Source organism: Aegilops tauschii, chromosome 4 (assembly GCF_002575655.3).
Source record: "Aegilops tauschii subsp. strangulata cultivar AL8/78 chromosome 4, Aet v6.0, whole genome shotgun sequence".
In the NCBI taxonomy this organism is placed as follows: domain Eukaryota; kingdom Viridiplantae; phylum Streptophyta; class Magnoliopsida; order Poales; family Poaceae; genus Aegilops; species Aegilops tauschii.
Genome location: NC_053038.3, coordinates 73,472,405 through 73,544,493, shown reverse-complemented (window position 1 = coordinate 73,544,493; position 72,089 = coordinate 73,472,405). Strand labels below are relative to the sequence as shown.

At 45.8% G+C, this 72,089-nt stretch overlaps 1 protein-coding gene and 1 long non-coding RNA gene across 4 annotated transcripts; one reads left to right on the top strand and one right to left on the bottom strand.

Annotated features, from left to right (window-relative positions):
• The first annotated feature begins 34,124 nt into the window (after positions 1-34,124).
• Positions 34,125-36,381, top strand: LOC109743099 (uncharacterized). 2 transcript variants are annotated; one of them, XR_005753651.3, is made up of 5 exons: positions 34,125-34,443; positions 34,525-34,681; positions 35,306-35,471; positions 35,550-35,603; positions 35,978-36,381. It is a non-coding gene; the product is annotated as an uncharacterized lncRNA (long non-coding RNA). The 2 variants fall into 2 exon arrangements; XR_002227983.4 differs by lacking the exon at positions 35,306-35,471 and having other exon boundaries at positions 34,157-34,443.
• Positions 36,382-39,035: 2,654 nt separating this feature from the next.
• On the bottom strand, positions 39,036-57,005 carry LOC109743087 (protein ZINC INDUCED FACILITATOR-LIKE 1). 2 transcript variants are annotated; one of them, XM_020302167.4, is made up of 17 exons: positions 56,653-57,005; positions 43,258-43,298; positions 43,007-43,067; positions 42,787-42,889; positions 42,594-42,696; positions 42,474-42,527; positions 42,281-42,343; positions 42,151-42,200; positions 41,994-42,069; positions 41,353-41,553; positions 40,984-41,071; positions 40,586-40,671; positions 40,398-40,505; positions 40,101-40,145; positions 39,930-40,018; positions 39,730-39,773; positions 39,036-39,545 (listed from the first exon to the last, which is right to left on the bottom strand). In XM_020302167.4, the coding sequence occupies exons 1-17, from the start codon at positions 56,849-56,851 to the stop codon at positions 39,442-39,444; spliced, it is 1,515 nt and encodes a 504-aa protein (XP_020157756.1). In that variant the 5' UTR covers positions 56,852-57,005; the 3' UTR covers positions 39,036-39,441. The 2 variants fall into 2 exon arrangements, with proteins under 2 accessions (XP_020157756.1, XP_045083354.1); XM_045227419.2 differs by lacking the exon at positions 56,653-57,005 and adding an exon at positions 53,306-53,372.
• Positions 57,006-72,089: the final 15,084 nt, after the last annotated feature.

Sequence of the window (72,089 nt, the reverse complement as noted above, 5' to 3'; positions counted from 1 at the left end):
TACTGTTCAACCACCCCTCGACCGTCTACTATTCATCCAGCCCTCCACACCACGGGGTCCTGTTCAACCACCCCTCCACGGGCACCCCTCCACCATCTACTGTTCATCCAGCCCTCCACACCACGGGGTCCTGTTCAACCACCCCTCCACGGGCACCCCTCCACCATCTACTATTCATCCAGCCCTCCACCACACCACGGGGTCCTGTTCATCCAGCCCTCCACCACACCACGGGGTCCTGTTCATCCAGAGGCAACGCCACCGCTCACTGTTCATCCAACCCCCCCCCCCCCCCCCGCAACGCTCACTGTTCATCCCAGAGGCAGCATCGATTGGCTTCAGTTAGCAGAAGTAGCGAAGGAATCGCTCGATCGGGTTCAGTTAACAGCCATCGATCAATCGCTCGGGTTCAGTTAGAGCCCAACGCCTCGCTCGGGTTTAGTTAGAGCCAACGCCTCGCACACACGCGCGTACGTGTACGAGAGAAACGCGCATCGCTCGGCCCCCGACCTCCCACCGTAATCGGGAACTCCCCGAAATTTTCCTCGCCCTCGCTTCTACCACGGGTTTTTCCGTCATGGACGGCCCAAAGAATGTCATGCAGCTGCGTCTCCGGCCCGCCCAGGACGAAAAGCCCATTTTCTGTCATGATTTTTTGTCATAGAAGTAGGAGCCCACCACATCTATGATGATACCGGGTTTTGTCACAATTATCGTCATAGAAGTGTCATATGTATGACAGGAAATTTTTTCGTTCGGCCCAAAATGTCACGGATGTGTCTTTTTTTGTAGTGATGCTATGGCTATTGCTCACAAGCTTCTTTGCTCTTTCTCTTTTGCTTAAAATCTTATTTTTTTTGTAAGGCCACTTTTGCACAATGCACAAACCAAGATAGCAATAGTGTATATGCGGGAACAAACTTGTGACACAAGAGATGATATGATGATACCAAGATGATACCAATATGATATGGTATATATGCAATGGAAGGTGTATCGATGATCACTAATGTGCACAAGTAATGTTGCCGGCAATACTCAAATGGCTAGTCTCAATAGGCAAGTGACGCAAAATGGGCTAGAGGTTATCAATGCAATTGCAAGGGTGATATACAATGGTATCGTTGAGGTTACCATCCTTGGCGATGATGAGTGGCGGTGTTCTTGATGTAGATACCAAGATGATGGAGACTCGTCCCTAAGTAGCCGAAACACCTTAAGAAACGGAAAAACCGCGAACTCAAGATCTCCAAAGGCAAATGTCAAATGGTGGTAACGAAAAGCGGTGGTAGTTTTGCACTTGGCAATGCGGAAGTGGAATGATGGGTTATGCGAGTCAATGTTGAAGTTGCCATCCCTAAGTAGCCGAAACACCTTAGGAGACGCAAGCCACAACTCAAACAAGCTCAAACAAAATTTGGTTAAGTTGGGGTGGAAGTGTATGGTGGGTAAGCCTATGCGGAAGTTGGTGGTGGTGGTTGATGAAGAAGCAACCGTCCCTAAGTAGCCGAAACACCTTAGGAGACTCGAATCACTACTCAAGCAACCACATATGCAATGGGGAACAAAATGGGTTAGGTTGCGGAAGTCGGTGGTGGCTATGCGGATGATATGGTGTAAGCCCTGGGCAAAGATGCCAAAGTTCCAAAATTTGATGGAGTCAAATGATGTTGATGGTATTTTTGTGGGAAGGGGGATGTTAAGGGCTTCAAAACGAGCTAAAGAAGGTCAAAATTGGAGTTCGGATGAATTAGTTATGGACAAAACAAAAATCAGCCGAAGGTGATATCTACAGGTTACGGATGTCCGGTCGTCGGACGTCTGGTCGGGCTCGGAAATCCGTAAATTTCGTTATGTTGGCAGGTTCTGGTCGTCTGGTGGATGACGGACGTCCGGTGCTTCGTGGGGGGTCCGTACGTCCGTACAACGTCGGTCGTCCGGTGGGTCGGGGTCAACGCGAGATGCGAGTTTCGGGACGCGATCTTGGGCGGAAAATGGGGATTTGGGGGTCAAAATTGAAGAGATTTCGTGGATGAAAGATGGGGAAAATAGGGGAAATGCTAGATCCACTCGAAACCAAGCAAATCCATGGATCAAAATCAAAAAAAACTTCTTCATACCAACAAATCACAAAAAAAAATTGGGGCTATTTTTGGTGGGGATTTTTGAAATTGGGGAAGAACACAACAAAATCAAGCTAGAAAACACAATGGGGGGCTCCGAAATCGTGATCAACGTGGCTCATGAAACCAAGATGATGTAGGGTGGAACCCTATACGGCTGATCTTTCACGAAAGGAGCGGATCCCGCGATGAACACGAAGAACACGAGGGGAAAACACAAGGGAATAACGAGGGAAACACGAGAGAAATCACTCAACCAACAAGAATAGATCACACATGCGCTAGATCCACGAACACAAAGGGGGATACACGATCCAAAGTAAACAAGGGACGATACATAGGTAACCGGTTCTTATCCGTGAGGAGGTCTTGATGGGGCCACCCAAGAGGGGGTCTTGAATCTGCTTGGAAGGATCTTCTCCGAGGAGGCGCGATCTCCGAGGAGAAGGTAACCAAGTGGATGAGCAAAGCTCTCAAAACAAACATGAGCTAATCCTTTGCTGCCCTAACTAGGAGGAGGTGGAGGAGTATATATAGTCTAGTGCCACGAAGGGGTAAGTGAGAGGCGAAGGGGTACATGGGCCTCGGGCCCAATACACTGTGCGCAGACAGGCGTCGGACGTTCGGTGGGTGTCGGACGTCCGGAAGCTCGGGACGGTCCGGACGTCCGGAAGTCTTCGAACTTCCGTAAATAGCGTTCTGTCGCCGTGGCACCAGTTGTCCGGTGGCGCTCGGTCGTCCGGGGCCTGGAGTGTGTCGGACGTCTGGTACTTGCCGGTCGTCCCGCCGCTATAGCTTTCGTCGGCTGGCCCTTCTGGCTGGCTGAGTGCACAGGCGTCGGACGTCCGGTCGTCCTGGGGGTGAAGCTTCCGAGCAGCTCCTTCTCTTGCTCCTCGCGCTTGGTGTACTCGCCGTCTTGTCCATGATCTCCCTCTTGGCTCCTGGTCATGCACAGCACATATGTTTGAGGTAGTAGCCATGTCTCACATGTAGAAAGTGAAGGTTCCGAGAGGAGCGAGTTCACCTTGTGTCCAATGGCGTATGTTCGAGGTCTCGTCATATGTATCCTTGGGGCTTGGAGAGTAGTTGGAGTGTGCATGGGGATGAACATGGGATGCTCCGCATCAGTAGATATACCCATATCTGCTCAAATCTATGAAGGTCAGAAAATAACGATACCAGCCGCGAGCCTTAACACTCATCGGACCGCATACATCGGATGTATTATTTCCAATAAGTCAGTAGCTCGCTCCATTGTTCCGAAGAACGGAGTTTTAGTCATCTTGCCCATGAGGCATGGTTCGCAAGCATCAAATGATTCATAATCAAGTGATTCCAAAAAGCCCATCAGCATGGAGTTTCTTCATGCGCTTTACACCAATATGACCTAAACGGCAGTGCCACAAATAAGTTGCACTATCATTATTAACTTTGCATCTTTTGGCTTCAATATTATGAATATGTGTATCACTACGATCGAGATCCAACAAACTATTTTCATTGCGTGTATTACCATCAAAGGTTTTATTCATGTAAACAGAACAACAATTATTCTATGACTTTAAATGAATAAACGCATTCCAATAAACATGATCAAATCATATTCATGCTCAACGCAAACACCAAATAACATTTATTTAGGTTCAACACTAATCCCGAAAGTATAGGGGGTGTGTGATGATGATCATATCAATCTTGGAACCACTTCCAACACACATCGTCACTTCACCCTTAACTAGTCTCTGTTCATTCTGCAACTCCTGTTTCGAGTTACTACTCTTAACAACTGAACCAGTATCAAATACCGAGGGGGTGTTATAAACACTAGTAAAGTACACATCAATAACATGTATATCAAATATAGCTTTGTTCACTTTGCCATCCTTCTTATCCACCAAGTATCTAGGGAGGGACCTCATGCCTTGACTTTGCAACTGTTGATCTGGAGTACGATCTGCTAGATGATTTTGTCTATCCGCTTGGCATTGGGTGTGTGGTTTTTGCGGATATGGAAAGCAGAGATGCTGCGATTCGGGAGGGACCTCATGCCTTGACCGATGATTCCACGTTCTCTTTAGTCTCGCATGATGAAGGTCTTAATATGCGCATGCCTGCTTTTGAGTATGAAGTTTGGATTATGTTTCTTGCTTTCCCTATGGATTATCAGACAGAGCATTACATTCATAAGGTTGTCTCCAACTTTGGTAAACAGCTTGTGTGGCCGCGCCCAGGACAGAACAAAGCTCGTGTTCTAGTTAAGTGTCTTATTAAGGATGTTGCTGAGGTTCCGCACAGTCTTTTGATGACTTGTGTTGGTTTGCTGCCGGGGCTTGGCCGTTCGTGGTCTGTCCTAGTGTATGTTCTTAATGGCAGAAACACCATCCCCAATCTAGTTGGTACAGAAGAAGCTCCTCCTCTCCTCAATGCATCACCGCACCCGTATCAGCTCCCGTTTTACACTCTTATGCAGCAGGCCAGGCTAGATGAGATGGCTGCACAAGAGGCGCTGAATGAGGCTGCTTGGAATGCCCATGCACAAGAACAGGAACAGGTTCAGGAAAATGGTTGGCGTGCTTGGCCAGTTGTTCCTCCTCCTTATTCAGGTTTCAGTTTCCGAACCTTTTTCCAGTATGATGGGCCATCGCTGATGGATGGTGTTGATCCAGAACATAACATTCATGATAATTTGTCTGATGTCTGGGCGTCTGAGGAGGAAATTGAGGAGGTTGAAGCTCTGGCTGATGGTTTTGTTCTTGGGAACTCACGGGCACGTTCAGCTTTTTTCAGAGCTGGTGGTGGGTCAGTTAATCTCATGGTTGTTCTTGATCAGGATTTTCTGCTTTGGATTGGAGATATGCTCAAACACATGTATACTCGGGCACTTTCTGATGCGCAGTCTGAGCATGTCATGCTTCCTCTCAACCCCTTCAGGGTTATTCAGAATCACCTGAACTTTGTATGCGCAGTGTGGCTGTGAAATATGGTACCTGAGCAGGATTTCATGTCTATGGTCTTTGGTGCATCTTTCCAGTTGGGAGCCAACATTATTCCTCGCAGTCTGCTGCAAGAGGACACACCTGACACTGCTAGGGTGGTTGAGGAGGAGTGGATCCTGGCTGATCGATCTCCTGGACTTAAGGCTATCACGGCACATTTCACTTCTGAACCTGATGATTCTCAGCCAGCCCATGTCGATGTACCTGCTCATGGAACTGCTCTCCAGCAACTTGCGTCTTCGTCCCTCTTTGTGGTCACCAACTCGCGTAATGCTCATGTGCCTCTTGACACCACTGCAGTCAGAAGGAGCACCAGGTCAACAAGTATGATGGCTTCAAAGTCAATCAGGCCAATGACATCAAGCAGACTAGATCGAGGGTGAGATCTCGTGTGATGCCTTCTGTTCAGGCCATCTCCATGGCTGCTGCTCCTACACAGGTGGCCTCTGTTCCTTGCCCGCCTCCTACTTCTATCGAGGAAATCCAACAGGTGGGTGGCCGTTGTGGGATTGCTCCTGAAGATCTTTCTGTGGAAAAGCTGCTGGATGGCCAGCATATGGCTTGCTCTTCGGACGACTGATCTTCTCGGCCGTCATGAATAAATCTTGGAACGTGTTATCATGGAATGTCAGAGGCATTAACTCTGAGAACAAACTTTTGGCCCTTAGAAATGCGATCGATACTAGTGGTTGTTCTATGCTATGTGTCCAGGAAACTAAGCGCGAATCGTTCGATTTAGCTTTTATTAAAACTTTCTGTCCCAAGCGTTTTGATAAGTTTGCGTTTGCACCTTCCATGGGTGCTTCGGGTGGCATATCACAATTTGGAACAGCTCTCTGTTTGTGGGCACGCCGTGGTTTACTGATTCCTTTATTGTGGGTGTTTCTTTTGTTTCAACGCAATCTAATGAGGCTTGGAACTTAGTCAATGTTTATGGCCCTTGCTCTGGCCAGCGTCGGGCGGATTTTAGTTCCTGGCTTTTCGATCTCAATATACCCAGCAATGAAAATTGGTTGTTATTGGGAGACTTCAACTTCATTCGTTCCACAGCTAATAGAAACAAACCTAGTGGTGATGCTGCTGATATGCTCCTGTTCAATGAAATCATTCGTGCACAATCTCTGATGGAGCTCCCTGTCAAGGGCAGATCATATACTTGGAGCAACATGCAGGATGACCCCTTGCTTGAGCAGCTTGATTGGTTCTTCTCGTCATCTAATTGGACTACTGTCTTCCCGAACACGATGGTCTTACCTCTTGGCAAGCCAGTATCTGATCACATCCCGTGTGTTGTAACCATTGAGTCCAAAATCCCCAAGTCCAAGCTCTTCCGATTTGAAAATTACCGGGTCAATCATGAGGGCTTCTCTGACGTAGTTCAACGGTCCTGGTCCAAGCCATGCCATGCTCCCAACTCCGCGGCGCTTATCTGCAAAAAGATGAAAAATCTGCGCTATGAACTTAAGCGTTGGAGTCGAGGGATCTCCAAGCTAAAAATCATGATTCAGAACAGCAACGAAGCTCTCGCTCAGTTGGATCTTCTTGAAGACAAACGTGCTCTATTCATACAGGAAAAGAACCTCAGGCGAATCTTGAAAATGCACCTCAATATGCTGCTGAAATATCAAAATGATTATTGGAGGAAATGATGCACTGTTAGATATTTCAGATTTACGGATGAAAATACTAAACTCTTTCAATCCCTAGCGACTGAGAGGTTTAGGCAGAATTCGATTACCAATTTAAGGGACGGAGACGTGGTGGTGAGTGATCACATTGGCAAAGAAGGGGTTTTGTACAGCACATATAAGGAACGATTGGGCACCTCCAAGCCAACTACCATGCGCTTCGACCTGCCCCGGATCATCAGACGGATCCCTGGTTTGGAAGAGCTGTCAGTTCCCTTTTCTAAGGAGGAAATTGATGTAGTGATAAAGGAGATGCCGACAGACCGGGCTCCGGGCCCCGATGGTTTTAATGGTTGTTTTCTTAAGAGTTACTAGCAAATTATTAAGGAGGACTTCTACAAGATGTGTCAGGATTTCCATGAGGGCACCCTTGATATCACCAGCATTAGCGAGGGATACATTACCTTGATACCAAAGAACTCATCTCCGGAAACCGCAAATGACTACAGGCCAATAACCTTGCTAAACTGTTGTCTGAAAATTGTCACAAAGATCTTGGCCAATCGTCTGCAGAAAGTTATTCTGAAAATCATACACAGGAACCAGTATGGGTTCATTAAGGGGAGAGCCATCCAAGACTGTCTTGCATGGTCGTTTGAATATATTCACCAATGCCAGAGGTCGTCGCGTGAGATTATTTTGCTCAAGCTGGACTTCGCCAAAGCTTTCGACACCATAGAGCACATCCCAATGATGGAGATCATGAGACACATGGGGTTCGATGACAAATGGCTGGGATGGATGGAAACAATCTTTGGATCTGGAGTGTCGTCTGTCCTCCTTAATGGGGTCCCTGGCAGAAAGTTTTAGTGTAAATGTGGGGTGCCTTAAAATTTGTTTCTGTCCGGAAGCGATTCGGACCTGCATTTGTTATAGCTTAAAATTTGTTTCTGCCCGGAATGTCCGTTCGGAATAGGAAGCAAGCCCAACGACGGACTTGGGCCTCTCGGGGAGGACCGAGTCAGTTGTTGGTTTGTCAGCTAGATCCGGCACAGGACAGGGCGACCCCCTCTCTCCACTGATTTTTGTCCTCGCTGATGATCTCCTACAAGCCGCGGTCAATGACACGTATGCTCGTGGGATGCTTGAGCTGCCCATCCCATGCAATCGTGACAGTGACTACTCGGTGGTGCAATCGCGGACGACACCATCCTGGTGATGCCAGCCTGCCCTGATCAAGTTGCCTGCATGAAAACAATCCTTGAGGACTACGCAACATCGGTTGGTCTGAAGATCAACTTTCACAAATCCACCCTCATCCTTATCAATCTTGATCAACAGCGTGCATTGCAACTGGCTCAAGTTCTTGGTTGCTCGGTTGGCTCAATGCCGTTCACCTATCTTGGCCTCCCCATGGGCCCGACCAGACCGACATTGCTTGAGCTCATGCCACTTGTGCATGGGGTGGAGAGGAAAATGTCCACGGCTCTGTCTTTGTTGTCCTCTGGGGAAAAGCTCACTCTGGTTAACTCAGCAGTGATGTCGATGTTAATTTATGCCATGTGTACAATCAAACTCCACCCCAAAGTGATTGAGCACCTTGATAAGCTGCGCAGGTACTGTCTTTGGGCGAAGAACTCTGAAGATGGTGTCAAAAACAACTCCCTAGCAGCCTGGGAGTTGGTCTGTAGACCAAAATGCAAAGGTGGGCTTGGGGTCATCTATATAAAGACTCAGAATGTTGCGGTTCTGAAGCATCTGTTTAAGTTTTACAATCACCATGACGTCCCCTGGGTGACTATGGTCTGGGATAATTACTACACGGATAGAGTTCCGCATGCGATGGACCCTGTTGGCTCTTTCTGGTGGCGTGACGTAATGCAGCTCAGTGATATTTTCTGTGGGATCACCAAAGTCACTCTGGGCAATGGATCTTCCTCCCTGTTCTGGAAAGACGTCTGGTTTGACGACCGTGACACATCATTAATGGAGATTTGTCCCAGAGCTTTCTCTTTTTTCTTAAATGAAGATGAGCCAGTTGCAAAAATTCTCACTGCTACGGACCCGAGCTTGATCTTCCACCTGCCGCTGTCCACACAAGCTCGAGAGGAAGTTAGAGAAATCTAGCAAGGAACGATGCATGCGATTCTTGATGAGGGGTGCACTGATGCCTGGGAATGCAACCTTGGTGGGGATTTCTCCTCCAAGCGATATTACGATCATTGCTTCAGAGATACAGCTGCTGATGATGCCTTCCGCTGGCTATGGAAAGCTAAAAGCCCGATCAAATTCAAAATGTTTGGCTGGCTATTGTTTGTTGATCGTCTAAACACTAGGAACATGCTGAGACGCACGCACTTTGTCGTGGCGGGCAACACTTACACTTGCATGCTTTGCCAGAACCCCCCTGAGGAAATGGTGGAACACCTCTTCTTCACTTGCCCGTTCAGCCAACAATGCTGGGCTAAGGTTGGGATGCTCTGGCCAAGCAATGGGAACAGGCTCGCTCTGCTGCATGCTGGCAGAGAACACTGGCGGCGACCACTGTTTATGGACATCTTCTTGATGGCTGCATGGAGCTTGTGGAAGGAGAGAAACAATCAACACTTTAGAGGGGTTCCACACTCTTTTGGTTCATGGCTGGCTAGATTCAAAGAGCTTCTGACCCTATTGGTTCATAGTTGTAGGGAGGAGTTGCGTCCTTTCCTAGACTCATACATACAACAATTGTAATACTTGCCTTCGTAGCCTCATAGAGTTTTTGGCCGGGAGGCCACAAAACCCACTTGTAACAATGATGTAACTGGTTTCTTTGTGAGTAATACAAAAGTCAGTGGGAGCCTCTCCCACTGTCGTTGACCCTCAAAAAAAACCAAGTATCTAGGGTAGTTCCACTTCCAGGGACAATTCCCTTTGTAGTAGAAGCACTCAGTTTCAGGCTTGGGTCTAGCTTTGGGTTTCTTCATGGGAGTGGCAACTTGCTTGCCATTCTTCTTGAAGTTCCCTTTCTTTGCCCTTTTACTTGAAACTAGTGGTCTTGTCAACCATCAACACCTGATGCTTTTTCTTGATTTCTACTTTCGCTGATTTCAGCATCGCGAAGAGCTTGGGAATCGTTTTTGTCATCCCTTGCATATTATAGTTCATCACGAAGTTCTAGTAGCTTGGTGATAGTGACTAGAGAATACTATCAATCACTATATTATCTAAAAGATAAACTCCCACTTGATTCAAGTGATTGTAGTACCCAGACAATCTGAGCACATGCTCACTGGTTGAGCTATTCTCCTCCATCTTGTAGGCAAAGTACTGTCAGAGATCTCATACCTCTCGACACGGGCATGAGTCCGAAACACTAATTTCAACCCTTGGAACATCTTATATGCTCCATGACGTTCAAAACGTTTTTGAAGTCCCGGTTCTAAGCCGTAAAGCATGGTGCACTAAACTATCAAGTAGTCATCATACCGAGCTTTGCCAAACGTTCATAACGTCTGTATCTGCTCCTGCAATAGATCCGTCACCTAGCGGTGCATCAAGGACATGATACTTCTATGCAGCAATGACGATAATGCTCAGATCATGGACCTAGTCTGCATCATCGCTACTATCATTTTTCAACTTATCTTTCTCTAGGAACATATAAAAAATAAATGGGGAGCTACTTCGCAAGCTATTGATCTACAACATAGATATGCAAATACTATCACGACTAAGTTCATGATAAATTAAGGTTCAATTAATCATGTTACTTAAGAACTCCCACTTAGATAGACATCCCTCTAATCATCTAAGTGAGCACGTGATCCAAATCAACTAAACCATGTCCAATCATCACGTGAGATGGAGTAGTTTTCAATGGGGAACATCACTATGTTGATCATATCTACTATATGATTCACGCTCGACCTTTCGGTCTTAGTGTTCCGAGGCCATATCTGCATATGCTAGGCTCATCAAGTTTAACCCGAGTATTCTGCATGTGCAAAACTGGCTTGCACCCGTTGTATGTGAATGTAGAGCTTATCACACCCGATCATCACGTGGTGTCTCAGCACGAAGAACTGTCGCAACGGTGCATACTCAGGGAGAACACTTATACCTTGAAATTTAGTGAGAGATCATCTTATAATGCTATCGCCGAACTAAGCAAAATAAGATGCATAAAGGATAAACATCACATGCAATCAATATAAGTGATATGATATGGCCATCATCATCTTGTGCCTTTGATCTCCATCTCCAAAGCACCGTCATGATCACCATTGTCACCGGCGCGACACCTTGATCTCCATCGTAGCATCGTTGTCGTCTCGCCAACTACTGCTTCTACGACTATCGCTACCGCTTAGTGATGAAGTAAAAACAATTACATGGCGATTGCATTGCATACAATAAAGCGACAACCGTATGGCTCCTGCCAGTTGCCGATAACTCAGTTACAAAACATGATCATCTCATACAATAAAATATAGCATCATGTCTTGACCATATCACATCATAACATGCCCTGCAAAAACAAGTTAGTCGTCCTCTACTTTGTTGTTGCAAGTTTTACGTGGCTGCTACGGGCTTAGCAAGAACCGTTCTTACCTACGCATCAAAAACCACAATGATTTTTCGTCAAGTGTGCTGTTTTAACCTTCAACAAGGACCAGGCGTAGCCACACTCGATTCAACTAAAGTTGGAGAAACAGACACCCACCAGCCACCTGTGTGCGAAGCACGTCGGTAGAACCAGTCTCGCGTAAGCGTACGCGTAATGTCAGTCTGGGCCGCTTCATCCAACAATACCGCCGAATCAAAGTCTGACATGCTGGTAAGCAGTATGACTATTATCGCCCACAACTCTTTGTGTTCTACTCGTGCATATAACATATACGCATAGACCTGGCTCGGATGCCACTGTTGGGGAACCCAGTAATTTCAAAAAAAAATTCCTACGATCACTTAAGATCTATCTAGGTGATGCATAGCACTGAGAAGGGAGAGTGTTATCTACGTACCCTCGTAGACCGGAAGCGGAAGCGTTATGACAACGCGTTTGATGTAGTCGTACGTCTTCACGATCCGACCGGTCCTAGCACCGATGGTACGACACCTCCGCGATCTGCACACGTTCAGCTCCGTGACATCCCATGAGCTCTAGATTCAGCTGAGGTCGAGGGAGAGTTTCGTCAGCACGGCGGCGTGATGATGGTGATGATGAAGTTACCGACGCAGGCCTTCGCCCAAGAACTACAACGATATGACCAAGGTGGAAATCTATGAAGGGGGCACCGCACACGGCTAAACAATCAACTTGTGTGTCTATGGGGTGCCCCCCATCCCCGTATAAAAAGGAGTGGAGGAGGGGAGGGCCGGCCCTCTCATGGCGTGATACGTCTCCAACGTATCTATAATTTTTGATTGTTCCATGCTATTATATTATCCATCCAGGATGTTTTATATGCATTTATATGATGTTTTATATGATTTTTGGGACTAACCTATTAACCTAGAGCCCAGTGCCAGTTTCTGTTTTTTCCTTGTTTTTGAGTATCGCAGAAAAGGAATACCAAACGGAGTCCAATTGACGTGCCAATTTTTGATGATTTTTGATGGACCAAAAGAAGCCCCCGAAGTAAAAGAGTTGGGACAGAAGAGTCCCGAGTTGTCCAAGAGGGTGGAGGGCACGCCCTACCACCCTGGGCATGGGCCCCTATCTTGTGGATGACTCAGAGACCCCCCTGATGTGAGACCTATGCCAAAAATTCCTATAAATATAGAATCCTCCAGAAAATAACCTAGATCAGGAGTTCCACTGCCGCAAGCCTTTGTAGCCACCAAAAACCAATCGGGACCCTGTTCCGACACCCTGCCGGAGGGGGGGATCCCTCACCGGTGGCCATCTTCATCATCCCGGCGCTCTCCATGACGAGGAGGGAGTAGTTCACCCTCTGGGCTGAGGGTATGTACCAGTAGCTATGTGTTTGATCTCTCTCTCTCTCTCATGTTCTTGATTTGGCACGATCTTAATGTATCGCGAGCTTTGCTATTACAGTTGGATCTTATGATGTTTCTCCCCCTCTACTCTCTTGTAATGGATTGAGTTTTCCCTTCGAAGTTATCATATTGGATTGAGTCTTTAAGGATTTGAGAACACTTGATGTATGTCTTGCATGTGCTTATCTGTGGTGACAATGGGATATTCATGTGATCTACTTGATGTATGTTTTGGTGATCAACTTGCGGGTTCAGTGACCTTGTGAACTTGTGCATAGGGGTTGGCACACGTTTTCATCTTGACTCTCCGGTAGAAACTTTGGGGCACTCTTTGAAGTTCTTTGTGTTGGTTGAATAGATGAATCTGAGATTGTGTGATGCATATCGTATAATCATACCCACGGATACTTGAGGTGACATTGGAGTATCTAGGTGACATTAGGGTTTTGGTTGATTTGTGTCTTAAGGTGTTATTCTAGTACGAAATCTATGATAGATCGAACGGAAAGAATAGCTTCGTGTTATTTTACTACAGACTCTTGAATAGATCGATCAGAAAGGATAACTTTGAGGTGGTTTCGTACCCTACAATAATCTCTTTGTTTGTTCTCCGCTATTAGTGACTTTGGAGTGACTCTTTGTTGCATGTTGAGGGATAGTTATATAATCCAGTTAGTTATTATTGTTGAGAGAACTTGCACTAGCGAAAGTATGAACCCTATGGAGTGCTACCTCTTGAGCACTGCATTGGTTTTCCCTTGAAGAGGAAAGGGTGATGCAGTAAAGTAAAGTAAGTATTTCCCTCAGTTTTTGAGAACCAAGGTATCAATCCAGTAGGAGACCACGCGCGAGTCCCACGCACCTACACAAACAAATAAGAACCTCACAACCAACGCGATAAAGGGGTTGTCAATCCTTCACGGACACTTACGAGAGTGAGATCTGATAGAGATGATAAGATAATATTTTTGGTATTTTTATGATAAAGATTAAAAGTAAAGATTGCAAAGTAAACAAAGATAGAAATAGCTTTTTGATGGGAGATTAATATGATGGAGAATAGACCCGGGGCCATAGGTTTCACTAGTGGCTTCTCTCAAGATAGCATAAGTATTACGGTGGGTAAACGAATTACTGTCGAGAAATTGATAGAATTGAGCATAGTTATGAGAATATCTAGGTATGATCATGTATATAGGCATCACGTCCGTGACAAGTAGACCGAGTCCTGCCTTCATCTACTACTATTACTCCACACATCGACCGCTCTCCAGCATGCATCTAGAGTATTAAGTTCATAAGAACAGAGTAATGCTTTAAGCAAGATGACATCATGTAGAGGGATAAACTCACGCAATATGATATAAACCCCATCTTTTTATCCTCGATGACAACAATACAATACGTGTCGTTTCCCCTACTGTCACTGGGATCGAGCACCGCAAGATTGAACCCAAAGCTAAGCACTTCTCCCATTGCAATAAAGATCAATCTAGTAGGTCAAACCAAACTGATAATTCGAAGAGACTTGCAAAGATAACCAATCATACATAAAAGAATTCAGAGGAGATTCAAATATTGTTCATAGGTAATCTTGATCATAAACCCACAATTCATCGGATCTCGACAAACACACCGCAAAAGAAGAGTTACATCAAATAGATCTCCAAGAGAATCAAGGAGAACTTTGTATTGAGATCCAAAGAGAGAGAAGAAGCCATCTAGCTAATAACTATGGACCTGAAGGTCTGGGGTAAACTACTCACACATCATCGGAGAGCCTATGGTGTTGATGTAGAAGCCCTCCGTGATCAATGCCCCCTCCGGCAGAACGCCGGAAAAGGCCCCAAGATGGGATCTCACGGGTACAGAAGGTTGCGGCGGTGGAAATAGGGTTTTGGCTCCATCTCTGATGGTTTCGGGGTACGTAGGTATACATAGGAGGAAGAAGTAGGTCGGTGGAGCTACGAGGGGCCCACGAGGGTGGAGGGCGCCCCCCTGCCTCGTGGCCTCCTCAGTGATTTCTTGACGTCCACTCCAAGTCCTCTGGATCACGTTTGTTCAAAAAATAACTCTCCCGAAGGTTTCATTCCGTTTGGACTCCGTTTGATATTCCTTTTCTGTGAAACACTGAAATAGGCAAAAAAACAGCAATTTGGGCTGGGCCTCCGGTTAATAGGTTAGTCCCAAAAATAATATAAAAGTGTATAAATAAGCCCATTAAATATCCAAAACATAATATATAATAGCATGGAGCAATCAAAAATTGTAGATACGTTCGAGACGTATCAGGGAGTAGCGCCAGTTCTCTTGCACAGTTCTCTTGCACCATGCTCTCTTGACAACGAAGGCCGGTGATTGCTGCCATTGCGGCAAGCTGGACGGCACGCTCGGGAGTAGCGCCGTAACCACCGTGGAAACTATAGGTGCGCTTACCAACAGGAATCGGGGCTGACAGATGGACATGAGCAACATACTCCAGGATTCTTCCTCCGGCAGAAGACTGGAATACTTGATAATGAGGTGGATCTCCGACTGGATAAATACTACGCCACATAACACCAAGGAGGGTGGCAAAGCTGAGAGGTGCAGGAGTGGGACTGAACGCAATAGGAACAACACTGGGAGCTATGGGGATGGCACGGAACCCATGGAAGTTGACCGCCATCTACACATGAAGCAGGGGTTAGGGTAACCGAGATAAGACTATATGCAGCAAACAAATGCAACAACCAAATGCAGCAAGCAAGGGCAACAACCAGACCCTATACTACCGTTTTTCTAACGTTCCAGCCGACTAGGACGCTCTACAGCCAGACCTGCTCTGATACCAAGCCTGTGGCACCCCGGCTCAGAGAAAACCGGAACGCCCCGTATTCCAGCCCAGAGATCGAGATGAAGTCTTCTGGAATACGGCACTGCTTAGCATAGAACAAATTAGCTCTTAATTACAATCTATTTGGGTACAAGTGTTACATCGGCACGGCGACACTACGCCTGCCACTGTTGCTCTATGCAAGCAGCAGACAACTCGAAGCAGCGGAATAACTCTAGCAGCGGAACAACGACGACGGTGGTGAACTCCACTCCGCAGGGACTCTGGCTGGAATGCTTATCCTAGCTCGCAAACAAGGAATCCACGGCAAACAAGCAACCAAATCTGGCATGACCTGCAAACTGGCATGACACGCCAGGTCAGTACATTGAATGTACTTGCAAGCTCACAATAATCCAGAAGCATTCAAGACAAACAACAGCATGGCAATTACAGGTTAATCAGGGATTATCATGGTATCATCAGAACAACATAGCATGAACAACATAAACATGGTACAACTAGAACAACATGAACATGGCATGAACATATGAATCTGACGATACTAGCATGCAACATGATGACACTATCATGCACCATTTATTCTGTTCGGGTTACCTCATGACCATCACAAGCACAAACTTACCAACCTCGAACATCACACGGTCATCTCAGGATCAAATCAAGCTTGGTATAAACAATACCGTAGTAGTCATTACATGACCACAAGGAGCTTGATCTTTACCCACGATTCTCACACAACATCATGAATATCCAACAACTCGGTATCCTCGATACCACGGTGATCGTTCGTAGATCACCAACGGAACTACACTTGGTTCAATGGGTTACCTCGTAACCAAACGGTGATCATTCACGGATCACATAACCAACATATCTCATCATCGAACCGGGGTTGTAATTGAGCACATCATTATTATTATTACTGTTGACCCATAGTGTGACTGACACGAACTAGGCCCTTATCCGCAGGCATGGCTATCGATAGATTTAATACACACTCTGCAGAGGTTAGCACACTGTACCCACACCACGGAACCCATGGCCTCTCGCTCCCATTCGGGTGGACCAACGGCGTTCCTACAAAACCGTCCTACTGCCATGACACTCTCCCGGCCACTCCGAGTCACTCCCCACTGGGCTAAGTCCTGGGTGGCCCCGTGCCTACCAAAGGCACCAACGGCCACCGTCGTGGCAAAACAGCCACCATCGTGGCAAAACGGTCCCAAACGGGGACAATCCGGATATAACTACAGCGGGCACACAAGGCTTATGTACGCCTACCTGATCAGGGTAGCGCGCGCCCATAACCTTCCCTCGTGGGAGGCACCGGCGAGAGGCACAACAATAGACCCAGTTAGGGCCTTCCCATAAAGGCAAGCGTGGTTGCACTGGTCAGCTCGATATGGTGGCACCATGACTCAGCCAACAGTTGTTCAAGTGCAGATAAGTCCCATTAAACTTGAATGCAATATGTTGAGCCATGATAAAATAACATGATGCAATTACAATACATGAGCATGATATCAACATAAGCAAGGAAGTACAACATAATCATCGAGCATAACCATAATGAAACATTTAACCAAATGAGCATGGCAAACTGACAAGCATAACAGTACACATGAGCATATCATGATTAATAGCATCAAAATAAATAACATGCAAGAACTCATCTAGAGTATTACAAGTAAGCATATACCCAATGGAATACATAGTAACATACATAGCTACGGCACCAGATAACCGATCGTAAACATGCAGCAGAAAGAACACACTGCCACTACTAGCAAACAAGACATAAAACAATAATACCAGTAATAAGTCCAAGATAACAAGATGCTGAAGAGCATAGCATGAAAGGGAACACAGATGTATAAGCATCACCGAACAATGATAATCGTATCAAACAAGCAAACATTTATTAAATATTCAAGTTGAAAACCATGTCTACTACATGACTATCATGCAAGTGGTTGTTGTGGCTTGCCTGGGGGTGACGGAGACTCCGGGAAGAAGTGCGGTGAAGCCGCGGAATGAAACGTCGGGTGGTTCACTCTCGAAGGCGGCTGATTAGAGGCAAGGGCATAATGGTCATTTTCATAGTGAGAAAACCTTATGAAAATGGTACCAATAGAAAGATCTCGACGAGACAAAGAAGTGAGCATTGGTTTCACCTCAATCGGAGTTACGGTTGCGGAGTTATGAGGTGTAGAAGATCAGGGACCTATCGGTGATTTTTTTAGCAAACAGGCCCCTGGAGGAAAAACGGAAGGCGCCTTCGATCCGAATACGTCTTCTGCACAGAGAAACGTATTTTGAGCCGAAGTGCAAAGTGAATACGCTTTCATAACTGAGAAAGCGCATTTCAGATAAAAGGGGAAGGAAATACGCTTTCATAAAACGAAAACGCATTTCAAGAAAACGTTTCCACTTACAAACGCAGGCCCGGGGCGGGCTCAACGCCAAGACACTGCCAGGTGGGGTCAGGGAAGGCGCGGGGCCCACCTGGCCTCGTCTTCTTCCTCCTCTCCCTGCCCCCGATGGAAACAGAGGAGGGAGCAGGGGAGGGCGCTGCCGGCGACGGCCGGCCGGCTCAGGCGGTCTCCGGCCGAACGGAGAGCACCGGTGGGCTCGGGGAAGAGCACTGGGCGCCGGGGAGGGATGGGACGGCAGCGCACGGCGAAGGCAGAGAGCCAGGCGCGACGGTGGGTGCGTTGCTCGTCGGAGCAGGGCACTTCGGTGAGGGCTATGGGGTCCGGAAGGCTCGCCGGGATGAGGGGAGGACGGTGGAGGTGGTGGAGCGGAGCGAGGATGCTCGGGTCGACCGGACGAAGAGACGGCCGAGAGACAGGGGCAACGGCCATGCGTGGGGCACGCGTCCAGGGTGGACTCCGGCGAGGGGCGAGGTGAGGTGGTGGGGCGAACCGCGGGGATGAGAGGCTCTAGTGGACAGCTCGGGAGGAGGAGAGGAGCGCTGTGGTGGTCGGAACCGAGACCAACTCCGTCGAGGTCACGGCGATCCGAGGAAGAAACAGCGAGGGCGAGCTGCTCCGGTGGGCAAAAGAGGCGGGGGAGGAGTGAGTGAGTTGCGCGAGGGCTCGGGGCACGCTTATTTAGCCGAGGGAAGGGCTCTAGAGCAACGCTAGCGAGCTTGTGCGGTGCTCTAATGGTGGACAGAGGCTGGGCATGGCACAGGCATGGCGTTTGCGACGCATTTAAGGCAAACCACGACGAGGCAGCGATGCAGGGCGACGCAGACGAGCACAGGGGAGCTCATGGACAATGTTTGAGGTCGAGACGAGGAGGGAGACGATGAGCACAGGGGCGGGAAGACTCCAGAGCACGCAATTAGGCATGACATCAGCATGATCACCACGCGCACTGGAGCAAACACCTCGTTTTGGCTGGACAGACCATGTCCAGTGGATAGACCGATGTGCCTTTAGTCAAAATGAGGAAATTAATCGGTCCAGGGGCAAAGAAGTGATTTGCACCTAGTGCCACAGTAAATCAACAGGAAGGTGTTTGTAACTTTGTAAACACCCATGATGCGACTATATCTCCCACGTGTCGAGGCACAACTTAGAGGCATAACCGCATTGTGGTTTTGTCGCAAGAAGGGTCTTCTTCACACAATCCCATGTAATGAACAAGAATGGGATAAAGAGTTGGCTTACAATCGCCACTTCACACAATACATAAATAAATCATACATCAATCAGAGTACACACATAGGTCCGACTACGGAACCAAAAGAAAAGAAGACAACCCAACTGCTAGATCCCCGATCGTCCCAACTGGGCTCCACTACTGATCAACAGGAAAAGAAACATAGTAACGACCAAGGTCCTCGTCGAACTCCCACTTGAGTTCGGTAGCATCGCCTGAACGAAGGATATTCCTTCTCCCGGGAAGACCCGATCAGTCTCGGAATCCCGGTTTACAAGACATTTCGACAATGGTAAAACAAGACCAGCAAGACCACCCGCTGTGCCGACAAATCCCGATAGGAGCTGCACATATCTCGTTCTCAGGGCACACCGGATAAGCTAAGCATACAGGTACCCCATGAAGAATAACTTGTAACGCCCATGATGCGGCTATATCTTCCACGTGTCGAGGCATGACTTAGAGACATAACCGCATTGTGGTATTGTCGCAAGAAGGGTTATCTTCACACAATCCCATGTAATGAACAAGAATGGGATAACGAGAGTTGGCGTACAATCGCCACTTCACACAATAGATAAATATAATTCATACATCATCCAGAATCCACACATAGACCGACTACGGTCAAATCCAAATGAAAATAAGATAACCCCAAATGCTAGATCCCCGATCGTCCCAACTGGGCTCCACTACTAATCATCCGGAAATGAAACATAGTAACGACCACGTTCCTCGTCGAACTCCCACTTGAGCTCAGTTGCGTCATCTGCACTGGTATCATCGGCACCTGCAACTGTTTTGGTAGAATCTGTGAGTCACGAGGACTCAGCAATCTCACACCCGCGAGATCAAGACTATTTAAGCTTATAGGAAAGGGTGGAGTAATGAGGTGGAGCTGCAGCAATCACTAAGCATATATGGTGGCTAACATACGCAATTGAGAGCGAGAAGAGAAGCAACGCAACGGTCGCGAAGCTAGAAATGATCAAGAAGTGATCCTGAAACTACTTATGTTCATTCATAACTCCAACCGTGTTCACTTCCCGGACTCCGCCGAGAAGAGACCATCACGGCTACACACGCGGTTGATGTATTTTAATTGAGTCAAGTGTCATGTACTCTACAACCGGACATTAACAAATTCCCATCTGCCTCATAACCACGGGCACGGCTTTCGAAAGATAATACCCTGCAGGGGTGTCCCAACTTAGCCCATTATAAGCTCTCACGGTCAACGAAGGATAAACCTTCTCCCGAGAAGACCCGATCAGTCTCGGAATCCCGGTTTACAAGAGATTTCGACAATGGTAAAACAAGACCAGCAAAGCCGCCCGATGTGCCGATAAATCCCGATAAGAGCTGCACATATCTCGTTCTCAGGGCACACCGGATGAACACTACGTACAACTAAAACCAGCCCTCGAGTTTCCCCAAGGTGGCGCTGCAAGTGGCTCTAGTTTGGACCAGCACTCAGAGGAACACTGGCACGGGGGTTTAAATAAAGATGACCCTCGGGCTCGCGAAAACCCAAGGGAAAAAGGCTTAGGTGGCAAATGGTAAAACCAAGGTTGGGCCTTGCTGGAGGAGTTTTATTCAAGGCGAACTGTCAAGGGGGTCCCATAAATCACCCAACCGCGTAAGGAACGCAAACTCAAGGAACATAATACCGGTATGACGGAAACTAGGGCGGCAAGAGTGGAACAAAACACCAGGCATAAGGCCGAGCCTTCCACCCTTTACCAAGTATATAGATGCATTAATTAAATAAGAGATATTGTGATATTCCAAAATATCCATGTTCCAACATGGAACCAACTTCAACTTCACCTGCAACTAGCAACGCTATAAGAAGGGCTGAGCAAAAGCGGTAACTTAGCCAAACAACGGTTTGCTAGGAAAGGATGGTTAGAGACTTGACATGGCAATATGGGAGGCATGATATAGCAAGTGGTAGGTACCGCAGCATAGCAATAGAACGAACAACTAGCAAAGCAAAGATAGAAGTGATTTCGAGGGTATGGTCATCTTGCCTGCAAGGTTCTCAGAGTTGTTGAAAGCTTGATCCTCGTAAGCGTACTCAACAGGTTCCTCGTTCACGAACTCGTCTCCCGGCTCTACCCACAGCAAGAACACAAGCAATGGAACCACAATCAATCACGAGAAATGCACAATCAACATGATGCAATACATGCATGATATGCGAGATATGATATGCGATGCGTTTGCGTGCTCCGGGAGAAAAAGGATGAACAAGGCAGTAACTGTAACATCCCAAATTTTCAATTTGGAATGTTATACATAGATCATCATTTCATATCATGTTTTGTTGCATTTTGACAAAATCCTCGATAAATCCTAAGCAACTCAAGGACCCTCGGAGAGAGTTGGGGATTTTCTCGAATTTTCTTATTTGATTTTTCAAACGAGGATTGGGATTTTTAATTATTTTTCTCTCCGGGAAAATATTTCAATTTTAAATAAACGAGAGGAGAAAATATGACTTCTCCAAAACAATTGAAATACCAGAGGAAAAATGTTAAAAACATTATTTGGAATTTATTGGATTTTATTTGCAATTTTTATTGCATTTAAAAATATGCATGTTTTCAAAATATTTATTTTTGATTTTAAAAACGTTCACCCTATTCTAGATTTTCTAACTAGACGGGGAAAATTTATTTCATATTTTTCTGATTTTTATTTATTTTTCTACGCAATTTTTCCCGCGGAACTTATTTAAAAAAAATACGCGCCCGCGCGGACTGGGCCAAAGGCCCAGCCGACGGCCCGCCTCGCGGCTTCCTCTCCCCGCACGGGAGCACGCCCGCCGGAGTCCGAGCTCGCCACGGGAGCCGCCGCCGCCTCAGTGCCCCCTTCCCCAAGCCCCCTAGCCCCCCTCCATATATACCCCCCCTCCGTTTTCGCCACCATCGCCGCCGGAGGAGCCGCCCACCGCCGCCGCATCTAGCCGCGCCGCCGCCTTTGCCTCGCCGCCCGCCGCCGGGAGCCCCGAGCCGGAGCCCCTCGCCGCCGGAGCCGCCGCCCCCGAGCCCCGCATCCCCCCCCCCCCCCCCCGCCGCCCGAGCCCCGCCCGCCGGAGTCCCACCGAGGTACTGCTGCCGCCGGCCGTTTTTGCTATTGACCGGTTTTCTGTAAAAAAAAAACCCTAGATCGGTTTTTTTTCGGTTTTCTTATTTTACGAGCGTTCACCGAACCGTTCGTTTTAACGAACGCGTTCATCGGTTTTTCTCTGTTAACGAACGTCCGTTATTTAACCGTTCGTCCATTTTTTCTTTTTCGTCGGATTTTCTCGTTATTTTCTCAGATTCGATTTCCGATCGAAATTTCGAATCTGTTTAACTTTTCGCTCGTTTATCGGAATCAGGTGATTCAAGCGCCTAGAGTTTCGTCTCGAAATTCTCTTTCCGTTTAACCTACTCAAACAAGTTTTTGCTACAGTAAAATTTGACCTAGATCCAGATTAGCAAACGAAGTTTCTTTCTTTCGCCGTTTGACTTTCGTTGCTTCTCTCGAGTTGATTCTTTTTGCAAACCGGAGTTCTTAAGTTGAACTTTCTGGTTGGATCTTTCTTTCGAGTTTTACCTGTGCATTAGATGAGTACTGATTGTATGCTTGTTTGTTTGCGATAGAGTATCCGGAGTGTGCCGCTTGTTACTTCGACTCGCTAGGTTTTGCAGATCATCAGCAAGGCAAGTAACACTTTGATCATACCCCGTTCATACCCAGTTTTTTTTGCATTAGATCTATTTCCTCAAACACATTGCATGATTAGGATCTAATTAAACTGTGGGTATTGGGAAGTAGTTGAGGTAGTACCTATTACCTGTTATATATCGAACCCTTGGGAGTTACTTCTACGTTGCTTTATATTGCCATGCTATGCTCGTAGACGTGGATTGGGTTTGAGAGATATTCATGACAGATGTGAGTGTTTAATAATGGTTCAACTTAAGGTGGCAACTAAAACTCACATCTGGGTGGATTGAGGCACCTGGAGAACCCAGTGTTGTCTGTTTGTATAAGGTCCGCCACCCAGGCTCAAAGGGATCATAAGATTATTCATGCTAGAAACTTCCGTGTGCAGCCGCAAGCTATTATGGGCTCTAGCATAGCTGAGTAGGTTACAGGATCTCTTGAAGAGGTGAACTAGCAGATGTAGGGGAAAGTAGGTGTACCGGTCCATCCAGAGTAGAGAGTGACTGTTTCTGAAAGACTGTGTCTCGGTCATCCGTTTCTCAAACATCATGCAGTGCGAGAATCAAAGCGGAGGCGATCGAGTCTTGTGGGAAAAGTGCACAAACCTCTGCAGAGTGTACAAACTGATCATGATTAGCCGTGTCCCCGGTTATGGACAACTTGAGTATCTAGTACCTGGATTATCATTTGAATCTCATCACCGTGATACTTATAATTAATTTTGTTGGGTTAATGATGTTACTTAATTGGGATTGAGTTGGAGGTACCTTCTCAATGTTTCAACCACCATGATAGTTAAATAAAATTTATTCCTTTGCAGTAGGATAAAATTGGCTTTTCGCAAAAACTGTAACCATAGAGCTTTCCACCAGCCATATATGCATATAGTATAGCATTATCATTGTTCATTGTTCTCTATGTGTTGCTTTGCCAGCATATTCTATGTGCTGACCCGTTTTTGGGCTGCAACGTTTCATGTTGCAGACTTTTCAGACGACGAGTAAGGTGCCTTAGGTCGTGGTCTTATACTCAGTGATGCCGCTGGAGTTGATGGACTCACTTATCTTCCAAGTCTTCCGCTGTTATCGTTTTTAGATGGCCTTAAGCCATGTTTATTCTTAATCTCTTTGGAGATATTCGATGTAATAAGTGTGTGATTGCTACTCTGTTATAAATCCTTCATTTGTACTGTGCGTGTCAGCATTACTGATCCAGGGATGACACTGGTGCACAGCAGCACAGGCCATTTGAGGTCTGGTCGCTATAGTAACTTGGCAAACCAAGTATGCCACTGGAAAAATGAGATGATTTCGGTCAAATACGATATAAAGATCACCGGAAACGGATGCACGGTTTGCAAATGGGAAGCAAAACAAGGATGACACGATTCTGCGATTAACAGCATGATAGCACTTAGAATTCAACAAGTAACTATGCTACAGCAACCCTAACATATTATATATGTTTTTGGGGTAGAAAAATCTCACCAATCCAGTGGTGGCATTAGTTTCTGCATTTGAGCAAGTTCATGAACATGTCATTTTACATCATGTTGCTGTTTGTATTTTATGTGTATATTCATGCAAATATGCTATGTGGTTGTTTTGCACATGAATAGCTTCATTTTCATGTATACTTCATGCTAGAATTTGTTCCATGCCATGACATTCCTGGTAGTGAGTTAAACAAGCTTCTCGCTCTTATTTGCGTATGTTAGCCACCATATATGCTAGTGCTTGCTGCAGCTCCACCTCATTACCCCATCCTTTCCTATAAGCTTAAATAGTCTTGATCTCGCGGGTGTGAGATTGCTGAGTCCTCGTGACTCACAGATACTTCCAAAATAGTTGCAGGTGCCGAGGATACCAGTGCAGGTGATGCTACCGAACTCAAGTGGGAGTTCGACGAGGACCTTGGTTGTTACTATGTTTCTTTTCCTGTTGATCAGTAGTGGAGCCCAGTTGGGACGATCGGGGATCTAGCAGTTGGGTTGTCTTCTTTTCTTTTGGTTCCGTAGTCGGACCTATGTGTGTACTCTGATTGATGTATGATTTATTTATGTATTGTGTTAAGTGGCGATTGTAAGCCAACTCTTTATCCCATTCTTGTTCATTACATGGGATTGTGTGAAGATGACCCTTCTTGCGACAAAACCACAATGCGGTTATACCTCTAAGTCGTGCCTCGACACGTGGGAGACATAGTCGCATCGTGGGTGTTTACAAGTTTCCATGTTCCAACATATCCATGTTCCAACATGGAACAAACTTCATCTTCACCTGCAACTAGCAACGCTATAAGAGCTGAGCAAAAGCGGTAACATAGCCAAACAACGGCTTGCTGGGAAAGGTGGGTTAAAGGCTTGACATGGCAATATGGGAGGCATGATATAGCAAGTGGTAGGTAGCGCGGCATAGCAATAGAACGGACCACTAGCAAGCAAAGATAGAAGTGATTTGGAGGGTATGGTCATCTTGCCTGAGATCCCGCAAGGAAGAAGAACGAGTCCACGAAGAAGACAAACGGATGTAGTCGAACGAATCATCACAACTCCGGAACGAAACCGAAGCTAACGAGAGAAGCAACCCGGAAAGAAACAAACAACATAGTAAACACACAATCACATAAGCATGGCATGATGCAAAATCAAGTATATGATGCATGTCCGGTGTAAATGAGGCATGGCATGGCAAAATGCAACAAACAATACTACAAATTAAGTGGAGCTCAATATGTAACAAGTTGCATATTGACAAAACAGCACATTCAAGTTATTTAGTTAGCTCTTGTTTATGTACCCAACAATATTAAATGTTATTAAACATGGCAAGGGGTGAATCATAAGTAAACTAACTATTTAAGCAAGTTAAATGAGGCCGGAAATAACAAACAACAATTCCGGAAAATCCTCATGTCCATATTTTAGATTTGGTACTGTTCTGCCCTAAACACAATTTTAATGTTGTTAAACAGCAAAATGAAGTGCACCATGTTAAACTAGGCATTTATCTACCCCATTTACATATAAAGTTTATTAAAATCGGAGCTACGGTTAATTAGTTATGAAATAAAGCATTTTAGCATGGCATTTATGCAAAATTAAACAAACAACATTTTAAACAAGGATGTAAGCAGCATATTATGAAACTAGATGAAATTCTGAGCATTTATCATATATAATGTTTTTACAAATGATGCATGGTTATTAAGTTATTATATGCATGACAAAGAGGGTTTTTCTGCAAAACAGTAAATCCTGGGAAAATAGTTAAAATCGCAGAACCTAAAAAAACCTATGCGGGCCGAATCTGGCTAGCCCAACAGGAGCACAGGGGAGGACTGGGGCTGCTCACCCATGGGCCAAGGCCCAGGTCGGTGGAGAGGGAGGCCTGCAAGGGCACGTTGGACCGCGGTGCGGGAGGTTGGGCCAGGAGGCGCGGACGAGGCCGCGTCCCACGCAGCAGGACGACGCGTCCACGGCGCGGCGAGCGGGCGGTCAACGCGGGCTTGACCCGATGGCTGGCGCTGGTCTCGCTCGATGCAGAGGAAGCAGACAGGGGGACTTGGCCCTAGCGTCTCCCGGGGATGGCCGGCAGCGAGCGGAGCTTGGCAAAGCGGCGACCGAGGCGACAAACTGGAGGAGGTGCTCGGGCGGCTCGGCGGCTTGGCGAGGGGAGAGGTCAACGCGGGCATGCGGGCGCGCTCGATCCCGAACTGCTGCTCGAAGCAGGGGAAGCAGAGGCCGCGGCAGGCGAACTTGGCGGCAGCAGCAGGTCCAGGAGGGGTCGCCAGGGCTTGGACGCGGGGCTCTGGTGACGCGGGAGGGGCGAGGGAGGCCAGAGTTGGGCGGATCCGGGCGAGGAAGGCCTTGGACGGGCGCGGAGCAACGGATCCAGGCGATGGGACGGTGGTGAAACTCCAAAGGCATGGCGGCCTCCAGCGGTTCCCTGTCCAAAACGAGACAGAGAGAAAGAGAGTTGAGAACGGGGAAGGGGAAGAAGGCAGAGAGAGAAAGGGGAGCACGAGGGTCCTACTGGTGCTCCAGAAGTGGCGCGCCGGCGACAGTCGGACTGAGGCTCGGGCTGTGCTGCTGCCATTGCGCGGACGCAGGCAAGGCAGGGAGATGGCGAGGCGTCCATGCTCAGGCATGAGCAGAGGCGCACGGGAGGCGGCGAAGGGCACGGGACTCGGGGCTCCGAGGGAAGAATCCATGGCGGCGGAGGGCCATCCGGTGGCCATGGCGAGGCTCCTGTTCGTCGTGAAGAACAAGAGATGGCGAGGTGAGGTGGAGAAGAGGGTAAACAGAGGGAAAAAGGAAGGAGAGGGCGACGGCGGTCCTGCTCGCGGACGAGCTCCGGCGAGGTACGGTTGCCGGTGGTGGCGCCCGAGGAGCAGCGGCAGTCGGGCACGAGTTGCTCGAGGAGGGATCCAGCGGGAGGAGCTCGGGGCCTCGGTTGCGGGATTGGGTGGATCGAGGGAAGGAGGTGGTTGGCCCGATCGGGAAATCGAGGGAGAGAGGGTGGATCTGGAGGGATCCCGATGAAGATGCTGAGTGGGTGGCGGCGCGGCTAGGGATGGATGGGACAAGGGGGCTAGATTTTAGGGATTGGTCTAGGGCTGGACTATTTATATAGGTAGGGGATTAGGGTAGGGGTTAATCCGGTCCGTCCGATTATAATCGGGCGGTCGTAAATAAATAGGTTAGGAAGCCCGAATAATAAAACGGAGATGTTTTATAGATGTTAGGAGATGATCTGAATGCAACGGTGATGACTGAGCGGGTCGGGTTCGGGACAGATTTCGGACGCGCGCGAGAAGGGGTTTTGTGCATTGTGCAGAGAGGCTCAGACGGTCGGACAACAAAAGAATGGTTGGTCTCGAAGGGACAACGAAGGCAACAGGGAGAAGCGGGAACTACAAACGGACCACGAGTTTAAGAAAACATGCGGATGCAAGCGTATGATGTGATGATGAATGCAACAAACAAATAAATACACGCGACGATAATGAAAAACAAGGAAGGCATCTGGTGCGTCGGTCTCGGGGCATTACAAACTTGTTGTGGTGACACCAGCTTGGTAACGTGGTAAATAATTTGTCTGGTGACGATCACACACTAAGGTGACGTAGAACACCAAAATTTAGCTTAAGAGGAGGAGTTTAGATGAGGGTTGTTGTAGAAAGTGCAAAAGTGGCCAGATTTGAACATTATGAAGTGGCACTCACATACTTGATTGTAATGAGCTAAAATTTGGCATGGAGGGGTTATATGATGATATGAAGCTGCTGTAAAATTTGCATGCCATTTGGAAATACCAAAGTGGCACTTGCTTTACAAAGCTTCATTCTGGGCAGAAACTTGGAAGAATTGCACAGGGCAAATGGTGTAATGGATTGAGCCAAATTTTGGTGGAGGGATTTTATATGGATAGGAGAATGCCCTGAAAAATTTTCAGCTTAATTGAAGCAATATAAAACATAGTTGCTTCACAAACTGAAAATCTGACCAGAAACTAAGATTGGGAGGTGGGCTCACATAGATGAGTTACATGAGCTCAAATTTGGTGAAGAGTCATGATTTGATCATATGAAGGACCTTGCAAAATTTCAACTCATTTGGATATGCCTAGAATATAGCTCCTTCACAAAGTTCCTTCCTAGACAGAAACTTTGGAAAATTGCTGAAAAATATTTACTAGGAAAATTGAGTTGAATTTTGGCATGGGGCAATGATATGGACAGGAAAAAGTGTCCAAGAGGTTTGGGGTCAATCAAGAAAATATAAATAACACTTCCTTTGCAAAGTGCCATTTAGGGCAGAATAGGAAAAGAATTATTGGAGGATTATTTTTGAACATGGCAATGAAATGTTTTACCATATTTGAGGAAGATATGACCCCAAAAAATTATGAGAATTATTTGGGAATTTTGGGAGTGACAGAAATATAGGTTGCTTCACAACCTAGGGTTTTAAGGGTTATTCCTTTATCAGAAAAGGAATATTCCCAACAAAAGAATATTGGGATTAGGTCAGGATGAAAATTACATGATCTTGGGATGATGATGAGGGTGACAAGCCACTATAAAACCTAGGAAGACATGATCTTCCCAAGTTTCAGAACCACATAGCCACGGAAGAGCAAATCAAATCAGAAATTCAAGAAAATCAAAGGAAAAAGAAAAGGGCAGAAATCCAGGTTGTTACACATCGTCACTTCGCCCATAACTAGTCTCTGTTCATTTTGCAACTCCTGATTTGAGTTACTAATCTTAGCAACTAAACCGGTATCAAATACCCAGGGGTTACTATGAACACCAGTAAAGTACACATCAATAACATGTATATCACATATACCTTTGTTCACTTTGCCATCCTTATTATCCGCCAAGTATTTGGGATAGTTCCGCTTCCAGTGACCATTTTCTTTGCAGTAGAAGCACTCAGTTTCAGGCTTGGGTTCAGCTTTGGGCTTCTTCACGGGAGTGACAACTTGCTTGTCATTCTTCTTGAAGTTCCCTTTGTTTTCCTTTGCCCTTTTCTTGAAACTAGTGGTTTTGTTAACCATCAACAATTGATGCTCTTTCTTGATTTCTACCTTCGTCGATTTCAGCATGACGAAGAGCTCGGGAATCATTTTCTTCATCCCTTGCATATTATAGTTCATCACGAAGTTCCAGTAACTTGGTGACAGTGACTAGAGAACTTTGTCAATCACTATCTTATCTGCAAGATTAACTCCCACTTGATTCAAGCGATTGTAGTACTCAGACATTCTGAGCACATGCTCACTGGTTGAGCTATTCTCCTCCATCTTGTAGGCAAAGTACTTGTCAGAGGTCTCATACCTCTCGACTCGGGCATGAGTCTGAAATACTAATTTCAGCTCTTGGAACATCTCATATGCTCCGTGGCGTTCAAAACGTTTTTGAAGTCCTGGTTCTAAGCCGTAAAGCATGGTGCACTAAACTATCAAGTAGTCATCATACCGAGCTTTGTCAAACGTTCATAACATCTGCATCTGCTCCTGCAATAGGTCTGTCACCTAGCGGTGCATCAAGGACATAATTTTTCTGTGCAGCAATGAGGAAAATCCTCAGATCACGGACCAAGTCCGCATCTTTGCTACTATCATCTTTCAACATATTTTTCTCTAGGAACATATCAAAAATAAACGGGGAGTTATATCGCGAGCTATTGATCTACAACATAATTTGCAAATACTATCAAGACTAAGTTCATGATAAATTAAAGTTCAATTAATCATATTACTTAAAACTCCCACTTAGATAGACATCCCTCTAGTTATCTAAATGATCACGTGATCCATATCAACTAAACCATGTCCGATCATCACGTGAGATGGAGTAGTTTTCAATGGTGAACATCACTATGTTGATCATATCTATTATATGATTCACGTTCGATCTTTCGATCTTAGTGTTCCGAGGCCATATCTGCATATGCTAGGCTCGTCAAGTTTAACCCGAGTATTCTGCGTGTGCAAAACTGGCTTGCACCCGTTGCATGTGAACGTAGAGCTTATCACACCCGATCATCACATGGTGTCTCGGCACAACGAACTGTAGCAACGGTGCATACTCAGGGAGAACACTTATACCTTGAAATTTAGTGAGGGATCATCTTATAATGCTACCGCCGTACTAAGAAAAATAAGATGCATAAAGGATAAACATCACATGCAATCAAAATATGTGACATGATATGGCCATCATCATCTTGTGCCTTTGATCTCCATCTTCAAAGCACCGTCATGATCTCCATCGTCACCGGCTTGACACCTTGATCTCCATCGTAGCATCGTTGTAGTCTCGCCAACTATTGCTTCTACGACTATCGCTACCGCTTAGTGATAAAGTAAAGCAATTACATGGCGATTGCATTTCATACAATAAAGAGACAACCATAAGGCTCCTGCCAGTTGCCGATAACTTTTACAAAACATGATCATCTCATACAACAATTTATATCTCATCACGTCTTGACCATATCACATCACAACATGCCCTGCAAAAACAAGTTAGACGTCCTCTACTTTGTTGTTGCAAGTTTTACGTGGCTGCTACGAGCTTCTAGCAAGAACCGTTCTTACCTACGCATCAAAACTACAACGATTTTTCGTCAAGTGTGCTGTTTTAACCTTCAACAAGGACCGGACGTAGTCAAACTCGATTAAACTAAAGTTGGAGAAACAGACACCCGCCAGCCACCTGTGTGCGAAGCACGAACCAGTCTCATGAACGTGGTCATGTAATGTCGGACCGGACCGCTTCATCCAACAATACCGCCGAATCAAAGTAAGACGTTGGTGGTAAGCAGTATGACTATTATCATCCACAACTCATTGTGTTCTACTTATGCATATAACATTTACGCATAGACCTGGCTCAGATGCCACTGTTGGGGAATGTAGTAATTCAAAGGGGAGAGTGTGTCCACGTACCCTCGTAGACCGAAAGCAGAAGCGTTTAGTAACGCAGTTGATCTAGTCGAACGTCTTCACGATACAACCGATCCAAGTACCGAACGTACGGCACCTCCGTGTTCAGCACACGTTCAGCTCGATGACGTCCCTCGAGCTCTTGATCCAGTTGAGGACGAGGGAGAGTTTCGTCAGCACGACGGTGTGGTGACGGTGATGATGAAGTTACCGGCGCAGGGCTTCGCCTAAGCACTACGACGATATGACCGAGGTGTGTAACTTTGGAGGGGGCACCGCACACGGCTAAGACAAATCTTTTGAGTGCCTTTGGGGTGCCCCGCCCACGTATATAAAGAAGGGAGGGAGAGAGGCCGGCCCCCTAGGGTGCGCCAAGAGTATGGAGTCCTACTAGGACTTCCAAATCCTAATAGGAATCCCTTTCCTTTTCGGAGTAGGAGAGAAGGAAAGAGGGAAAGAGAGAGGTAGTAGGAAAGGGCAAGGGGGGCACCGCCCCTTCCCCTAGTCTAATTCGGACCCATGGGGGGCGCCACCTCCCCTTTGGCCTGACTCCTCTTTTCCCGTATGGCCCAATAAGGCCCATTACTTCTCCCGATGAATTCCCGTAACTCCTCGGTACTTAAAAAAATACCCGAATCATTCGGAACCTTTCCGATGTCCGAATATAGCCTTTCAATATATGAATCTTTACCTCTCGACCATTTCGAGACTCCTCGTCATGTCCGTGATCTCATCCGGGACTCCAAACAAACTTCAGTCATCAAATCACATAACTCATAATACAAATCGTCATCGAACGTTAAGCGTGCGGACCCTACGGGTTCGAGAACTATGTAGACATGACCGAGACACATCTTCGGTCAATAACCAATAGCGGAACCTGGATGCTCATATTGGCTCCTACATATTCTACGAAGATCTTTATCGGTCAAACCGCATAACAACATACGTTGTTCCCTTTGTCATCGTATGTTATTTGCCCGAAATTCGATCGTCGGTATCATCATACCTAGTTCAATCTCGTTACTGGCAGGTCTCTTTACTCGTTCCGTAATGTATCATCCTGTAACTAACTCATTAGTTACATTGCTTGCAAGGCTTATAGTGATGAGCATTACCGAGAGGGCCCAGAGATACCTCTCCGATACACGGAGTGACAAATCATAATCTCGATCTATGTCAACTCAACAAACACCTTCGGAGACACCTGTAGAGCTTGTTTATAATCACCCAGTTACATTGTGATGTTTGATAGCACACAAGGTGTTCCTCCGGTATTCGGGAGTTGCATAATCTCATAGTCAGAGGTGTCATGAAAGCAGTAGCAATAAAACTAAACAATCATTATACTAAGCTAACGGATGGGTCTTGTCCATCACATCATTCTCCTAATGATGTGATCCCGTTCATCAAATGACAACACATGTCCATGACTAGGAAACTTGACCATCTTTGATTAACGAGCTAGTCTAGTAAAGGCTTACTATGGACACTTATTTTGTCTATGTATCCACACATCTATCAAATTTCCGGTTAATACAAATCTGAATAATAAACATTTATCATGGATTAAGAAAATATAAATAACAACTTTATTATTACCTCTAGGGCATATTTCCTTCCTAGGGCATATTTCCTTCATAGGGCATATTTCCTTCATGAGATTGATCCGCACTCACGCAAACCTCCTCACGTTTATCTCCGATTTGCGGAAGAAATCGCGTCCGGATCGCTTCACGGACTGATATAAATCGGCGTTGGGTGGCCTCCGATGTCCACGGGCATCCGGACAGCCCGGTTCAGACGGTTGCGGAAGGTTTACGGTCCGCTTTGGAGATGCTGTCTTGAGTTTTTGAAAAATAAAATCTAATAAGATTACAAAACGCACTTAACTTCCTCTTTTCGAACGGAAACACGGATATGTTTTTCTTTTACAAACAACACGTGGATACAGCCCCCGCAAAAGAAAAAAAAATACACGTGGATACAGGATCTACAAAGTTAAACATACAATTTGTGATGCGCAGCTACGACGAAGACTCGCAGCCGCTAGCTGCAACACTGTCGGCGCCCGGACGGCGGCCGTGCGCGTCCCAGACCGATCAGTACCGGCGCGCTGCGCGCGCAGCCATCCTCCCTTTGCCATGGCCGCGGACGCAGGAGAACACCCGGAACGCGCGCGAGAGCGACCCGATCTTGCTCTTCTTGGTCTTGGTCTTTTTGGTCTTGCCGCCGCGGGCCGGCCCGACCACGCGCCGCCACAGCGCCTCTAGCGACGTCGGCGCCCTCCTCCTGGCCGCCGGCCTCGTCGTCGCCGCCTTCTTCCTCATCCACATCTTGCGGCCGGTCGAACGTATACAACGCAAAGCTTCTTGAGGCGATGAGAACAAGCAGATGGAAAGATGGTGTGTCGATGGTGTCGTGTGCTGTTAACTTTAGCGCATGGTGGCCATCTTATACCACGCTGGGGCGGTGGGTGCGTCGCGCCACATCACGTACGTGGCGTCGGGATGGGACGGCTTGTCGGCGTGTGAGCGCAGCCGACTTGCTGCCACGTGCCCACTGAGCGGCTAGAGCATCTTGGGGAACGATGCACGGGCGTCGGCTTGTTGGATGGTTGACGGTAGGGTAGATATCTGATGATAGGAGACCTGAGGTGCTCCCGTGATACAAGACTAGGTGGGCCGTTCGATCTGGACTGGTGGTACAGGATTGAGAGGGTCCCTTGGCGTTGCAGTGTATGCAGAAAACACCCTGCTTTATTCCCTAATTCAGCGACGAAGTGAATATCCATCTTCTCTGTTCGCTTCTTCCCTGATACAATTCGCCGCCGCCGCTGCCTAGGGCATATTCCCCCATCCACTGTTGCTAGCCCAGATCCAGCGCAACCTATAAGGCTCGCGCGCCTGCGGATTCCTTGGCTCAGATCCGGTCAGTTTCATAGGAGTCGAGATGGACCTTCCCCCGCCGTCGCTGGAGCCAAACGCGTCGCGGGAGCCGGAGATCCTCGGCAAGGACGATCAGGTAAGAGGCAGCGCCTCCTTCGCCATACGCATGTGGTCATTTCTCGCACTTGATTTTTTGATTTTGCTCATTTGATTTTAGGATTGGATGTCCGCGCTGCGGGAGTCGGTGTCGTTCGGTCGATTTCTCCAATTGTAGTGATGCATGCATTAGCGATTCTGGAGCAGGCGTGAGTTGTAGTCCGTACTTGCCTGCTGCACGTTCCTCAACAAATATTGAAGGAGCTGCACTGCATTTGGTTAGTTCATCCTCCAATTTCATAGTATCGTGTATTGCTATCCATAATGCAGTCCTTGAAGTCTGCTATGATGTGCCTAAAATTATGAACTGAAAGTAGCTGTTGCAACTGTATGACAACAAACAAAAGAAGCGGAAAGTACAACTACATCTAATGTTAGTTGTGGTTATGGAAATTTCATGTCTCGCCATGCAGTACCAGCAGATGTTTAAGTTAGTTCAGAGCAAATATATGCATCAATATTTTAATCTTTGCAGAATTAGAAGAATGCTTGCTATGCGGACAAAAGTTCTTGTTCAGTCACTCTGTTACAACATATTGCTAAGCATGAAAATCTAGCAGTGTTTAAATGTTGTCTGCTGCTTCCTCTCTTAATATTTCTAGCTGAATTATACACATAATCTTTCTTATAGAGTGTTAATAGAATCTTTCTTACATATAGTATAGTTGAAAATCACATGTACAGACTAGCGCAAGTTCAGACCAAAATGTATTTTTAGTCGAGTAAGTGACATTTAGACTATTTCGAAGTACTGTCTATAGATTGAGTGATTCACTAAATTCATACCAGACGAGGCCCAAGAATGTTTGACTAACAAAAATCCCAGTTGAATTCTATGTCAGGCTGGGACAACTGAGTACTAGAAATGTATGCAGCTGTAATAAACTAGCTTACTGACCATTAATGTTGAGCTGAGATTTAACAAATGTTATGGGTAAATACACTATTAGCACAAAGAGGAAGCAGGGTTCACACCCGACAACAAACGGAAAAAGGGGGAAAAAATAGGTGAATATAACTCAATTGTTTGTGAGCATGTCATGGTCTCGTAGTTCAACAAATGATTTTTTTTACATGGTCTTATAGGTCAAGAAGCTTGAAAATAGATCAGGGGGATAAGAAGGTGCACCAGTCTCGAAGGTTATTTGCCATTTCCCATATTTAATGTCGTATTGTTTTCTTCAAAGTTTTTTAGGTCCTAGTTCTTTATTTTATCCTGTAGGTGTGCTTTTGTGCCTACCATGGGATGATGTAGGAATCTGAACTCATCAAGTGATCTGTAGCAATATTGTTTCATTTAGCTATGTTAATTTGTGAACTATATTAAGGCCATGTTAATTCCAAGACAAAGATGCTAGTGTTTAAAGCCGCTCAATTTTCTTGAAGGTATATGTTGATGTTCCTTTGATATGAATTTTTACGAGATGATATGCAAGTATGCAAATACACTATTTTTGCTAGGGACATCTTAACTTTTCATGTAACCAGCTCGCACTAATTTGGACATGTTTCAGAATGCAGGATAAAACCATTGCTTATCTAGGTGGCTCTTTAAGGAGGCAGATGTTCCAATCGATGATGTGCATGCTTTCAACATCCAGGAAACATGCAAAACGACCAAATGGCTGGTCTAACGATTCCGGAGCAGAAACATCTTCATGCTTTTGGTGTTCTTGCTGTGTAATTAGGGGAATCGTCTGTGTTAGCAGTTGACAAGAGTTGTAATATATGCCTTTTAGATTTAGGAGTAGCACCCTGTTTAGTTTAGCAAATCTGAACTGTTACATATATGTGCAATTTCTTGGCAAGCAATGCATTGTGCTTTGTCAATCTGGTAGATTGTACCGCTCTGGTTTGCTTCATTGCACAACAACATGCTTTTATATCTGAAGGTGTTACTAGTATTGTGGAATCTTTTATTCTGCCATGTTTTGTTGCTTATATCTGGAGCCAGCACAATTTGTTTTGCTTCACTTTGTAATAGAAGAAACTGTAGAATGTGGCAAAGGGATGTTTGTTCTATTGTTTTGGAACTTTGGAAAAAATAAGGAGTGCTGCTTGCTTGTAGGAATATGTGCTGAAAGTGCCTATATTTGATTTCACTGGTTATCTGTATATGTTCTGATAATCATTCTGACCCGGGGTTGCTGATTGCATTCTTAAACGGCATGTTTCCTGAGAAACGAGGACTTGAAGGAGAAACATGTGACAGGAGTTTTGACCAACACATACTTGTTTTGGGGGCCAAGATGCAAATGTTACTGGGGGCATATGTAAACAGCTGAGTGAACTGATCCAGTCCGTTCCTCTATATCTAACGCTCCATATAGTCTTGTATCACCGTATCACCTATCAGATGATAGCACTGGATATTTTCCCCTGTCCTGATTGATCTGCGAGGAGATGTGTACGTGTTGTCGACCGTGTGCCACGGGTGTTGGTTTAGGTGGATGCCGACATGCGTATGCTTTGCGCGGTTAGGTGTCCATGCCACCTTCATGGATAGTAGATCGACAAACAAACAATGGGACACTTGGTCGGCCATACTTTTATGGTCCGCGTCCGCAACTGTACGTTATCTTCAACGCGGATCCGCAAACCTTTCAATGACCGTACTGTCTAGATCGTGAAAATCATCCAACGCGGCTTTATATCAGTCCACGAAGCGGTCCGGACGTGATTTCTCCCACAAATCAAAGACAAACGTGAGGAGATTTGCGGGAGTCAGGACCGACCACACACGTTTCTGGCCTGCTCTGGCCCATCAAAAACCCGTCACCCGCCCCTCCTGCGCTTTCCTTCCGATGCACGCACCGCTTACCGAGCTGCATTCATGCCGGCCCAGAGCACCCAGAGGTCGGCATTGATGTTGCGATGTGACCAGGCAGGAAAGGAGGACAGCGCTGACCGACACGACCTCTCGACAATCGTTGCTTCAATGCGGACGCAGATTCCCGAGGAACCAACTTTGGACGCTGTGCCGCATTTAAGCGGCTAATCGGCCCTTCGCATGGCCTGGCCGCGGCTATTTAAGCCGTGCTCCGGCGCCGTCCACATCGTATACTCCTCCTCCCCTCCCCGCCCATCTCTCTCCACATCTCCGGCGATGTGCAAGTCCTGGGCGCCGGCAAGCGGTTCTGAGGCAGGATCTAGCAGATTGTGGTGACACTGCCCTCGAACGCCGGGGTCATCATCCTCATCGGCTGATGGCGACTCGACGCGGGCGGAGATCGTCATCTCCTCCGGCGACGACGAGGACCAGCAGCCGTCGCTGCCGCAGTCCGCGCCGGCGGTGTCGTGCGAGGTCTATGCTGCCACCGACGCGGAGTTCGAGGAGCAGATGAAGCTGATGACGTGTTGCTTCGTCGCCCACATCAACGGCCCGGCTCCTTCCCATGAAGCCGGAGCCGGCATCCCCTCCACGCTCTCTGCCGCTGCACAATTTGGATGTCGCGTGAAAGAAGAGCGGCTCTCGCCGCTGCCCCGGCGCGTCGTGAAGGAGGAGCATCGCTCGCCGCCGCCCCGGCGCTTCATCAAGGAGGAGTGGCGCTCGCCGCCGCCCCGCGCGTCGTCAAGGAGGAGCTCGTGCACCGCAGCCCCTTCCCAAGGCGTGTGGTCGCCTTCTCCATAACCTCGGCAGCGGCAGCAACTCCCCCTCGTTGTCCCGGAGCGCCATGACGGCGCAGGAGTACGCCGACCGGGAGCAGCGCCGACGGGACAGGCGCAGCGTCACGCGCCGGTCCAAGTTCGTGGACTCGGATGTCCCCCTGCCACACATCGCGGTGGACCCATACCTGGCGTACGCCTGGGCCCTGGACCACTCGGTGACGACGTCGGAGACGGCCAAGCATCGTCTCCGCCGCCTCGACGGGGAGATGGCCAGGTACGGCGAGGAAATGGTCAATCGCCGATATCGGCGCCACCAATGACACCTACTCCAACGACCGCCACCCTCTCCCCCAGTCCATGTCCTCGGTGGACGCGACCGCACTGCGCACAAGCAGGACGAAATGGAGAGGATCATCCGCGAGCGTCAGGCGGCCGCCGGGAAGCCCTGCCGCGACGCCGCCACCTTCCGTCGCCCCAAGCACGACGACGACGATGACGGATCGGGCACCGGTGACAAAGGAGGATCCGCCGGCCAGCCCGGCAGCGTGGCCTACGAGGTCACGGTCAAGTATAGTAGGATAGTTTAGGGTTTTATTTTAGGGTTTTTAGTTGACCGGACGAAAATCGTCCGGTTTTATGTACAAATTATCCTAATTTCAATGAAATATGCCGTGTTTATATCAAAATTCGTCCTGTTTGATTGAATTTCTTCCGGTTAGTTTCAGTTATTGTAAAAATATATGCGGCTACGGTTAGATGGCGTACTCACGCATCCCTATCCGTGGATTGGTCCTCTCTGTCCGCGGACGGATCCGGAAGGTTTTTTACGGATTGTTGTTAAAGATGCCCTAAAAGAACTACTCCCCATATTTTCACTGTAGTTAATTTTTATAAAGTTTGGCCAAGTTTATGGATTACCTCTACCCAAATGTTGCTACAACGCATATGTTACATTTTTCTAAGTAGGTTGAAACCCCGAGTCTCTGCATTATTGTGATGCATACATTCATCTATGCTAAAGCTGATGTAACACAATGATGCCAAATACATCAGCAAGTAGAGTACAAAATATGAACAACTACGGCAGACCCATTATAAGCTGTGAAATTAAGACCAACAACTACGTCGACTTCTTCCACAACAACGCCTTAAGAATGGATAAACGCCCTTGCGTCGTTGTGGCACGTCCGCCCGGAGATGGCCAGGATATTCTTCCGGCTTGCCGACACATATGTTACATACAAAATAAAGGTGGTACTTAATCACCTCTATCCTGGTGCAAGGTCGCCTTAAGCCTTGCGGGTGCCGGACCCATCAGTAATCAACATCTGAGTTATAATCCGGAACTTCTAGAATAATAACTGAAAAGCTAGTTTCTATCGTTGTGCTCTGGCACGGCGAGGAAGGGTTTGAACGTGAGGACAAGTCCCAGGAGCTCTATCATGTTCAGCAAAAAGAACACCATATGATCACCTGTATGAGACGAATGTGGAGAAAAATTATACAGCAGTAAAAACATCACAAGATCTATCAAGTCTCAACTAGTTAAAATGTTAAAAATAATATCTAAAGCAGACCAAGGATTGAAGGATAGCTGCATTTGGCAATAAAATGTATGTTATGTGAAATTTCCTCAAAAAAGGACAACAATGTTTACCTGGAAGGAAGAAAGTATGTTGGCGTGTCTGCGCCCATGAGAACCTGCATACATAAAAGACATGTGAACTTCTGAGCTTCAAATACATTCAGTTTGCATTTTAGTTGCCAACGTAGCAGTGTGAGATAGTATTAAGTTTATTTTTCCCTTGTAACATATAAAATATTTTGCAAAAGCAATGAGGAACAAAGAATACTCACACAATGCCGGCGCCTGCAGGAGCAACTGCCTTGAAAAGGGACATTGCAGTCATGGCTAATCCATTTGCTGCTCCTCTTTGGTCCTGAGACTGTTAGTAATTGCATGGTCATTAGTGCAACAGATATCTAATATAAATGCATTGAATAAAGATTAATTTACGGTTTCCATACCACAGCGTTGTTTTGAAGGATGAAGATGCTTGTAATGATGGTAGCCTGATGTAGTAATCATGAGGAACATTATTAACATGAGATAGTAACTTTTAGTGACCGCTGGACAAATGATACACATTATCTGGTTTTCTCTTCTTAAAATCAAAATGTTACAAGCCACAAACATGTACAACTCGTAAGAGGCGGCCAAGCACTAATGTAAAATTTTCATATTGTATATAATTGCCATCTAGTGAATCAATTCTGAAACTTAAGGTAATAAGGATTCTGAAGTGAGATAAAAGGAATACTCACAGCAATATCATTTTTTAAGACTGATGCAATAGTCAGAATGACTGATAATGCAGGTCCTGACAGGTATGTCATATAGGGATAGGCGAATAGAATAGGTATGCACAGAGCCTGCAAGGTTACACTAGTTAAGATATGCAATCAGAGGATAGAAGAACTTCAGAAATTAAACAATAGCAGGTTTTACTCACGGCTGCGATTTGACAACATTTGATCGGTCCAAGAACTTTATTGATGCGTGGGTATATGAACATTTGATACACAAGCAAACTGCCACCTGAAATGGGCGTACGATACTGACAGTGTTGTTATCACGGAAGGCTGGTTCTACTGAAACGGAAAATTAATACTCCTACCAAGGAATGTTGTTATCACAGCCGAGAGTAATCAACTCAATTAAAAGTACTGAAAACCATGTCTAACTGGATTTCTAAACGCTTTAGTGTTGAAACTGAAAAGCAAAATAAAGATACGGGATTATTTTGTACTTTAATTATTGAATATTAATATACACCCCAGTGGAGTTCTTCCCTACTGTTCCGAAGTGATAAGAAAATAGATAGTTGTCAAAGCACAAACAAAATTATACCTGTTATTCCGAGCGTTTGGCCTACATCTTCGGACGATAAACCCAGTCCACCATACTTCTTGTCACTTTCAGCCCATAGAGAGAACACCTGAAATTGATTTCAAATACCATGGTTTCTCAAAAACAAGCTGAAGTTTATTTAAAATAGGTTGTGTAATCGCTATCAGGAAACTAGAAAAACCTTTGTTAGCAACCAATTATATAGCTACCATACATACATAGATATACTACAGAGAACACATTGATTCTGCTCCTACTAATTATTCTCATTTTTTACCATTCACCACAAGTTTATTTAAAGCATAAAAGGCTGTAAGTTTTTCTCTTGGAATGCTTCAATTCCATGAACTAAAAAATAGAAAATAATACCTCTGTATAGGCCATGTCATGATAGGAGAAGATGCAATAAACAATTATGGAAGACATCAATGGCCAATTCTTGAATAAGCTCTTCTTGGTATCTACACTGGCACTTTCTTCGACCTTTTCTTGCGGATCAATCAGATGGGCCTCCACAGCTTCAACACTTTGTTTGCCATTTTCACTGGCTTTATGCTTGTGTAATGTTTCCTGGAATATGTTTCAAGATATATTACAACAAACACGGGAATAATCAACATTAACTACAAAGAGCATCATCTTTTCTACAGTATCATGTCAGATTCAATGTACTTTTTACTCCTGCCACTAGTTACTGCAAGGAAAGAACAGAAAAGAGACGCGGACTTGGTTGTAGAACCACATTCAGAAAATGTCGAAGGTCAATTATATTATATATGGCCTCTGAACAAGACAGTTGAAAATATTTGGTTCTAAGATTGCCCAGAAAAGTATGCGAAGAAGGTGCAGCAGGACATATTTATAAATATAGAACATATGTGTTCAGGCCGACAATATAAGGTTTCCTACGGGCCTCATGAAGCGGTGAAAACATAGCAAATGTAATTACGAAGGGGCAATTAGACTGACTGCATAACCAAGGAAGCTAACACCATTGAAATATCACATACCGGCATCCATAGGCAGCCTATCAGAACAACGGCAGCAAAGACTGATGTGCATAAGCATGGTAAGAAGTACGGGAACCTGACAAGTTTCACCAAAAGTAAGTATCTGCAGGACAATTATCTATCTAGGATAATCTAATTTAGCAACACAAAAGGATACCTTCCAAAGAATGAGTCAGGCGAAAAGATATTTGGATACTTTTCTGCAGGCTGCCATAAAAACAACCAGGTTAGTATACTAACAGGATGACAGTTAAGTATATCATGAAGTTAAATTTTCTCTTTCATACCAGTGCAAGGTAGCCTCCAAGAGCAGGACCAATGATGAGACCTATTGCCCATGATGTGCTAACCTAAATTAAAATAAAGTGATGTCAAAACCAAAAGTAGTGAAAGTAGATACTCCATTGTGTCAAAAAACGTCTTATATTAAGTTACAGAGGGAGTATCTTATAAGTGCATGGGCACACATGACTATCTTACAAGTGATAGTGCTAGAGCTTCATGTTCGGGTCGGCAAACTTCAATAGAATAAGCCTGCAAAAATCAGGCACAAATTCATAACACGAATCTGACATAAAAAGGGTTTGAAATTCGACATACCTTTATTGGTCCGAGTAAGCCATTCAATGCACCCATGAGAAACCTTGTAGCTATCGCCATCCAATAGGTGACACTAAGCCCAAACAAAGTATTAAATACTACCCTGAGATGTTAACAAGAATCAAGTTGGAGACCCGGCTAATAAAATAGGAGTTGAAATTGAGGAATAAACAAGTGGCTAAATGTTACAAACACGGAGAAAACGCTGAACAGAATAACTGGCTTCCTCCCAATACGGTCTGCTGCTATTCCCCAAATAGTTGCCGTCAAAAATCTTCCGAACATAAAAGAAGCACCTGAAATTTTCCAATGAAAACAGAAAATATCACATCTAGTAATCATGCAGTTTTAATCATTGAATCATGACGCTCAAGTAATTAATCATATAATAAGAATTTGGTAAGAGAACTCACCTACAAACCCAGCATAGAACCCAATATCTTCTGTTCTTTTTGCAACATGCAAGTCTCTTATCTGTAAAGAAGTAGGAGAGAGTATGAAGACTACTAGCATTTAGCAACAGATACATCAGAGATGGGCATATGCATCAATAAGAAAAGATAAGTGAACAAATTCAAATATTCAAAAAATCAAGAGTGCTATTTCTTCCTAAATAGTGGCCATCTAAGTATCTACGCCAAAAAAGTTGGATTATAATACATACCATGAAGTACAAGTAGGGGAACAGTGAAGATATTGGTAAAGCTGGAAAGCCAGAGGAAATATTAGAACCAGAAATTATGTCCAGAAAGAACAGTACAATCACGTGAATGGTTTTTTTTTTTTGCGATGGAAGATACTATAGACAGTAACATTAACTGAGTTAGTTCATGCTGATTTAGAACTACTATTCTCTCCGTCCGGAAATACTTGTCGGAGGAATGGATGTATCTAGACGTATTTTAGTTCTAGAGACATCTATTTTTATCCATTTCTTCAACAAGTTTTTCTGGACGGAGGGAGTACTTGATATCAATAAAATTCGTGTAACAACAGTTAAGCGAAACTGAACCATTCAGTAGTGTAAAAGACAGCTTATACAGTTTTTCATTATTACATATTTTGACAACAGGTGCTACTGGCGCCCCTTCTTCTACGGTAACGGCAAACTCGCCTCTTCCTCCCCCGCCATTGCTGGCACACAAGTACCCAACCAACCGATTCATCCTCACCACTCTCACTAACCACACCAGGACCGAGATCAGTGGCCGCCCAGTGCCACCTTTATCTGCCCAAATTGTTGCCTCCAGAACTGAACCCAATCGAACGGAATGGGCAAACGCCGAAGCGAAATGGGCTTCACCTGGACTCGTGGCATTTCCGCCCGCGTGCGCAGACATTGCCCAGAAAGAGGACAAGGAGGAGGAAGGAATCCAAGACGAATTAGTGAGCATCGGTCATCGACCACGCCGCGCCAAGCAGAAACCTTTCGGGCGTCACTGCATCTTTGTTAGCACCCCAAATGTAGTGCCAGCTCAAACCGCTGATGGCAGCCAACGCGGATGACAGCGAAGGGAGAAACTCTGCCATGGGACAAACCGTGAGGGGAGGCATGCCATCACAAGGCCAGCTCGGCTGGTGTAACCCAATAGGAAATACATTGGGTCCAACTCGGACTAACACATCATCTACTTAAGGAGAAGAGGAGCGAAGGGAAAAGGCATCCAGTGGATCAGGCTCAGACGGCAGCGACTTTTCTCTTTTATTTTCCTTTCTTCTTCCTCAATAACTACCTACCAAATCATGTGATCTATATGAACCCAAGAACGTGTATCTATGAGTGAATAGATCAAGTTGGTACTTAGCATCATGGTATCAGAGCCCACCTACCACCCTTCCTCTCCTCACCAGATTCATCTTGGACAACCAACGACATGTCCACGCTCGCCCGATCTTCATCAGCACCATGGATCTGGCTCTGAAGGACTACCTCGTCAAGGTTCACTAGGATTCCAAGGCGGACACCGCCAACGTCATGAAGTAGCTCAACGCGAAGTATCCCAACTTTGCACCTAGTCGATCTGCACCACTCGAAGGCAGATCGGGAAGCTCCCTTCGCCAAGCTCGAGTCATCGGTCACGACGCTTTAGGCGACGACTCCAGGAGCCCCGTCCTTCTTGAGTGAAACAACAACTCTGTCACTACCGCTCACTGCGTGGGAGGCATTCGACAGGCAAATCGGTCATGGCGACGCACATCTTACCGGAGGCTTCCGTTGGTGACCCCAGCGTCACCGATGGCACTCCTAGTCACAGGTACGCATCCACTACCCATCTCTTCCTCTGTTCTCCCCACCATAGGCCAGACCACACCTTCCATGAGCTTCCCCGTCTTCACAGGTCGATAATCTACATCTCTGGAAAACACTATGTGAACAATATTTCCAAATGTGTCTTCACCAGTGATGATCCATAGCTGTAGAAAACGCTACACAAACAATATTTCCAAAGGTTCACACTGCACGAATCCTACTGGGTACCTATGGCTGTTTTGGGTTTTTTTTGGCCGTGCTGGTATTTGGCTTACGTTTGTGCAGAAACGCATAGTGGCCATGGGTTGGGAATCCTTCACATCTTAACTCTGCACCAGATTCAGGAGAGATAAGCACTAGATGTTGATTCACCAATTTTATGCCATTAAACAACACACTATTGTTGCCGATTTCATCGAGCGTTTTGAAACTATGATGAACCACCTGATATCCTATTCTGAATGTACTCACCCATACTTTTTCCTCACTCCTTTTCCAAAAAATACTTTTTCCTCACTCACTTTGTGGAGGGTCTCTGATCGGATATTCCGGCGGTGATCTTGGTGCAACGGCTACTGGATCTCAACACTGCATGCTCGTTGGCCCTACTTTAGGCGGAGCTGGCCAATGACGAACTTGTGCATGCTACGATACTATTAAAATTCAGACAATTGAGTAGTCGCCTACCACAGTAATAACGAAGGAAGTTCGCAGTTTTCTAGATCTCAGAGGATACTACAGGAGATTCATTAAACACTTTGAAATTACAGCAAGACCCCTATTCAACCTTCTGAAGAAACATTCATTTGAACTGCTCAAGCAGAAACTCATCTCTGCACCTATCCTGCAAGTCGCTGACCTCACTAAACCTTTCGCCGTCAACACTGATGCGTGTGATTCTTTTTAAGAGATCCAGCAATCGTTGGCTTTTCATTGACAGATAGTGAGCAGTATGTACAGAGAAGTGTTCAAGAACCACAAGGGAAGAAATGAAAAATAAGCAGAAAAAGGTGGCCTAAGAGCTAATGGAGATATTTCACCGGGGGCGGGGGGGGGGGGGGGGGGGGGGGGGGGTCCCCAAAGGGTTGCATCATGTCTTTTGCTCCGACGGTCCTCCATGCCTCCATGGTCGTCCTGATGGAGTTGACTATCAGGTGTACCGTAAGGTATTTGTTTTTGAAGATCCCGCCGTTTCTCTCTGTCCACAACTCCCAAACAATGAGCTGGAGCATGGATTAGATGCCCTTTCTTTCTGGAGCTGGTCCTTGGCTACTGATCTTGCTCTAGATCGCCATGCTATTGTCTTCACCTTCCCAACTGGCAGGAGCCAGCGACTAACAACTTCTCCAGGTTGAGACAGAGCACCAAATCTGCTTGGCAACACTGCACTCCCAGAATAGGTGGAAAGAGCTTTCCATATTACGGATGCATAGAGGGCAGAAGTAGCAATTATCCCAGCCGCAGCGCTGAAGCCGATCAGCACACCATATTCTGTCATGGAGCATTAGCTAGACGAAGGATTTGCATCGGGGTGGCACCCACACCTTCCAAATCATAGCCGGGAAAGGTGAGTCGGTCTGTCCGAGGAATTGCATCCTGTACACCGAAGTCATGATATAGTTGCCTGATGCCGATACTTTCCAAGTGATCTCGTTGCTGGTTGTTGGCTCTAGGGTGAGGGGTGATGCTCTAATCAAGTTCCAAAGCACAAGGAATTCTTCAACGAATGGTTGCGATAGGTTGCGGTGACAAGTGTCCTTTACCCAAGTGTTGTTAGCAAGGGCGTCCTTGACTGATCTTCTCTTCTCGCGAAATCTACCAGAACAGGTGGGAGCAACCATGCGTAGGGGGAATGAGCAGAGCCATGGAGCGCCCCCAGAACTTTGTTGTTTCCCCATTGCCAATTATTACTGATGTCGCCGCGGCGAAGAGATCAATGTCCTTATGATTGCATGGCAGCTCAGTGCCCACCCATGGCCGATCTGGAGATTTCCACGTCTGGCATAGCCACCGCAGTCTCAATGCTTTGGCGAACTTGGTAGTGTCTAGGATGCCCAGCCCGCCTTTGTCCATCGTTATGCACACGTTACTCCACTTGAAGTTACACTTCCTACCGGTGAGCTGCTCGTCTTGGCACCACAAAAACCGTGTGCACATCTTGTCAATTTCAGCAAGGAAACTTTTTGCCACCTGGATGGCCGTCATAGCAAAAATCGGGATCGCCCAGAGGACCGACCTCACTAGAGCCCTCCTTCCTGCCAGTGTCAATAGCTTCCCCTTCCAGGCCGCAAGCTTGGCCTTGATTCTTTCAAAAACAAACTGCAGATGCACCCTACAGATCTAGGCCAGAGTGACTGGCAAGCTGAGGTACGTGATCGGGAATCCAGCGTGCTGATCACCAAAATTCAGTAGGATGTCGTCGAGGTTTAGATCAGTGCAGTGCAATGGATGGGCACGACCGAGGATTTCGCGGGGTTTATGCACAAGCCCGTGGCCTGCCCAAAATCTTCCATGATCTGCAACAGAGAGTCCACATCAGTCCTCAGAGGTTTGAGAATATGATCACATCGTCGGCGTAGAGGCTGACATGCAGCTGGGATTCCCTTCCCGGGAGGGGCGTGAGCTGGCCACGCTCAGTGGAGAGGCATAAGATGTGCTACAGTGGATCAATTGCCAGAATGAATAGTAAGGGCGGCAATGGTTCTCCTTGATGGAGCCCCCTATGGTGAGAAATGTTGGTGCCGTTCAGACTGATCATTGACGATGCTGAGCCAAGCAGATTGCCAATCCAATTTCGTCATCTCAGACTGAAGCCATATACCTGAAGCAGGTCCAGCAGATACTCCCATGAAACAGAGTCAAAAGCGATGGCAATGTCCATTTTGAAAAGCAGTAGAGGCTTCTTCCTGGAGTGCATAGCCCTGACCATGTTGCAGATGTGAAGGTAGCTATTGTGGATGCATCTCGAGCGGAGGAAAGCACTTTTGGCACTGAAGATCAACCCATGCATCTTTTCTGCGAGACGCAAGGACAGAACTTTGGAGATGAGCTTTGCCATAGAGGGCACAAAGCTGATGGGTCTGAATTGTCCAAGCTCCTCAGCATTTTCCCATGCGTGTGATTATGAAGTTGGTGTTGTTCTGCAACAAGGTGGGCACCCCATTGCTAGCCATTGGGGCCACGAAACAGAGGTCTATCTACATACAAAAAAGAATGCATGGCCATCCTCATGGTTGTTGAACAGTTGCAGCCATACCTTCATGCAGAGGAGTTTGTGATAGAACACACCAAATAAGCATGCTCCACCTTGATGATCAATAAGTGTAAAACCATGGCAACTAAAAGCATTTACTAAACTACTTGGCTAGCGCTACAAAATCTGCTACCGCTAGGGTTGTTCCAACAATGCCTCTGATGCTCTCTCGCATCGTGCCCCAGCTGAAGCCAATTTGGTCGTTGTATCTGGCTGCCAACCAGTCTGGCTCAAAGACGTATCCACCAGTTACACAACAAACCCATAGGCAACCAAAATCATTACTAGCAGTTCGCCCTGATCCTAAGAAGTGCTTCACCACTCTGATGGGCTTCTTTATTTTCACGGCTGCCTCTAGCTCGGGGGCACCTGTTCTTCAGAGGTGCATACTCAGTGCTTTCCATGACATCACAATAGGGGGTCATTCAGGCTTTCCAGTCACATATCGTCGGATATGTGATTCTTTGCATAGCCTAAAAATGAAAGCACAAGTGTGCCAGTATGTTCATTCTTGTCAGGTTTTCCGGCAAGCAAAGCCAGAACGGGTGAAATATGCTGGCCTTCTAGAACTAATTCCAATCCATGACAGCGCCTTGAAAGTTTTCACTGTGGAATTCATTGATGGTCTACTGCAGTCAGCTAGCACGGATCTCTCAACTCCTACATCAACACTAGTGAAGTCGGTCGAGATCCTTCATAAGAGATGGCATCGCACCGCAATAGGCCGACGCAAGCAAATCCTGATCAACTGGTTTGATCCGTCAGTCTTTGACGCAACTTGGGAAGACACCGCCAACCCGTTCGAACACCACCCGAAACTCCTGACTCGGGGAGAAGTCATCTCTCAAGGACCAGGGATGTTATGACCCCATATGCAGCGCCAGCTCAAACTATTGCCATGGCAGCCGCGCGGATGACAGCGAAGCGAGACACACTCCCATGGTAGCCAAAACCGCTACTATGGAAGCCACCGGGGCAAACCGTGAGGGGGTGCGTCATCACAAGACCAGCTTGGCTGGTGCAACCCAATAAGAAATACATTGGGTTCAACTGGGTCAACTACAAGACTCGAGCTAACATGTCATCTGCAACTACTTAAGGAGAAGAGGATCAAAGGGAAAAGGCATCCAGTGAATCAGGCTTGAACGGTGACGACTTTTATCTTTTATTTGCCTTTATTCATCAAGAATTACTTACCAAATCCTATGATTTGTATGAACTTGAGAAAGTGTAATTGTGAGTGAATAGTTCGAGTTGGTACCTAACAATCTTATTCCCTCGTTTCCCATCTCTAGATTCTCTTTCTTTGGTAAGTCCTGATGCCATCAACAGACCAGTCATGAACACGAGATCTGCATAGGGCCCCGCAGCCACGTTATGAGCACACAGGCGGAGCCACATTATGCACTAAAGATATCTTTATTCACGTCTGTGTCGTACAAATCATGCTTCTTTTATATGCGAGTTATTCGCGACCGACAAAGGGAAAAGAAATAGAGTATATAAGAAGAGACTATTTAGGGCTCAAGTCACAAAAGCACGACATCATCTTCAACCAAACCCCACAACCATCCTCGTGTGTCCGAGCAGATAGCCGGACGACACCCGGACAAAACACCAACGATGCTTCCCATACCTAGTCCATTTGTTTAGACTATCCAGCGCCCCCAAAGCTAGTCTATACGTGGGGCGGAGTTGGCTCCATCCAGAATCGTCCGCCACATCGGGCACGACGCACCAAAAGCACCCCAAATCCTCTCAAATCGGCCCCCACTGCCTCGCCCTCGGCCTATCCTCTTCCTTTCCTGTGTGTTGACGCAGCGCCCTCCCCATCTTGCACCCGCCCGTAGGTTCGTTGTCTAGGCGGACAAAAGGGAAGGGGGAAATGGGGGAACATTATTGCTCGACTGAACAAATGAGGCTCGTCCGTCTCCTATCTATGAACCCATCTAGACATGTCCGTTAACATATCGAGGGCCAAATTCGTCACTACAACCGGAGATGCTCTAATTTCCAAAAGTTATACTATTCATCACCCAGGGTGCAGAATAAATTATTCTTCATCCGAGGTAATTTTATGATCATTTCATAAATAAATTACATTTGTAATACAAATAGTTACATTCATATTGATTCACTACGTAAAATTTGGCATAAGGAAACAAAAATTTAGGCCATAAAACAAAAAAATATGTACATTTTACACTATGTTTTTACATTAGTAATTTTACTTAACATAAAATATTTTTTACGGTGATTATATGTATATTACATTCCCTTTTATGTATGAAATAAGACAAAACTCACAAAACACAAAATTATGGTGCATTAATGTCAGAATAAAGGAGGTGAAGAATAACTATTCCTCACCCAGGGTGACTATTCACAATAGAATTACTTCTCTTCATATTGCTCGTTTTGGTGTTGCATCCTGTCGCGTCTTGGCATGGTCGCACATGTTTTTCTAAACAGGGGAAAAAACTTTGCCTCATCATATTAATTAAGGATTTTTACAGCAAAGAAAACAAGGGCACACGTGCCAAACAAACGGGACTACTCTCGTGGAGTCAAAGTTCTCAAGTGCTTAGCATCGACCAAAATCCAAAGGGAATCATCCTGCTTGATTTTTGGAAAGACCGTGGAAGGCATGGAGGAGACACCACGAAAGACACGAGCATTGCGCTCGTTCCAGATTTCTCACCCCGCGAGAAAGAGAAGGGAGGACATATCTCGGTTTTGTTTGCCTCTCGAGAGGCACAAAGAGGTCCACTACTCCTTTACCGTAGTGAAAACGCTCTAGGATGTGAGGTCCAAACCTTCTAAGCCGAGCGGGGACTGGATCATCCTCCAAATGCGCATAGAGTACTGACATTTGAAGAGGAGGTGAGCAACCGACTCCCCCTCAACTTTGCAAAGTTGACAATCTCAACAATTTGGCCAACCTCGACGTTGCAATCTATCGGTCGTCCAGATTTTATCTTGAAGCACAAGCCATGCAAACATCTTGCATTTAGGAGGGTCCCAATGTTTCCACACCAACGGATTCATAGTAGTATGAGATAGATCGTCAAACTGGCTCGGTAGGCCGAGTTGGCGTCATAGACCCTGGAGGCATTGAGCATGCAGACAATCTTGTCCGGTGTGTGATTTTGTAGGTGATGGTGGCCAACCTCTCCCAAAGAACCACAAAATCAAGAGTGTGTTTCAGGAGGGTCACTTTTGTTGTATTAATGAGGCAAACCCAATCATCATTTTGCAAAACTTTTTGGACGCAGCCTTTGGTGAACCGGAAGACGCTGAAGATGGTGGGCGCAATATCCTTAGGCTTGATCCACCGAGCAATGGCGAGTGCCAGAACTTGTTCGTCTTCCCGTCACCAAGGGTTATTGAAGTGACCTTGTAAAACAGGTCCATGTCTTTGTTGTCAGAAGGTGAGCCTAACCCAACCCAGGCTCTACCTGGGTCCTTCCACTCCCACCATGGTCAATACAACCTAAGGGCACGAGAGAACTTGTCCAAGTCCAGGATGCCCATCCCACCCAGGGATGTTGGCCAGCACACGATCTCCCACTTAACTTTGCAGTTTTCCACCATTAACCTTGTCAGTCCCAGCCCCCAGGAATGCCCTCATGATCGTACTGATACCAATAAGAACTCCTTTCTTTATATGCAGAGGGATGAGGTGATGGATAGCTTGGCAGGTGAGCACCGACTTGATGTAAGTATTCCGACCGGCTAGAGTGATATTGGCCCCCCTTCCAGCAATAAGCTTGGCACGCATTTTGGCAAGCAACGTCTGAAAATCCATGGCTCTAAGGCATTGGACGGAGAGAGGCAATCCCAAATATTTCATCGGGAAAGATGATCGGCCTGTCAGAAAGTTAGCCAACACAACATCAAGGTCAATCTGGGAGCATCCAATAGGGGCAATCAAGCACTTTTGAACATTTGTGAGCAGGCCAGTGACATCTCCAAACTCTTTGAGGATGTGTTCTAGGATATCAACATTGTCCTTGATGGGCGCCAAGAAGATGGTGACATCATCGGCATAGAGCGAGGTGCGCAAGAAAGGACCGCGCCCGCATAGCCGATGCAAGTCTCCATTGTGGGTGGTAGTCTCTAGGATATGTTGCAGGGGTTGATGGCGAGCACAAAGAGGAGATGCGGCAGAGGCTCTGATGCCACCCACGACCGTAAGCGAATGGGTGACCTGGACCCCATTAAGGATGACTTTGGACGATGCAGAAGACCAAAGTGCAGCCAACCAATTTCTAAAACGTGAAGGCAAACCGAGTTGCTGCAGCAGGTCAAACATGTACCCCTAGCTGACAGAGTCGAAGGCTTTCTTGATGTCAAGCTTGCACAATAGGGTTGGGGTTTTGGTGCATTAGAGCCTTCTAGCATAGTTGTGAACAAAAAAATTTGTCATGGATGCTCCTCATCTTAATAAAAGCACTCCGGGCTTGGGAGGTAAGCTTGTTCATGAAAGGAGCAAGCCGGGAAGCCAACATCTTAGCCATGATTTTTGCAACAGCATGGATGAGTTTAATGGGGCGGAATCCTCTGATAGCCTGGGCACCATCTTTCTTTAGCAAGAGGGTAGTATTGGCCGAGTTGAGCCAGTGCAAGAGCAAAGTGCAAATTGGAGAAAGCATGAATTAATTCCATGATGCCATCTTTTATAACAAACCAATAAGACTTGAAGAACGCCCCGAAGAAACCATCTGAACCGATGGCTTTGTCGTTGGGCATTGCCTTGTCGCCCTTCAAGGCCTCAAACTCGCTGAACGACTCATCAAGGGAGGAAAGGTCCATAGAAGGCGGCGGCAAAACTACCCAATTAAAATCGCCCTTCATGGTCGGCCCCTTTGCAAAAGAGGAGGCGAAGTGCTATTGGATAACTTGCACCTTTTCTTCATGTTGGGTAGCCCATTCGAGGCCAGCACACAAACGGTGAATGAAGTTTTTCCGCCTCCTAGCATTGACTCTCAGATGGAAGTACTTAGTGTGTGCGTCGCTCTCCTTAAGGTTGGTAATTCTCATCCAACACAGCCAGACTGATCTCCCGCCGCTTAAGTCTACGGTGGATGTCGGCCTCCTCATGGGAGAGAGGACAAATATCTTGGGTTTTGCCGAGCTGGAGGATGACTGAAAGGGCCATATGCAGTTGCAATTTTCCCTCAGAGAAACTCGCAAAAGAAACTTTACCTCACAGGAGAAGCCGCGACTCCAATTGCCAAACTTTTTCCCGGTATTTTGTGAGCTTGTGAAAGAACTTATGGCAAGGTTCAGCATGAGGTACAGGGAGACCAGGAAGCATGATCACGTGCATTTGGAAAACTGTAAAGCTGCTGCTTTTGCAGCTATGCGAAGAAATGTTAAGGTGGGTTTTGCCCGGCGATCTTTTTGGTCCCAGGGAATTTCTATTTGATTGTTGTGTGATTGTGTCGTGGTAGTGCTCATCTACCAAAAATATAATGAAGTTGGGATGATTTCTTCAAGTGCTCCCATGACATGAAAGCACCATCGTGATAGAATATGTTCTCGATAGACTTAATAAAGATATCTTATGATGCCATAGACTTAATAAAGATATCTTATGATGCCAATGACACCCTTAGATGCTATTCTGTACTGCCATTGGGTAACCAAAAGATTAAAAGAAAAGTAAAGAACTTTATTGACACTTATTTTTTTATAAATGGCGATTTTATTAACTTAGAATGTAGCATCACACATGTGCAATCATGATAAGCAATACTTTAGTCTCTGCATATTTAGAATGCACATAACCAAAAAAGGCTAAAATAAAAATTCGACATATTGACAACAGTAAAGTCCTAAGCGACCGACACTATGCCTACATCGGGGGAGGTGAAACACCGTGCACGTTCATCTTAAGAGATAAAAGAGATGAATCACGCGAAAGTGCTCTTGTGAGCTTGAGCTCACATGCACCCTTTGCTACAGTAAAATTTAAAAAAATGTTTAAGAAAATCTGATTTTTTTACAACAAACATTGATGTCTTTTTCACATGCGTGCAAAATTTCATGACAAAATGACATCCATACATGTCTCGGTGAAAAAAACAAAATCGATGTTTCAAAATGCTTCCAAAAACAGTTTTTTTTCAAGCATGATTTTATCTTTTTTGCTGAGGCCTCCACAAATGTCATTTCATCACGAAAATTGGCACGCATGTGTAACACACATCAATGTTTGTTGCAAAAAAATTCATAACTTTTTGAAAATTTTAAATATGTTTTTCAATTTTACTGTAGCAAAGGGTGCATGTGAGCTTGAGCTCACATACTCTATGTCCACGTCGTTAATAGTAGCTAAAAATACTGTTCACAGCGAAAATCTGAATTAGCTCATACATAGTGAAGCTTATTTTGTTGTTATTCCTCGACGTATACATTAAATTTATATTTAAAATTTTGTGGTATGACTGATGCACATGCACATGCCACCACGGCTAAGCGTTGACCACCAAGTACGACTAAGATGGGATTATGAGAATGTGAATTGTTACACGTGTTTTGTCATTTCCGCAGATAGATTCATTTCTTCGCACAGGACAAACAAATCATAGTACGTGATATGGTATGATACCGACTAGTTACTCGTTTACCATTGGACAGGCTAGCGAGCGAATACTTAGCTGCAATTATTGCATGCATCTTTTACAACAAAGGGTGAATTTTTTTACCGACTCATGGTGCAGTACAATCAAAACGAGTACACATCGGGTTTGTGTATACCTAAGAGCATCTCCAACGGTGGCGGTAAAAAACACGCGCGCGGAGCGGTTTCGCATGCTCCAGCGGTCACGGGATATTCAGGCGCGCGGGAAAAGGTCGCCCGCGTGAAAAAGCAGCCGGGCGCGCGCCAGTTTTGGCGCGCGGCGTCCCGCGTGCTTTATAAATTCAACGTCCTCCCACCGCCCTGTGCCTCGCCACGCGCCCTCTACCGCTCTCTCCCCGCTCTTTCTTGCATCTTTTCTCGCCTCGCCGCCGTCGCGCCGCCGGGGAAGTTCGGGCTACCGCGGTGTCCGCGGGCGCCCCTCCGGCGCCTTCTCCGCCGAGATCCGGTCCGGCGAGATGCGCCACGGCCTCGGCACTTTCGACACCGCCCACGAGGCCGCTCGCGCGTATGACGCGGCGGCGTGGCGCCTCCGGCGGCCTCGTAGGGAGATGAACTTCCCCGAGGTGGTGATGCGGGAGCAGGCGTAGGAGCTCGCGCCTCCCCCGCGGCTTGTCACCGACGAGGACCGTCGCGACAACCGGAGGCGGGAGTGCTGCCTCAGCATCACTGAGTTGGACGAGGAGGCCATGGCGGTGTGGCGCCAACGCTTCCAGGAGGACGTCGTGAACGAGCGCGAATTCTACACGCAAAGAAGGACGGAGAGGGCGGAGAGGAGGGCGGAGCGAGCCGCCTATCGCGAGGACAGGCGTACGCGAAAGGCGGCCGCGCTCTTCAACGTCGAGTTTGGAGAAGCACTCCAACGATGACCAGCATATTGACGCCTTCATTACGACGGCGGAGGAGGACATCACCGAGTCGGAGTCGGAGGAGGAGGAGGACATCACCAAGTCGGAGTCGGAGGAGGAGGACGACGACGAGTAGTTGAACTATGCAACTATCTATGTTGACCTATCTTCTTTTTGCGTACGTATGTGTATCACACGCTTCTGCTGGGGCGGCGTGCGCGCAATTTTTTGCAGCGGCTGCTGGAGCCAGCACTCTGCGGCACGTAAAAAGTTGCTATTCTGGCGCTGTAAACTTATTTAGCGCCCCGCACGGTTGCGCGCCTGTTGAAGATGCTCTAAGATATATATAGCCATCAGAACATGCAAATTCAATTCGGCTACGGGAAGCACGTGCTCCTAGGTCAAAAATAAATTTTAAAATGTCAAAAATATCAAGACAAAATTTTTATGTATTCTTAGTCACATCCAAATGCTACTTGCAAATTTTAAGGCAAAAAAGTTAAGTATTTTGGCTTGTGCAAAAAAAATGAATACCAAATGTTATCCTAAATGTAACCCCAAATTTGTTTATTTCACTGATGAAAAACTGTTGCTCCGTTTTGAATGAAAATTGTCAAACATGCTTGCAACACTAACACAAACATCCACATAAAAACTCGGAATTTTTTGAAAACATTTATTATTTTTTCGTCTTACTGTTTACGCGTGTGCTCCGGGGAGCTAAAACGCCTCCACCCATTTTAGTGTTGTTTATTCATTCATTTTAGTCCGTTAGGTAGTCCATAGTAATGAAATATCTAAAATATTTTATATTTCCTTTATAGCCAATAAAAAACGTCTTACAATTTAGGACGGATATATTATTTATGAATAGGAGGATTATGTGCTACCAGTTCATGTATATGCAGCGTGCGTGATAGATTAATTGATGAATGCTAGATATATTTCAGAATCAAATCAAGCAAATAATCAGAAGAGGTACTTTGAATCAATGAATCAAGATGCAGACGGGGATCTAAATTAGCTGTGTTGATCGATGGAGTCGTAGTAGTAGCACTCACCGGTGCTTAGGGTGATGACCCATACGTACAGGAAGCTGCTGTAGGGGATGCCCGGGTTCTCCGCCTTCCTCCGGTCAATCGCGCACCCGGGGCACCCCTCCACGTACAACAAGCCGCCGGCCTTCTTCTCCAGCAACGGCACCGACGACTCTGCTGCCGCCTCATGATGTCGCAGCCCGTCGTGATCTTGCTCCTCCATATTCACGATGATCTTGGATGGAGCTCGCGCCGTGTAGAGATGCAAAGATTACCAGCTGTAGCCTCTGCTAGGGGCCGGCGGGGGAGTAGTTCTCTCGTCGCAGTGGTGGGAACCAGACAATGGTTTCGTATATATAAACTGCACGTGCTCGGGGTGGGTGGGAAAGAGGTTGAATGATGTTTGTTTTTCAGGGGATTTCTTTCTTAGGGAAAAGAAGGTTGATTGATGTTTCCATAACTAGGGCAACATCATTTTCAAAAATCTTTGAACAATCACGGGGGAGAATCTTCACTTGATGCATTACTCAAAAGGACCACAAATAGCGAGATTACAAGGTTGCGTAGTGCTTGGAGAGAGGCATTACCACCATGACATAGCATCGACCTTCTGGTGTTGTAACCTAAGGTGATCAGTTTAGAGAATGAAGTCAAAAATAATGTTCCTCAGAATTACAATGGGTGTGTAGAACTGGTTCCTAAAAATGCGGGGCATTCCGAGTGTCCAAAGTCTTCAAAGAACGGTAAGTGCAACTGAGACTAAATGTCGTTGAGGAGGCCATGAGGAGGTGGAATGTCTCATATGTGGTCGATGGAGATGGGCACGTGTAGGCCGTGAGCGGTCCAAACATGCACAACAATCAGGCATAGAAAAAAATATGTGTCACATCTTCAAAGGGGGCATCACAGGTGGGACAAAAGGTGTCAGGGCAATGGTCCTATAGAACAAGTTTGCCTTTTGTGTTGTTGCGATCCCTGAAGATAAGCCAACCAAACATTTGCACCTTGATAGGCACCCTTGATGTCCATATGTGATGGGTGTTGCCATTGAGGCCGGGTTTGGCGAAGAGTAGGCGGTATGTGTTCCGTGAAGAGAAAGGCATCCCATGGGTAAGATACCTATCAATAGCAACATCAACATGTTGGAAATCCTGCAACAAAGACACAACAACATCCAATTCGGTGGAGGCAACCGCGGTAACGTGATTCCGTATGCTAGATAGCAGATTATCATGCATGATTGGCAAGACCAGTATGATAAGATTGGTTGAGTGGGAGTGTAGGTGTGGGAAGGCTGAGGCAAGGGGTTCCGAAAGGATGCGGGTGTCATTCCAGAAAAAGGTCGGAGAGGTCATTATTGGTGAAGACGAAGGAAATTTACTGTGGATGAGTAGTTGATTCTTTTTTTCGAGGATGCACCCAAAGCTAGACACATCAGTAGCATAGAATAAGGGGTAGGACGCCATATACAAAGCCGCGCAGCAGCTACAATGCCTTCTGACCAGAAGGAAAATGAGAAAAGAAAACTATAACTAACTAGTCGCTTCATGCCCACCCATCTACAAGACCTGGCACGTAGATAAGTCTAAACGCCTTCCAACTAGCTCCTTCACACTGGACCATGTCCATCGCCCGATGGGCCCTTGCATTGAACACCACATCATTTTTGTGCATCCACCCACACCATGCAACCAGAAGGACTGCGACCCGAGTGTCTTGAGTAAGCCAACGTCCTCTTTGGCCGCCCACTAATCAACCAAGACAATATTCACCATTGAGATCCACTCCTGCTTACCCCAATGATGGAGAAATGATAGACCACACATCTCGAGCGACCACATAACCGAGGGGAATATGCCGCAAGCTCCCCGGCTCACGCCCACACAACGGACAAGAGGTCAGATGCGGCATCCCACACCACTCTTGCCAGCCAAACACTTTGCAGTTCATGGGCACTCAAGAATGCCAAATAGTGCGCGCCAGAGGCCAAGTGGTGCGGCCAGCAAAGAACACGTAACATTCTGAGCTCATCGTGAATTAGTGATCGTTCTCCCAAGTCCACACCAGTCGGTCGTCCACCCCATTTGTGAGGTGCACGCCAGCTAGCAGATCACCAAGCAAAAGGAATTACCTCAATGTCGCATCGTTCAAGTATGGACTGATGTCACTCCACCATGCCCCTCCAAGGCCGTCACGCATTGATTGGGACCTTATTGCATTCTTGTTGACATAGGGAAGGAAGGAAGGGTTTGAGGTATTGTCGGTAATGGTGTTGGAGTAGCGTCTATGGTACCACATCTATGGTAACATTGTACCCAAGGTAGGACTAGGAATTGTAATAGTTTGGAAGTATCATTGATGTCTAACAAGAATAGGCGTTTCTTATATGTATCATTTTATAAATGGAAAAGAGAGTTGCTAGTTGGAGCAATAAAAGAAAACTTGATATGAGCAGTCACACTTCAACACTCACTGCACAACGATTGATCGATTTAGGTCTGGGGTAATCAAGTATCGCCTCCCACCTGATCAACCAGGAAGAAGAAACAAAACAACAAATGTATAATGAGGGTTGCGGTTACAGTAAAATACTAGAAGGATAATGATTAACATGCTTTCTTTGGGATTTTTCTTTTGCTTATCCAAGTTTGTGCATGTAAGATCTTCAAAAACTTCGACGTTTGTCAAATGGTATCATGTAGCTTACAACAACCGTTTCACTCTTTTTTCCGCACGATATTGATTCCACACCTTATAATGTTCATCTATTTTCTTTTTTCCTTGTTTTAAGTGTCACTGCCTCCGTCATCTTGTCGACTCATACTCTTCGAGCATCAATCGGATGCCTTATCTGCACAACTAGGGCTAGCCCTACCGCCTTAGCCACCATAGTCCCTGAACTTCATCCTAACCATTGTACTTGGTAGTGTGAGCTCACCCTCTAGAGTTATCCCTCTTAATCAGGGTCCACATGCCAGTGCCTCAATTCCCCGCCGGCCCCTAGCAGAGGCAGCGGCTGGTAATTTTCCACATGTGAGTGCCCCAATTCCCTAGTGTAGCCACATAAATCTGTCATTGCTTTGTGCAATCGCAGCCTACCTCCTCGATCCAAGGATCGGTTAAGGGTCATAAACATTTTAGTCAGCTAAAGAATAGCAAATTGATTGTTAAATACACGTGTGTATGCTGAAGAAGTGAAGGTAAATTGACTGTTTTTTTATAAATGGTGTGACTTCATTTATTAACTAAACAAAATATGTTTGATCAAAAAAACTGGACAAATGTATAAAACAACAAAGATCCATAATAAAATTAAAGATTGCATCGAGATTTTCTGAAGTCTTCCTGCAAAATAAATAAAAATCTGAGGTCGCTATCGCTGCCTTACTTTTTGTATTCAACTTTCCACTAGGCCACTACTAGTCAGATAAAGAAACAACATGATGCCAACATCCACAAACTGAACAAATCTAGTGGAATTGTTTCTTTTAGTGAACGCTGAGTCGATAAAGTAAGTTCGATTTTTCTGAAGTTGTTTATTGAAGCTTTGCGGAAAAAGAAAAAGAAACCTTCAAGACAGCCAGAACAACATAAACAACTAGAGAACAAAAGAAAATGACTGAAGAAGAGACCCGAGAGTAAAACAAAAACCGGCATAGACAGCCACCACCGGAAAAAACAAAAAGACATGCCAAGCCAACGGCAGCCAGAGTTCACGGGGAAGAGGTGATATGGTACATGAGATGCTCCCCTAATCCCAGACCACGTGGGACGTTCGATCTGGACTGGACGCACATGCGATGTATGCAACAACAAAAAAACTTGGTTTATTCCACAATAAGGGCTCGCAAACCGGACACCTCATCCGTCTGTGGACAGGAAGACCAATCCACGGACACGAATGCGAGAGCCGGTCATCCAATGTTATTCGCATACAATTCAAAACGTATTCGAACAAACCGGAGAAATTTCATCAAAGACAACCGATTTCATTAAAGTTTGGACATAATTTACATTAAAAAAGTCAATATTTCGACAGTAACTAAAAACTAGAAGAAGAAAATCCTACAACTTATATCGGGTGACCACCTCGTACGCCTGGCCACCCTGCCCTTCCACACCACCGATGTCGTTTGCGCCGTCGACGCCCCTCCAGCAGCGGAAGGGCTCCAGAGGGCCATGGCAGCCTTGTCCGACTGCTGCCTGTCGCTCGCGGAGGTGCCGCTTTGTCTCCTCTTGCACGGTGCGGAGGGCCGTCCTGGCCAATGCAGATGACGCTCACGGAGCTCTGACGACGGCCTTGCCCTTGTCGGCGCTAGCGGAGGAGTCGCTAAGCGACCACTCCTCGTCATCAAGGCTGCACTGCCGCATGGCGGCCGTCTCCGCGGTGGTGATAGAGTGGTCGAGGGCCCACGCAGCGGAGATGTCTGGGTCATTGCAGACCCATTCCGATGTCGTGTCGGACTTGGCGAACACTGTGTCGGTCGTACCGCGCTTGTTGCCTCGCCGCGTGCTCCTCCTTGGACACGATGGCCTCGAGCCCGAGGGACCTCCGCCTCTGAGGTATTGGAGGATGTGGTCGCGCGCCTTGGTTATCGAGGGCGGTAGCTCGTCCTTGGCGCGGCGGGGCGGCGGCGTAGGTCAGTTGATACGGGCGTACCGGTTGTGCAGTGGCAAGGCGGGCTCCTCCTTGATGCGGTGTCCGATCTAAACGCCTGCACCATGGTTGCGCGGGGGGGGGGGGGGGGGGGGGCGCGGGCTCCTCCTTGACGCAACATCCGATCTGGACATTGTCGCTGCTGCAACGGTCTCCACGAGGAGGCGGGGTTGCTGCTGCGGCTCCTCGTCCTCGTCATCATCAGATGAGATGGTGATATCCTCCTTGCCGGAGTAGCCAACTGTCGTGGATGCCGAGGGGCCCGGAGAGCAACAGCGGCGGCGCCATGATCCGCCTGAAGACGAGCTGCCACTGCCTCCGCCTGCCGGCCTGGAGAACCATGACTTCAGCATCACCGCGCGGAGTTGAGATGCTCGGGGAGGAGTAAGGACTCGGAGAGGACGAAGTGCAGTTGTGCATTTATAATAGAATCAAAATTTCAAGAAACATCAAAAGTGTCAAGAGACATCAAAATCGATTAGGAGAATTAGATGTTGCGAGATGCATGGAGGTTATTTGGCATCATAAAGGTGTTTTAAACATTCCACATAATCACTATTGTACTGTTTTCCAATAGTTTTATAGGTTCTAATTCTTGATTTTGTCATGTAGGTGTGCTTTTGTGCCCGCCACAAGGAGAGTAAGGGCTCATCAAGTGTCCTTATCTGTGCTAAAGTTATTTTTAGCTATGTGAATTTGTGAACTAAAATGGTACTCTTGTTTATATATTGTATGGTCATCATGTGATACTCTTGCGAATATGTGAATTACAAGACAAAGATGTCAGCATGTGGTACTGTTTTATATATATTGTATGCATGGTCAGCATCTAGTACTCTTGTGAATTATAATGACAGCGATTTGGCTCCGGCCGGCTGACAGAATCATGACATGTAGATTATGTTAATTACACACATGCATCACATACACACGAGCCCTACTATTCACATCAAACCTGCAAAACAAAGTTATGCATAGAATCGCATTCTACCGGTTAGAGTGAACATGTATGAAATCTACGGCACTACGACAGGTAGCAACAGGGGTCCCGCTACTCGGTTAGCGTGAGGGGTTCAAAGGGGAAGCGCCCCTCGCGGTTGCAGGCAAAGCCCGACGTTTTTGGAAATCACATATCGTATCTGTACTCCGATCACACCAAATTTTCCGATCATATCGATCATAGTGAATCTGAATTGGATTTACGTTTCATGGTCTACTCCGATGACAAAACAGACCGATAGAGGTAGGTTTTGTCATGACCTCATTGATTCTGATTATCAGAAAACATAGCCTCAATGATCCCCATCTGCAGTTGAACTCAGCAACCGTGCACACAACCGATCTATCACATAGACTGACTACCAAGAACAGCATTAGATCTCATCTAGTGCCTCCACATATTAAATATGCATCCAATCTGAATCCAAATCCTATAGCAGAGGCTCTGATGCCACTGTTGGCCTATGCTAGGTGCATCGGTTGCAATATAAAAATTTCCCTACACGCGGATTAATCGGGAACAGGCTAAGGGGATGGATGACAAGATCAATACCACTAGACATGTAGTGTCGTGCAGTGGAAGAAGAGATGTGGCAGCGCATCTCCGAAGTCGTCTCATCCTCATTGATCTTCCTCGAACAGTTGGTCGTCGGTTCCCATGAATAGGTTCACCGGAGTGGTGCAAGTGCGCCGCCTCTAACGGAATCCACACGTGCAGGAGGAACCCTGTGCGGCAGACTGCTAGGTTTGATAGCTTGGCCAGCGATGAGTGGAGGTGGCTAGTTGCAATACATGCAAAGCCCTAACGAAAAATGCCAAAGGGATCAACTGAAACCTTATGTCGCACATCCATTATATATAGGCATCCATCACAAGCTCAATACACGGGCCCCGCATGGATTCTAAAGCCCAAAGTCTACTCGGCCCAAATCCAAGGTCAGGTCGGATAATATCCGACCAGTGAGCTCGGATCCAACCTCATAGGTTCCTTCCCCTAAGCGCGACACCCCTTAGGTACAAGTCGGCTTGGTCGCAGGTCGGGCCACATCTGACCAGCTCGGTTGGTAGCGACCTCTAGCAAGGCATGCCGACCACCAAGCAGGCGATGAAGCCGAATTGGCATACCTGTACAACGTGTAACACTTATGTTCCCTTTGCCTCACAATATATGTTGTCGGGCTCAAGGCGAATTGGTCATCCTTGTTGTTGCCCGACCTCTTTCTTGTTCCAGTGATGCTGACCTACAAACTAGATTATCTCATAATCCATGTCACATGGCCATGCTTATCCAGGTCGGATCACACGAGGGGCTCAGAGTATATCTCTTCGGATCGGAGGGGAAAATATTGTCTTTCTCGACCATGTCTCGTGGCATGGCTCTGGAAAAGCCCGAAACCAACCTTTATAACTACCCAGTTACGGAGTAGCGTTTGGTCAGCCCAAAGCATGTCGGTCACCGTCCCGAGAACATGCGCCAGCTCATGTCTTAGGACACAGAATATATGTTGTACTAGAGATTCACAGATGACCTATCGTTGTGTCTCATGGTTTGGTTTGTTTGGCCTGATATCTATCCAAGTGATGGTGTCCTACATAGGAGGGTGCTAACTACGTCAGCTCCTAGAGGTGGGCTAGGCCAAGTACCCCCAAACAACCAACCGATGGGCCACATCCGTCAAGCCCCATGATGTACTCAAGATGGAATCTTCTAAAGACTTGGCAAATACTCCAAAGCACGAATACAATCTTCGGCATGTTTATCTCCAGATGTAACCGACATATCTATAACCCTAGGTACCCCGGCATCCATATAAGCCAAGGGGTCCAGACCGTAGAGGCGAACCCATGGACATACGATCTCGGGGTAGATCAACTTGTACTTTGTACCCCATTCATAATCAATACAACTAAGCAGGGCCGAGGGATTTACCTCTTCGAGAGGGCCTGGACATGGGTAAACATTGTGTCCCCTCTTTGTCATGTTACCATCGTGTCAAGGCTATCAGCTCCCCCCCCCCCACCCGAGATCTGCCGAAATTCGACTCTGTCATTGGTGGCCCATATAGGACCATCTCTATAGTCGATACGGCCCAATGGTGTCACCATTTGATGATCAGATCTACATTGCTGCAATTTCCACGTCGGAGTAACATTATTTCGGTTCAACCGATACATCAAAGAAGATTGAGGCTCCATCTACCATCGAGACGTCGATCTCCACGAGTCAAATCCCGCGGACACACCCTCTCCCATGAAATTAGATCTGGTTGAGGACCGCATGTGATCTCTGCCCAAGCGTCGGTTTGTACTGACCATGGGATGGAAATCGCACTTCCTCGGACCAAGTCTGGGGCTTGGATCCGATGATGCACTACGGTGGACAGGTTAGCCAGGCCCCACAAGTAGTACCGAGGCCGATGTTAAATTGATCTCGGGAAGATCTGCCCGGGAGGCCGATGTTAGATTAGATCGGAATAAATTTTTCTCTCCCGCCCATCCCCCATGTCGAGTACTGCCCCGGTTACTCAGGACCGACCGACATCTTTGTCCTGCAAAAGGAAAATGAAAACGTCCGGCAATACTGGACACGTTTTTTTTTACAAAAAGCAAAACAATGGATTGCCCAGATCAGGAAGCCCTAACGGCATTCTGTCATAATTGCTATGATGAAGGAATTACAAAAGCCATTGCTCGAAAATGCCTTAGAACGTTTGCCAAGCTGTCGGACATAGTGATAAAATATTGCACTATGGAGGACGCATGGTCGGCCAATCAATGGCACCAGAACCCCAGCTCGGATCAACCCAAATAAGGGGAAGAGAGTAGGCGTCCGCGTCATAATTGGCGTTCAAAGCGCGCCAGCTTTGATTAGCCTAATGATCAGCCTTCTTGGAAGAAAAATCGATCAAGCAAGGGACCCAAGTCAAGATGGACGCGATATTGGGCGAACCATGCACAATTCACTTTGTTTCATCGGATAGACCGCCCACACACAGGCTTGGAAACTGTTGGATTATGAGGCAGGTAGAAAGAGGTGGAGTGGAACCCATGGACAACCTTGGCATGCACATTATCTGAGGTGTCATAACTGGCCACAATCATATGGTGCAGCCATCCGAGGACACGGATATCCTAATGATCTACGAGAGCCACTCCTCGAGAAATCAACGGAAGAGAGCTCTTCGAGAGGTCTACCATGTTGACTATGTAACAACCTCAGAAAATAGAGGGTTGGCCATTCTGATCAAGTTTGGCCATCAGGACCAACCAATAGGAGCCCACAGCCAAGGAGTTGTGGCTCTCATCCTCAACTCTATCATCAGTGGCTACCGACTGTCCAAGGTCCTGATGGATGGTGGTAGCAGCCTGAACCTCATATATGAGGATACTCTGCAGAAGATACAGTTTGATACATCTCGTATCCAATCAAGACGGACTACCTTTAAAGGTATAGTCCCAGGAAAGGAGGCATGTTGCACTAGCAAGGTCACACTCGACATGGTTGATACGTCTCCAACGTATCTATAGTTTTTTATTGTTTCATGATATTATATTATCAATCTTGGATGCTTTATATGCATTTATATGCTATTTTATATCATTTTTGGGACTAACCTATTAAACCAGTGCCCAGTGCCAGTTGATACGTCTCCAACGTATCTATAATTTTTTATTGTTCCATGCTATTATATATTCTGTTTTGGATGTTTAATGGGCTTATTTATACACTTTTATATTATTTTTGGGACTAACCTATTAACCGGAGGCCTAGCCCAAATTGCTGTTTTTTTGCCTATTTCAGTGTTTCGAGGGAAAAGGATATCAAACAGAGTCCAAACGGAATGAAACCTTCGGGAACATGATTTTCGGAACAAACGTGATCCAGAAGACTTGGAGTGGGCGTCAAGCAATCAACGAGGAGGCCACGAGGCAGGGAGGCGTGCCTGCCCCCCCTGGGCGCGCCCCCACCCTCGTGGGCCCCTCGTAGCTCTCCTGATCGACTTCCTTCGCCTATATATACTCATATATCCTGGAAAGATCATATACGGAGCCAAAACCCTATTTCCACCGCCGCAACCTTCTGTACCCGTGAGATCCCATCTTGGGGCCTTTTCTGGCGCTCCACCGGAGGGGGCATTGATCACGGAGGGCTTCTACATCAACACCATAGCCTCTCCGATGATGTGTGAGTAGTTTACCTCAGACCTTCGGGTCCATAGTTATTAGCTAGATGGCTTCTTCTCTCTCTTTGGATCTCAATACAAAGTTCTTCTCGATTCTCTTGGAGATCTATTCGATGTAACTCTTCTTTTGCGGTGTGTTTGTCGAGATCCGATGAATTGTGGGTTTATGATCAAGATTATCTATGAACAATATTTGAATCTTCTCTGAATTCTTTTATGTATGATTGGTTGTCTTTGCAAGTCTCTTTGAATTATCATTTTGGTTTGGCCTACTAGATTGATCTTTCTTGCAATGGGAGAAGTGCTTAGCTTTGGGTTCAATCTTGCGGTGCTCGATCCCAGTGACAGTAGGGGAAACTACATGTATTGTATTGTTGCCATCGAGGATAAAAATATGGGGTTTATATCATATTGCATGAGTTTATCCCTCTACATCATGTCATCTTGCTTAAAGCGTTATGCTACCTCTTGAGCACTGCGTTGGTTTTCCCTTGAAGAGGAAAGGGTGATGCAGCAAAGTAGCGTAAGTATTTCCCTTAGTTTTTGAGAACCAAGGTATCAATCCAGTAGGAGGCTACGCGCGAGTCCCTCGCACCTACACAAAACAAATAAATCCTCGCAACCAACGCGATAAGGGGTTGTCAATCCCTACACGCTCACTTACGAGAGTGAGATCTGATAGATATGATAGGATAATATTTTTGGTATTTTTGTGATAAAGATGCAAAGTAAAATAAAAGCAAAGTAAAAAGCGAAGGAAATAACTAAGTGTTGGAGGATTAATATGATGAAGATAGACCCGGGGGCCATAGGTTTCACTAGTGGCTTCTCTCGAGAGCATAAGTATTCTACGGTGGGTGAAAAAATTACTGTTGAGCAATTGACAGAATTGAGCATAGTTATGAGAATATCTAGGTATGATCATGTATATAGGCATCACGTCCGAGACAAGTAGACCGACTGCTGCCTGCATCTACTACTATTACTCCACTCATCGACCGCTATCCAACATGCATCTAGAGTATTAAGTTCATAAGAACAGAGTAACGCCTTAAGCAAGATGACATGATGTAGAGGGATAAATTCATGCAATATGATTAAAAAAACCCATCATGTTATCCTCGATGGCAACAATGCAATACGTGCCTTGCTGCCCCTACTGTCACTGGGAAAGGACACCGCAAGATTGAACCCAAAGCTAAGCACTTCTCCCATTGCAAGAAAGATCAATCTAGTAGGCCAAACCAAACTGATAATTCGAAGAGACTTGCAAAGATAACCAATCATACATAAAAGAATTCATAGAAGATTCAAATATTGTTCATAGATAAACTTGATCATAAACCCACAATTCATCGGTCTCAACAAACACACCGCAAAAAGAAGATTACATCGAATAGATCTCCATGAGAGAGGGGGAGAACATTGTATTGAGATCCAAAAAGAGAGAAGAAGCCATCTAGCTAATAACTATGGACCCGAAGGTCTGAGGTAAACTACTCACACTTCATCGGAGGGGCTATGGTGATGATGTAGAAGCCCTCCGTGATCGATGCCCCCTCCGGTGGAGCTCCGGAACAGGCCCCAAGATGGGATATCGTGGGTACAGAAGGTTGCGGCGGTGGAATTAGTTTTTTGGCTCCGTATCTGATCGTTTGGGGGTACGTAGGTATATATAGGAGGAAGGAGTACGTCGGTGGAGCAACAGGGGCCCCACGAGGGTGGAGGGCGTGCCCTGGGGGGTAGCGCGCCCCCTACCTCGTGGCCTCCTCCTTTATTTCTTGACGTAGGGTCCAAGTCTCCTGGATCTTGTTCGTTCTGGAAATCACGTTCCCAAAGGTTTCATTCCGTTTGGACTCTGTTTGATATTCCTTTTCTGCGAAACTCTGAAATAGGCAAAAAACAGCAATTCTGGGCTGGGCCTCCGGTTAATACGTTAGTCCCAAAAATAATATAAAAGTGAATAATAAAGCCCAATAATGTCCAAAACAGTAGATAATATAGCATGGAGCAATCAAAAATTATAGATACATTGGAGACATATCAAGCATCCCCAAGCTTAATTCCTGCTCGTCCTCGAGTAGGGAAATGATAAAAACAGAATTTTTGATGCGGAGTGCTACTTGGCATAATTTCAATGTAATTCTTCTTAATTGTGGTATGAATATTCAGATCCGAAAGATTCAAGACAAAAGTTTAATATTCACATAAAAATAATAATACTTCAAGCATACTAACAAAGCAATTATGTCTTCTCAAAATAACATGGCCAAAGAAAGTCATCCCTACAAAATCATATAGTCTGGCTATGCTCTATCTTCACCACAGGAAGTATTTAAATCATGCACAACCCTGACGACAAGCCAAGCAATTGTTTCATACTTTTGACGTTCTCAAACTTTTTCAATCGTCACACAATACATGAGCGTGAGCCATGGACATAGCACTATATGTGGAATAGAATGGTGGTTGTGGAGAAGACAAAAAGGGAGAAGATAGTCTCACATCAACTAGGCGTATCAACGGGCTATGGAGATGCCCATCAATAGATATCAATGTGAGTGAGTAGGTATTGCCATGCAACGGATGCACTAGAGCTATAAGTATATGAATGCTCAACAAAAAAAACTAACTGGGTGTGCATCCAACTCGCTTGCTCACGAAGACCTAGGGCATTTTAAGGAAGCCCATCATTGGAATATACAAGCCAAGTTCTATAATGAAAAATTCCCACTAGTATATGAACATGACAAAATGAGAGACTCTCTATCATGAAGATCATGGTGCTACTTTGAAGCAAAAGTGTGGTAAAAGGATAGTAACATTGTCCCTTCTCTCTTTTTTCTCTCATTTTTTTATTTGGGCCTTTTCTTCTCTCTTTTTATGGCCTCTTTTTTTCAGTCCGGAGTCTCATCCCGACTTGTGGGGGAATCATAGTCTCCATCATCCTTTCCTCACTTGGGACAATGCTCTAAAAATGATGATCATCACACTTTTATTTTCTTACAACTCCTCAATTACAACTCAATACTTAGAACAAGATATGACTCTATGTGTATGCCTCCGGCGGTGTACCGGGATATGCAATGAATCAAGAGTGACATGTATGAAAGAATTATGAACGGTGGCTTTGCCACAAATACAATGTCAACTACATGATCATGCAAAGCAATATGACAATGATGGAGCGTGTCATAATAAACGGAACGGTGGCAAGTTGCATGGCAATATATCTCGGAATGGCTATGGAAATGCCATGATAGGTAGGTATGGTGGCTATTTTGAGGAAGGTATATGGTGGGTGTATGATACCGGGGAAAAGTGCACGGTATTAGAGAGGCTAGCAATGGTGGAAGGAAGAAGAGTGTGTATAATCCATGGACTCAACATTAGTCATAAAGAACTCATATACTTATTGCAAAAATCTACAAGTTACCAAAGCAAAGTATTACATGCATGCTCCTAGGGGGATTGATTGGTAGGAAAAGACCATCGCTCGTCCCCGACCGCCACTCATAAGGAAGACAATCAATAAATAAATTATGCTCCGACTTCATCCCATAACGGTTCACCATACGTGCATGCTACGGGAATCACAAACTTTAACACAAGTATCTCTCAAATTCACAACTACTCAACTAGCATGACTCTAATATCACCATCTTTATATCTCAAAACAATTATCAAGCATCAAACTTTTCTTAGTATTCAACACACTCATAAGAAAGTTTTTACTAATCTTGAATGCCAAGCATATTAGGATTATTTAAACAAATTACCATGCTATTTAAGACTCTCAAAATAATCTAAGTGAAGCATGAGAGATCAATAGTTTCTATAAAACAAATCCACCACCGTGCTCTAAAAGATATAAGTGAAGCACTAGAGCAAAACTATATAACTCAAAAGATATAAGCGAAGCACATAGAGTATTCTAACAAATTCCAAATCATATATGGCTCTCTCAAAAGGTGTGTGCAGAAAGGATGATTGTGGTAAACTAAAAAGCAAAGACTCAAATCATACAAGACGCTCCAAGCAAAACACATATCATGTGGTGAATAAAAATATAGCTCCAAGTAAAGTTACCGATGGAAGTAGACGAAAGAGGGGATGCCTTCCGGGGCATCCCCAAGCTTTGGATTTTTGGTGTCCTTAGATTATCTTGGGGGTGCCATGGGAATCCCCAAGCTTAGGCTCTTGCCACTCCTTGTTCCATAATCCATCTAATCTTTCACCCAAAACTTGAAAACTTCACAACACAAAACTCAACAGAAAATCTTGCGAGCTCCTTTAGCGGAAGAAAACAAAATACCACTTCAAGGTACTGTAATGAACTCATTATTTATTTATATTGGTGTTAAACCTACTGTATTCCAACTTCTCTATGATTTATAAACTCTTTTACTAGCCATAGATTCATCAAAATAAGCAAACAACACACGAAAAACAGAATCTGTCAAAAACAGAACAGTCTGTAGTAATCTGTAACTAACGCAAACTTATCGAACTCCAAAAAATCATCCAAAATAAAAAGACCTAGAAAATTTGTTTATTGATCATCAGCAATTGGAATCAGTATTTTATCACGTTCTGGTGATTTTTAACAATTGTTTTCGTGAACAGAAAGTTTCTGGAAATTACAGCAAGATCAAATAACTATCATCCAAGAAGATCCTATAGGTTTAACTTGGCACAAACACTAATTAAAACATAAAAACAAATCTAACCAGAGGCTAGAACAAATATTTATTCCTAAACAAAAGCAAAAAGCAAAAAACTAAAAATAAAATTGGGTTGCCTCCCAACAAGCGCTATCGTTTAACGCCCCTAGCTAGGCATAAAAGCAAGGATAGATCTAGGTGTTGCCATCTTTGGTAGGCAATCCATAAGTGGCTCTCATGATAGATTCATATGGTAATTTTATTTTCTTCCTAGGGAAGTGTTCCATGCCTTTCTTTAATGGAAATTGGAATCTAATATTCCCTTCCTTCATATCAATAATTGCACCAATAGTTCTAAGTAAAGGTCTACCAAGAATAATAGGACATGAAGGATTGCAATCTATATCGAGAACAATAAAATCTACGGGCACATAGTTCCTATTTGCAACAATAAGAACATCATTAATTATTCCCATAGGTTTCTTAATAGTGGAATCCGCAAGGTGCAAGTTTAGAGAGCAATCATCAAAATCACGGAAATCTAGCAAATCGCACAAAGTTTTGGGGATAGTGGAAACACTAGCACCCAAATCACATAAAGCATAGAACTCATGATCCTTAATCTTAATTTTAATAGTAGGTTCCCACTCATCATAAAGTTTTCTAGGGATAGAAACTTCCAACTCAAGTTTTTCTTCATAAGATTGCATCAAGGCATCAACGATATGTTTGGTAAACGCTTTATTTTGACTATAAGCATGAGGAGAATTTATCACGGATTGCAACAAGGAAATACAATCTATCAAAGAGCAATTATCATAATTAAATTCCTTGAAATCCAAAATAGTGGGTTTATTAACATCTAGGGTTTTGCTCTCTTCAATCCCACTTTTATCAATTTTAGCATCAAGATCTAAAAACTCCGAATTTTTGGAACGCCTCCTAGGTAAAGGTGGA

Excerpts from the sequence above, each read along its gene's own strand:
- LOC109743087 (XM_020302167.4), bottom strand. The coding sequence starts at position 56,851 with ATGGAGGAGCAAGATCACGACGGGCTGCGACATCATGAGGCGGCAGCA. Across the intron at positions 42,528-42,593 it reads GCTTACTCGGACCAATAAAG|GCTTATTCTATTGAAGTTTG; the intron begins GTATGTCGAATT and ends TGATTTTTGCAG. Across the intron at positions 42,201-42,280 it reads TTGGAGGCTACCTTGCACTG|CCTGCAGAAAAGTATCCAAA; the intron begins GTATGAAAGAGA and ends TTTTTATGGCAG.